Here is a 71,048-nt window from a genome sequence, read left to right as displayed (position 1 = left end):
GTCATCATCCATGGGTGACAAAAAATGGTTTGGCTCTCAAACATGAGTAAGTTGTTTTGTGTGGAGCTACATAGCAATATATATATAAAGGATAAATTCAGAAGAATAATATGAATAAATCTATGTGGAATCATAGACATGAAGAAAGATGTGGAAAGTTAGTGAAATGTTGATACAAATATTTTAGAATAGACCATAGTAGTCCGTATATGTCAACCACCCATTGGTCAGCTAGTAACTTTCTTGGTTATGAGATGGACCAGAAGTGTCTAATCTTTGGCTTCTGTGGGCCACATTGGAAGAAGAATAGTCTTGGGCCACACATAAAATACACTAACACTAATGACAGCTGATGAGCTAAACAAAAAAATTGCAAAAATATCTCAGAATGTTTTAAGAAAGTTTACATATTTGTGTTGGGCCGCATTCAAAGCTTCCTGGACCACATGCGGCCCATGGGCCGCAAGTTAGACAAGGTTCAGATGGACTATCAGGGAATTGCAGTGCTTGTTTTCATTAAACAATCATCCTTATTTTACTTAAGAATATCTTCAAAGCACAATAGTAGTGCTGTTGGCATATTGCTTATAATTTTTTATTAGTAGTTATTGTTGTCAATCTCTTATTGTGCCTAATTTAGAAATTAAACTTTATCATAGTTATGAATGTGTAGAGAAACATAGTCTCTCTATGGGTTCTGTACTGTCTCCTGTTTCAGGCACGCACTGGGTTCTTGAAACATATCCCCTGTGGACGAAGTGGGACTACTGTATTGAGTGTTCAGAATAATGACTCTTACTAATATTATGAAAAATTTAATTACCCTTTTTCATAAAATTATTTTCTTACAGTACATGGAAAATGCTTTTGTCTCATGGGTCGTTTGCATAAAATGTAACAGAAGTATGGATTTGTCTCCATTACGGGATAAAAGACTCAGATCATGCTGAATGTAACTGTGCAATGCTATCTGTACATGGACTTAAATCAGACCAGTGTGGATCTTCAAAAATATATCATTGTAAGCATAAGGTTTAGAATTAAAGCATTTGAGTTTGCAGTTCATCAGATAAATTTTATATTTGTTAAAATAGAAATGATATTATGATTGCATAAGTCTTAAAATGAATTGCATAATTTGCTCTAATGAGAAAATTCTAAATAAATTATTGAAATATAATACACACAATTTAAAAAGTACAGATATCCTGGCATTTAAGTCGGGCTCATTTTGCTTAACATGATGTTTGTGGCATTCAGCCTTCCTAAAAGTTGCATGCTATGTGGGTCAGTTTATATGAAGTATCAAGAACAAGCAAAACCATGGAGACAGAAAATAAAATAGCATTGCCAATGCCTAAGGGAGGTTGAAATAGGAGGTGTCCACTACTTGCTACAATGTTTCTTTGTGTCAGTGATGAAAACTTCCTAATTTCAGTAGTGGTGATGGTTGTAACTCTGTGAATATACTAAAAATCACTGATTTTTAATTATTTTAAGTGGATGAAATTTATGCTATGTACACGATACCTCAATAAAGCTGTCCAAAAAAAAATACTGTCCCAGGATTGCTTGAGTCTGCATTTAATCTCTAAAGTAATTTTTAAAGTTTAGCTTCTTGACATTTCCAATCAATATCATATAGTGTCATTCAATGTACTGGGTTCAATGTACTGGGTTCTCTTTAATTTCTCTCTATCATATTATGTATTTTGGGGGATTGAATCATACAGAAATGCAGATATTTTACATTCATGCCTTTGTAAATGGCATCCTGATTTTAATATTTCCTTTAATAATTTTTGTTACTGTAAATAGAAATACAATTGATGTCTGCATTTTGATTTTATATCTAGTTATTTCACTTATTTTACATATTTAAGTCTATCATTTCAACTATAGATCTTTTCTGTGTGTTCTATATAAAGAGCAATTTTATCTGCAAATGGTCACACTTTTATTTTTTCTATCCACGTGCCACAACTTATTTTTTCTTCATTTATTTTCTCTGGTTAGTGCTTTATATCCATAGTTGAATAGAAGGTACAATCAAATTTTGCATGTATCATATGTATCGTTTTCTGGTTTTGGCAAAAAATAATTCAACATATTATTCATATTTACAAAGTTTGGTGTTTTTTTCATCATATCTTTCTTGTATTGAGGCAGTTTTATAATATTACTTTTTTCTAATAGATTTTATCAATTGTAACTTTTTTTATTATTTGAAATGATATATGTTTTCTTTATATAACATTTTATAAAATAGATTACTTTTATTTTTGTCAAATGTTAAACTAGGCTTTGTTTCTGAAACAAATCCATGCTGATCATTGTATATTGCCCCTTATAAAAATATCAGTGCATATATTATATCTAGGGTAAGATTTTTTTCTTCATCCATGTTCACAAGTATATTTGACCATGTTTTTATTTATGTCTATGTACTTGAAAAAGTTTTGGTCTCAAGGCTATCTTGGGAAGATTTTCTCTTTTTTTCTATAACCTGGAAGCATTTGTTAAGAGTACTGCTTTAGCCATAAAAAAGGATGAGTTCATGTCCTTTGCAGGGACATGGATGAAGCTGGAAACCATCATTCTCAGCAAACTATCACAAGGACAGAAAACCAAACACCACATGTTCTCACTCATAGGTGGGAACTGAACAATGAGAACACTTGGACACAGGGTGGAGAATATCACACACCAGGGCCTGTTGGGGGGTGGGGGGTTGGGGGAGGGATAGCATTAGGAGAAATACCTAATGTAAATGACGAGTTGATGGGTGCAGCACACCAACATGGCACATGTATGCCTATGTAACAAAACTGCACGTTGTGCACATGTACCCTAGAACTTAAAATACAATAATAATAAAAAAGAGTACCACTTTATTTTTAAATGTTATCATTCACTAGTGATGCCATCTGAGTTTGCAGGCTATTTTTGTAGAAAAGTTTATGTCTAAACTGAATTTCTTCAGTACATGTAGGGTTTAGTCAGATTTCTATTTGAGGTACTACATTTTGATAATGAGCATTTCCTAGGAATTTTCTATTTCATATGGACATTAAAATGCATTGATAATATAGTTTTATTGCCTGTTTAATAACTCTAAAGACCATAATGGTATTGCCATGTTTAAACTGGAAATAAAATATCTGTGCCTTTTCAAAATCTTCCTTTAGTAGTCTTTTGTGACCATTCATCTTGATAATTTCTTTGGCCCATATGTTATTTTGACATATATTACTGAAGTAAAAACCATATAAGGTTCTCAGATTTTTGTTTGTTGACTTCTGTTGTAGGTAAAATATAGTTACAACATTTTCTATGAAACCGGAAATGTTCTTCATCCCTCTGTAAATGTGGCTCATGTGGTGAGGTACTGGTTTTAAATATTATTTATTTTTATTAAATTAATGTTAAATTTGAATAACTACACTTCAACTATCTCCTAGCCAAGCTTGGCTAGTGGTACTACATTGAAATTGAGTATATGCGTGAGTGTGTGTGTGAATGTATTCATATGAGTGATGGTTACTTGTCTAGTTTAAATCTTTCTATAGGCTCACTGGCCTGTCTTCTATTAAGCATCAAGAGAAGAGTCTTTAAAATCCCATTTATGATTGTTTACTTGTTCACTTTATTCAATTATATGTTGAACTTGTATCATTAGGTATATGCAATGATAAAAAGTATATTACTAATGGTTTGGAAAATTAATTTATCATTATGAAGTATATTTCTCCAATTTCAGTAAATTTCATCTCGGCTTCCTGCAGCCTCGACCTCACCTCCAAGGCTCAAGCGATCCTCCCACCTCAGCCACCAGAGTAGCTGGCTACAGGCCAATACCACCTTGCTGGCTAATTTTTGTATTTTTTTGTAGAGACGGGGTTTCATCATGTTGACCAGGCTGGTCTTGAACTCCTGAGCTCAAGAAATCAATGCATCTTGGTCTCCCAAGTTGCTGGTATTACTGACATGAGCCACCGCGCCTGAGTCCTCATGTACCATTTAGCTTGTGTTTTAAACATCTACTTTTTCTGCCCTCCCTATTTTTAACTAGATGACATTTTAAAAATTACTTTTCCCTCTCTGTATAGTTTGATTTAAGCATTAGTCATTTACAACAAATATTCCTATTAAAATGCAGACAGTTATGATTGGAAAATAATGAACAAGATAATGAGTGGTTTTTATATATTTCAATCTCTGGCATGGTAATATAGTACAATATTGTTTAATAATTTATTCTTCCCAGAGACATATATTTCAATGAGAGTTATCTGATTAATTTATTTTAAAAAAAACTGAATGAGAGAATTTTAAGAACTATCAAGAAGGTAAGTTGGGAATTTAACTTTGAGAATTGATGTCAATTACAATGAAGTGGAAAATGTATTTTCTCAGAATAATTAGTGACAAATACATTAAATCCCTATTGGTAAGATTATTATTTTAAAAATTTGCCATCATATTAGCAGTGATATTATAGCGGTATATGATAAAGAAGTACATAATCCCAAGTTTTAGCCAGCCTGTATAAATGTAGAAGTTAAACATCTAAGAGACTCTTTAAAAGGTATAAGATTTTAGTGTTTGTGATTGAGATGGAAACAACTGCATGGGTAGTAGTTTGTTCTCCCGAAATCTTGTTTACTATAAAAATAATTTCTAAAAGTCATTTGAAAATGGACAAACTAAATGACACCCTAGTGGCTCAATCTCTTATATTCTGAGGTGTATGATGAGATAAACTGATTCAAAATGGCCCTAGTGTGAAAATTTCCTGTTCAAATTCGAAGTGATACATTGATGAGGAATCTGGTTTTTACACTCTTGCCTCACTCTGAGCTTTCACAGAGCAGTCTGTGAAGATCAGAGATATCTGTTTTTTTGGTTGTTTTTTTTGTTTTTTGAGATGGAGTCTTGCTCTGTCGCCCCGGCTGGAGTGCAGTGGCTCCCGATCTCAGCTCACTGCAAGCTCCGCCTCCTGGGTTCACACCGTTCTCCTGCCTCAGCCTCCCAAGTAGCTGGGACTACAGGCGCCCGCCACCACGCCCGGCTAAGTTTTTGTATTTTTAGTAGAGACAGGGTTTCACCGGATCACAGATATCTTTTGTGTCTTTAAGAGGTAACCTGACCTCTCCACTGAAGGGCGTGTGACTTTCTGATGACAGAAGGTATGTGTTGCTAGTCTCCTGTTTCTCTACTAGCTCATCTCCTTTAGTAGAAGATTGTAAATATTAAATGTGATGCAACAAGGTAAAGTTAATACAGAATAAAATCAAAGCAGATCTGTCTTTACATGAATAATTCAGGGTGAAAAACAACCCAAAATATAATATATGTTTGAGGATTTCTTAAAGTATTTACATTATTGCCTGTGGAGAATTAGTCAAGCACATGCATACATAATAATAGGTTTGTTAATCAATATAATTTAGAGTGAAACCGATAAATATGGTGACAATGAAGAATTAATTTGAAATTTTATAATCATTATAGATGTAATAATACTTTATATTTAGCCCAGACTTTAAAAATGAATTTTTTAATGGATACATCAAATTGTGAATGTCAAACATAATTTCTCATACACATACTTATATTTAATTGAAGCAGATTTTACTTTTTTAAGAACATAATAATGAAGTAGTTTCCGTAAAATGCAAATCTAAACTTAATTATAAATATAGGATGACCTAAAAAAATTGAGCCAGACAAACATTGCAGAAAAGATGTACTACACTGACATGAGACTCCTACCTAATTAGTTATTTTACACACTCAGTATGAATTAGAAATAATGAAATGGCAATTATGTTAAAAATAATTAAAATATCTAATATGTATTGAGGACTAATGTGTGCCAGGTTGTATGTTAAGTGTTTTATATACATTATACTTCATAAATTATTTTCCCCAATCTAGATTAGTAAATTGGGGTTGTAGACACCAAGTAACTTTGTAAAGGTCGTGCATTATGAGTTTCAAAGCTGTAATTAATTTTAGGTCTCACTGGCTACAGAGCTCATTGACTAGATTATTAAATTATATTTTCTGATTTATTACAAGTACTTACACAACCAAAGTGACCCTCGCTGCCTTTTAAAACAACCACAGGATCTTTCTGAAAGTTCGAACTTAAAGTATTCTTTCATATATGGTCCAAACTTATATTTATCATTTTCCTATTTTAGTCATTAAATCAGTTATCAATAACTTCTGTAAAATAAACAGTTAAATCTTTGTCAATAGTATTTAGTTTATGCATAAGTTAATGTAATGTTTTACAAGGTATAAAATATTTCTTTAAAATTTTAACAATTTTTCTGATTTCCTCAGTCATTCAGAATAAAAAACATTTGCCAAGACCTCATGCCCTTTTAGTAAATGAATGTAAGTCACTAACTTAATGTATTTTAGTATTAAAAGTTGTTCTATATGCTAACAAATTATTCCTCCATCTTTAGCACTCAATCCTTACATTAATGAATTTTAAAATTGTCATACAATTAGGGCATTTTATTTTCAAATTTCACCCCTTTTAGTTTTTTACATAGGTATTCTATTGGTGATAAAATATTCCTGTAGAATCTGATTTTAAATTAATGAAGATATTTATATTCGATTACTTCTTAGTTTTCACAAATGTATTGTTTTCTATTGTTCCCATTAATAATATTATGTCAAATATAGAATACCTTTTAAAAAATGACCTATTGTTTAAAGAGATTTCAGTTTAAAACTTTCGGAAATTAGTACCAGACTTTTATATTGGTCAACAGCAAAATGAACATTATTACTCAGTCTCCAACACATGCAGTTTGCCTATACCAGGGATCCTGTCAAAATATACACCATTTATAGCTTTTTAAGTGCAGTTATCATAGAGCACAGTCCCTCACATCACACAGCTGCGAAGATGAATAAACAAAGAGGAACATACTCAGAAGTGAGTCTGGCCCAGGACCCAAAGAGGCAGCAAAGGAAACTTAAGGGCAATGAAAGCTCCATTTCAGAAACCGAACAGGAAATATTCCAAGTAGAATTAAATCTTAAAAATGCTTCCTCGGATCGTCAAGGGAATGACAAGACATATCACTGCAAAGGTAAAACGTTAAATAGATCTTCAATATTATTGTTTAGGATGTGCAGTTGAATGCAGAAGGGTGGGGAAAGATGAGGGAATATTTTGCACTTGTGAGAATCAGAGGTCAAAGTCAGGATCTAATATTCTAATATGAAATCTGAAGCCTGATTTTATTCAGGCGTTGTTCAATTGTAATCTGTGATCAACAACTCATGGAGCATTATACTTACTGAAAATGAAATGGTATATTCTGAGAGAAAGATTACTAGAGTAGATATAGATTTAGAGGACAGAGTTTATCGTTATGTTTACCTGTGCACGTGGGTTCTCTTGCATGTAAACCTTCTCATCAACTCTCTATCTCCTCTCTCAGTGCCTCTATTTCTCTCCCTGCAGGTTTACTGCCACCTCCTGAGAAGCTCACTGCTGAGGTCCTGGGAATCATTTGCATTGTCCTGATGGCCACTGTGTTAAAAACAATAGTTCTTATTCCTTGTAAGCGTATTCTTGAACGATTATAAGGGAACTTTTCGCTATAAGGATTGGAAGCGCCTTGAAACATTTCGTAATAATGAGGATTAAAACTCTCTTTTTAACGTATATATCTGAACCCCAAGATAATATAGTTCTTCTGAACTTTTCAAATTTATAAATAACAGAATAATTGTAGAAAACATTTGTTTATTTTTGAGTGTGTATTAAATATATATGTATATATGATACACACACACAGAGATGTATTCTGATTTCATGATTCAAAGACATGTTTTAAGAGAAAAAATATTTAGAAAAACAAATTAATTTTTGAAACTGGTTAAATCAAATACTATAAGAGATGGTGAAGTTTTATGCTAATGGCTTTAAAATATTTGTTTTAAAGATCTCATTACTTTGTTTATTTTTATAGAAATGTCATTTTTATTTCAGATTGTTCCAATTTAAAATAATTTTAAATTTTGTATTTCAAAGTAAGCAACTGAAATTATTATAGTTTATCTAGATATTAATTTTGTAGGAATTACTTTAATTTTTCTAGGTATTGGAGTACTGGAGCAGAACAATTTTTCCCTGAATAGAAGAATCCAGAAAGGTACATTATGATTGTCAATGTTCTGATGTTAGTACTGTTTATATTTTGTCTCTATCTTAAGGGATGCAAAATGATAATAAAATGTTTTGGGAAAATAAACTATAACATTGAGCCATAAATGTTTATAAAATAAAGATTATATGAGGGCATTTCCTTTTCTCCAATAATAAGTAGAAATACTCAGTTAAAATCATTATACCCTCTTGTTGCATTTAATTAACTGAAATTTCCTACTACTATAAGATGATGAGATAAATAATTTTATTATACTTGAAAAGCAGTTTTGTTCAGTGATGTTTAAGACGTATAGGGTGGATTTTTGTTTGCTGGCTTGTTCTATATGGGAACACAGTTAAGGGATGAGAGGTGGACCTTTTATTGTGCATGTGTGTATGAGTGACTAGTTATTTTAAAATGTATATTTAACAGCCTATGAGGATGCATAGATATTGTGTACCTATATGTTTATAGCTTTGCAAATATATAAAATAATTTTCATTTGTAAACATATTGTTCTGCATAGTAATTCATATCTTTATTTAGCACGTCATTGTGGCCATTGTCCTGTATATTTGGGACTGAATGTGATATCTGAAGTAGTGTTTAAATATAAGATTTCTTTATAATATTGACTTTTTTAATCAATATCATGCTGTGCCCTTCACCATCTGATAGGCCCTAGCGCATGTTGTTCGCCTCTGTGTGTCCATGTATTCTCATCATTTAGCTCCCACTTATAAGTGAGAACATACAGCATTTGGTTGTCTGTTCCTGCGTTAGTTTGCTAAGGATAATAGCCTACAGTGCCATCCATGTTCCTGCAAAGGATATGATCTCATTCTTTTTTATGATCGCATAGTATTCCATGGTGTATATGTACCACATTTTCTTTATCCAGTCTATCACTGATGGGCATTTAGGTTGATTCCAAGTCTTTGCTATTGTGAATTATACTACACTTTTTATTCTTATTTTAGAGTGTGTTCCACCTACTTATAAAAAATAGTTAACTACAAAACAGGCTCAGGCAGGTCCTTCAGGTGGTATTCCAGAAGAAGGCATTGTTATCATAGGAGATGACAGCTCTGTGAGAGTTATCGCCCCTGAAGACCTTCCAGTGGGACAGGATGTGGAAATGAAAGAGAGTGATATTGATTATCTTGACTCTATGCAGGCCTAATGTGTTTGTTTGTGTCTTAGTTTTTAACAAAAACATTAAAGAGTAAGAAAAAAATGAGAATAAAAAATTTTTATATAGGAAAGTGTTTACAGAATAATGATATAAAAATACATTTGTAGAGTTGTACAATGTGTGTTTTTAGCTGTTTTATTAGAAAAGAGTCAAAAAATTTATAAAGTAAAAAGTTACAGTAAGTTATTTAATTTATTATTGAAGAAAAGATTATTATAAATCTAGTGTTGTCTAAGTATATGGTGTTTAAAAAGTGTCCAGTAGTGCACAGTACTGTCCTAGGCCTTCACATTCCACTCAACACTCACTGACCCACCCTGGGAAACTCCCAGTTCTACAAGCTCCATGTAAGTGCGCTACACAGGTGTACCATTTTTTATCTTTTATATTGTGTTTTTACTGTACCTTTTCTATGTTGAGATATGTTTCGATAAACACAGACTTACCATTGTGCTACATTTGCCTACAGTATTCAATACAGTAGCATGCTGTACAGGTTTGTAGCCGAGGAGCTATAAGTTATACCAGATAGCCCACGTGTGTAGTAGGCTATACCATCCAGGTTTGTAGAAGCACACTCTATGATCACACAAAGACAAAATTGCCTAGTGATCCATTAATCAGAATATATGCCCATCATTAAGTTGCACATGACTGTATAATGCTATTTAATTAAAAACAATAAGTGAGTGTTTGCAGGAATAGTATACATCGGTACCTCAAATTTAAAAAGAGAACATTAGTGAATGTTACATTATTTGGCATCTTTGTGAATGATTTTGTTGTTTTAATTCTATAATGTGACAAAAAATTACTTAGTTTATAAAAATGAAATAAATTTATAAATATAAATAAATGTATTTCTAATAAAAACACACAACATGCATATAAGCATGTATCATATCAGGTTATTTAGAATTATAATATGAAAATACAGTAAATTATACTTAATAGAAATACATATATAGCTAGCAAACAAGCATAGTATTTCAGATTCATGGTTTTGCAAATGACATCCTTATTTTAAAAATTTCTTTAGTAATTGTTGCTATAAATAGAAATACAATTGAAATTTGCAAGTTGATTCTTATATCTAGTTACTTCACTGAATTTTTTTGTATTAAATTTATCATTTTAGTTGTAATTTTTCAGGTTTTCTATATTAACAGGTATTTTATCTGTAAATAATCCCACTTTTATCTTTTCTTTCCAATTGCCATATTTTCTCTATTTCTTTTTTATAACATAAAAAATTATGAGTACATAATAATGTACATATTTATGGCATAAATGTGATATTTTGATACAAGCATACAATGTGTAATGATCAAATCATGTAATTAGAATATGCATCACCTCAAAAAATTTATCATTTCTTTGTGTTGGGAACATCTGAAATCTACTCCCCTAGTTATTTTGAAATATACAATAAATTATTATTAAATATAGCTGCCTTCTTCTGCTACCAAACACTAGATCTTATTCTTTTTAAGTATATTTGTGTAATCGTTAACCAACCTTTCTTCATACCCCTGACACTATCCTTTCCAGCTCTGGTAGCCATCATTCTACTCTCTACCTCCATGAGATCAGTTGTATTAGTTCCCACATATGAGTAAGAACATGTGATATTTACCTTTTTGTGCCTGGCTTATTTCACTTAACATGATGTCCTCCAGTTCCAACCATGTTGTTACAAATTAAAAGGATTTTTTTTATGACTGAATAATATTCCATTATTATTCCACATGTACGTGATCTATCTGTACCACATTTTCTTAATCCATTCATCCACTGATGGATACTTAGGTTGATTCCATATCTTAGCTATTGTGGATAGTACTGCAATAAACACGGCAGAGCAGATCTATCTTTGATAACCTGATTTCCTTTCTTTTGAATACATACCCAGCAGTAGGATTGCTGGATCATATGGTAGTTCTATTTTTCACATTTTGAGGAATCTCCATACTGTTTTCCATAATGACTGTACTAATTTACTTTCCCTCCAACAGTGTATGAGTGTTCCCTTATCTCCACACCCTCATCAGCATCCATTATTGCCTTTTTGATTATAGCCATTCTAACTGGGGTAAGATGATATTTCATTGCAGTTTTTATTTGCATTTCTCTGATGATTAGTGATGTTGTGCACTTTTTCATATACCTATTAGCTATTTGTATTTCTTCCTTTGAAAAATGTGTATTCAGATATTTTGCCCATTTTTAAATCTAATTATTTAGTTTCTTGTTACTAAGTTGTTTGAGTTCATTATATATTCTGGTTATTAATCTCTTGTCAGTAGAATAGCTTAAAAATATTTTCTCTCATTATGTAGGCTGTATTTTCACTCTGTTGATTGTTTCCTTTGCTGTGCCAAAGCATTTTAGCTTGATATAATCCTATTTGTCCATTTTTGCTTTTGTTGCCTGTGCTTTTGAGGTCTTACTCAAGAATTTTCTGCCCAGACCAATGTCTAAAACATTTCTCCAATGTTTTTTTCTAGCAGTTTTATAGTTTCAGATCTTACATCTAACTCTTTAATCCACTTTAGTTTGGTTTTGTATATGGTGAGAGATAGGTGTTTAATTTCATTCTTCTGCATATGAATATGCAGTTTTCCCAGCATTATTTTTTGAAGAGACTATCTTTTTTTCCAGTGTATGTTCCTGGCACCTTTGTCAAAAGTGAGTAGTCTGTAAACACACGGATTTATTTCTGGATTCATTGGTCCATATGTCTGTTTTAATACCAGCACCATGCTGTTTTGGTTGCTATAGCTTTGTAGTATATTCAGATAATGTGATGCCTCCAGCTTTGATATTTTGCTCAGAATTCCTTTGGCTATGCTGGGTGTTTTGTGATTCCATATGAATTTGAGGATTGCTTTTGCTATTTCTGTGAAGAATGTCACTGGTATTTCAATACAGATTGCATTGAATCTGGACTAGCTAAGGTTTTGTTTTGAATGTTGAATAGAAGGCAGAGAAAGGTTATATGTATATCATATGTATCATTTCCTATTTTGGGTAAAAAGATTGCAACATTTCATCCATATTTACAAAATTTGTTTGTTTTTATTATACCTTTCTCATATTGAAGCAGTTTTATCATATTCCTGTTTTCTAATAGATTTTGTTATCAATTGTAACATTTTTATTATTTTGGCATCAGTTGGAATGATACATGTTTTCTCTGCATGATGTTTATAAAGTATACTGTTTCACTTCTCTCAAATGTTAAACCATACTGAAATAAAACCATACTGGTCATTCTGTATTGCCTGTTTAAATTTATTAATGCATAGAAGATTACACTGTGTTTTAATTTATAGCTATGTACATGAGAGGCTTTGCTCTTAAGGATATATTGGGAAGCATTCCTCTTTTTCTATAACCTAGAAGACTTTGTGTAAGGGTACTCTTTTATTTTAAAATGTAATTATTCACTAGCGATGCCATCTGAGTCTGTAGAATATTTTTGTAGGAGAGTTTATGTAGGAAAGTCAATTTCTTTAGCACATATAGAGGTTACTCAGATTTCTGTTTGTTGTATTGCAATTTGGTAATTTGCATTTTCAAGAATTTTCTATCTCATATGGATATAAAAGTATTCATAATATGGTTTCATTATCTGTTTAATATCTGTAAAAACTATAATGGTTTTCCCTTAATCTAGAAAAATATTTGTGCCTTCTCAAATTCTTTAATATCAATTTATCAATTTATTATCAATGTAATAAAATTTTATCAATTTTATTAAGTCCTTTCAATGAAGATACCTTCAGATTCATTGACCCTCTCTACTGTAATTTTGCTCTTTGTCATGATTTTTTACTATTTATTGTTTTCTTCCTACCACTTTACTTCTATTTAATTTCAGTTAATTTCATGTTTGTTTATATTCAGACAATTCAGTATCTGCAATTTTGTTGCAATATATGCATTTGAGGCAATGAGTTTTTTCCCAAGAAAATATTTTGCTCTGTTTTACTTATAATTGATGTAAAAATTGTGAACATTTACGGTGATAATATATTTGGCCCTTAGGTTATTTAGACTTTTATTACTGAATATAAAACCATCTAAAGTTCCTAAAGTTTTGATTACTGACTTCTGTGTTAGTAAACTGTAGTTAGAACATTTTCTGTGAAGCTAGAAATGTTCTTCATCTCTGTGTAAATGTAGCTAGTGTGACTCATAAACTTATGTTTAATGTTATTTACTTCTAATTAATTAATATTACGCTTGAATTGGTACATTTTAACTGTCCACTGACCAACTTTGGCTAGTGCTACTGTATTTACAGAAAACTTCTAAATTTGATATTAAAATGCATAGGCTTATGAAAATATAGTGTAGCTTAAAAATATTAGTATTTCGAATTAGTATAGAGTTTATATGTGTGTGTATACACAGGTGTGCTGGCTAATTGTCTAGTTTAAATCTCTCTATAGGGTCAGTGATGTATCTGTGTGATGAGATATGAAAGAGAAGTGATTAAATCCCTAATTTTATTATTTACTCATATATTTCTTTCAATTCTATATTAAATGTGTATTATTAGGTACATACAAATTATTTTAAAGTTACTAATGGTATAGATGATAAATATGTCACTATGAATATGCTTCATTTCTAATAACAATTTGTTTTATATTATTACAGTATATTAAAGTAGTTTTCTACCAGTTTGTGTTGCATGATATGTTTTTTCCATTTTTCATTTTCATATGTTTTATGTTTATGTTAAACGAGTATCTCATAAAGATAGCAAACCCCTATTTTTAAATACAAGCACTTTGTGACAAATCAAAATCATTCCGTATGTATCTGTTACATTTTAAAATACATTATTATTTATATATTTTAATTGTATGTATAAGTGTATACATGTTTATTAAATATCATATTATAAGGCCGGGCGCGGTGGCTCACGCTTGTAATCCCAGCACTTTGGGAGGCCGAGGTGGGCGGATCACGAGGTCAGGAGATCGAGACCACGGTGAAACCCCGTCTCTACTAAAAAAAAATTAACCGGGGCGTGGTGGCGGGCGCCTGTGGTCCCAGCTACTCGCGGAGAGGCTGAGGCAGGAGAATGGCGTGAACCGGGAGGCGGAGCTTGCGTGAGCGGTGTGCCACTGCACTCCAGCCTGGGCGACAAAGCAGGACTCCGTCTCAAAAAAAAAAAAATATATATATATATATATATATAAAATATTATATTATTTTGTTTCAATTAAACACTACCAATTTTTGAACTCTCTTTTTCTTAACTTTTATATTAAGCTCTGGAGTACCCATGCAGGTTTGGTTTATAGTTAAACCTGTGTCACAGGGGTTTGTTGAACAGGCTATTTTGTCACCCAGGTATGAATGCTAGTACCTATTAATTATTTTTCCCGATCCCTTTCTTCCCCTACCCTCTACCCTCAGGTAGGCCACAGTGTCTGTTATTTACCTCTATGTGCCCATGTGTTCTCATCATTTAGCTCCACTTATAAGTGAGAACATGCAGTATTTGGCTTTCTGTTTCTGTGTTAATTAGCTTAGAATAATGGCCTTCTGCTGCATCCATGTTGCTGCAAAGGACATAATCTTGTTTTTTTTTTTTAATGACTGCCTAGTATTTCACGGTGTATATGTACTACATTGTCTTTGTCCAGCCTATCCTTGATGGGCGTTTAGGTTGATTCCATGTCTTTGCTATTATGAAGTGTGCTGTGATGAACACGCAAGTGCATGTGTCTTTTGGGGGATATACCCAGTAGTAAGATTGGTGGATCAAATGGTAGTTCTAAGTTCGTTGAGAAATCTCTGGACTGCCTTCCTCAGTGGGTGGACTAATTTACATTCATACCAACAGTGTGTAAGCGTTCCCTTTTCTCCAAAGCCTTGCCAACATCAGTTGTCTTTGACATTTTAGTAATAGTCCTTCTGACTGGTGTTAGATGGAATCTCGTTTTGGCTTTGATTTGCATTTCTCTGATAATTATGTTTCATATTTTTTTCATATGTTTGTTGGCCACTTGTATGTCTTCTTTTGAGAATTGTCTGTTATGTCTTTTGCCTATTTTAATGGCATTATTTATGATTTGATTATTTAATTGTTTAAGTTCCTCATAGATTCTGGATATTGGACCTTTGTCAGGTGCATAGTTTGCAAATATTTTTCCCACTCTGTAGGTTGTCTGTTTACAAGAGTTTAAAGTTTCTTTTGCTGTGCAGAAGTTGAGCTTATTTTGTATATGGTATGAGGTATAGATCAAAATATTTTGTGTGTGCATATTGATAGCCAAGTGTTTAAACATTCGTTAAAAAGATTATGCTTTCTCCATTGAATGCCTTTATATCTTTCTTGAACTATTCTACATTCCATATATTTGTGGATACATTTTTGCACTTTGTAGTCTATTTGATTAATCTAGGTATCTATTTATATACTAGTTCCACATCTTGTGAAAATTGAGAGAAAGCTACAGAGATTTCTCATGGTCCTCACTCACGCATTACCTCTCCCATTATCAATATCCCCCACCAGCATGGTACATTTGTTACAATTGAAACATCATTATTACTGAAAGACCATAGTTTACGTTACGTTTCACTCAGTGTTGTACACTTTATGGGTCTGGCCAAATATATAATGATAATGACATGTCTTTATCATCATAGATCATACAGAATAATTGCATTGCCCTGAAAATCTTCTGTACTCTGCCCATTCATCCTTTCCTCCTTCAAACACATGGCAAGCACTGATCTTTGTACTGTCTCCATAGTTGTTACTTTTCCAGGATGTCATATAGTTGAACTCATACAGTATGTTACATCTGAGCCATTACATCTTAACCATATCATGTATCTCAACCATTTTTAAATGAACAGGTCAGTAGTGTTAACTATATTCACATTTTACAACAGATTTCTAGAATTTGTTCATTTTGCAGAACTGAAACTCCACACACATTGGACAACTCCCCTTTTTGCCCCTAGCAATCAGCATTCTACTTTCTGTTTCTATGAGTTTGACTACTTTAGATATCTCATATAAATAAAGCATGCAGCATTTTTTTTTTTTGTGACTGGCTGATTTAACTTAGCATAATGTCCTTAAGATTTATCCATGTTGCAGCATGTAACAAGACTTCCTTTTTTAAAATAAAATATATTATCCTTTTTAAAAATGTTTAAACAACTTTATTGAGGTATGACTGACATACAAAAAGCTGTACATATTTAATGCATACAACTTGATAAGATTAGAGATAAGTATATAACCATGAAACAACCACAATAATCTGTGTCATAAACACTGTAATCTCCAAAAGTTTCCTTCCACCCTCTTTATTTATTGTTATTTTTGTGATACAAATACTTAACATAAGATCTACCCTCTTAGCCAAATCTTTAGTATACAACATTGTTAACTACAGGTTCTGTGTGGTAAAACAGATCTCTAGACCTTGTTCATCTCGTATAACTGAAAGTTTGTACCCTTTGACTAATACTCCCCCGTTTTTCCCTCTCCCAGCCCCTGACAACCACCCTTCTACTCACTGCTTCTATGAATTTACTATTATTTTACTCAGCATAATGTCCTTCAGGTTCATCCACATTGTTGCAATAGGTTTTTCTTCTTTCTAATGGCAGAATTGTATTCCATTTTATATACATGCCACATTTTCCTTATCCACCAATTCATCAATGTGCATGTATGTTGCTTCTATGTTTTAACTGTTGCAATGAACATGCGAGTGCAGATATCTGTTCAAGATCCTGATTTCAACTCCTTTGGCTCTACAGAAGTAAGATTGTTCGTTCATATGTCAACTCAATTTTAAATTTTTTGAGGAACCTCCATAATGTTTTCCATAGTGACTGTACCATTTTACATTCTCATTAACAGTGCACAAGGGCTCAAATTTCTTCACAACCTAACCAGCAGTTGTTATTTTCTGCTTTTTTCATAGTGGCCATGCTAATGGGTATGAAGTGATATTTAACAGTGGTTTTGATGTATGTTTTTCTAATGATAGTAATGTTAAGCATCTTTTCATATGCTTATTTGACATTTGTATATCTTCTTTGGAGAAATATCTATTTGAATCCTCTGTCCATTTTTAAATAGGGTTATTTGGGTTTTTGTCATTTGATTACGTAAGTTCTTAATATATTCTAGATATTAATCCCTTACTAGATACATGATTTTGTTGTTTTTATCATTTGCTGTGCAGACATTTTTAAGTTTGATGTAATCCCATTTGCCTGTTTTTTGCTTTTGTTGCCTGTGATTTGAGTGTTATATCAAGAAAGGATTGCTAAATCCAATTTCATGAAGCTTTCCTCACTTGTTTTCTTCTACAAGTTTTATAGCTTTGGATCTTATCATTAAGTCTTCAATACATTATGAGTTAATATTTGTAGATGGTGTAATGCATATGTCTAACCAGTTTTCTCAACACTATTTCTGGAAGATACTGCCCTTTTCCCATTGAATGGTCTTGGCACTCTTATTGAAAATCACTAGTCCATATGTACCGACGTTTATTTCTGCATGTATTAAGTTGTTGTTTCTATGAGGAGCAAGTGCTGGGGTATGCTATTCCTCTATCTTGTTGATGTTGCCTCCTTCCAATCTAGAATAGTATTCAGGGCAAATGTGAGTTCTGTGGAAGGAAATGTGGACTAAATGCTCCTGGTGGTAGGGGATACCTTGACCATTCCCTGATTTTCACACTGACTCAAGTCATCTCATAATAAATCCTACCTGTTCCACAAGATTATCTCAGCATCTTTGTCTTAAAATCCTCTTCAGTCACTTGATTATGATGTTTTGAGATGAGGATTTCTACATGCTGATTCTATTAGTCATTCGTTTAGCATCTTGGATGTATACATTTTTTAAAAAGCAAATTTGAAAAGTTTTTAAGTCAGTTTTGTCTTAATATTATTTTTCTACATCTTTCTGTATTCTCTTTTTCTCTGGGATGAATAATTTCTATTAATATATCCCAAAGTTGATGAATTCTTCCTTTTGAATCTCAATTTTCTTTCTAGCCAATTTAGTGAAGTTTTCATTTCAAGTAATGTACTAATCAACTCAGAATTTGATTTCTTGGTTTTCATTTCTCTGCCAAAATTTCCTACTTGTTTTCTCATTGCCATCATATTTTCATTTAATTAATTGAACATACTTTTCTGTATAATTTAAGTACATTTATAATAGTTACTTTAAAATATATTTTCTGATAAATCTACCATCTTGTCCCAGAAAAAGTCAGATTTTATTGACTGACTGTCTTTCCTTCCAAGTATGGAAGACATTTTCCAGTTTCTACATGTTTTCTAATTTCTTATAATAGATATTTTTATAATATGGTATCATAAAAATAAATTTGGGGGGTTTATAAAAATTTTGGGGGGTAACACATAAAATTTTACTGCAGAATCTTTTTCCTTTAAAATGCATTTGCTGATGTTTTTGTTTCAAATTCTAATTTTTTATTTTTATTTTTTAGCCCCATTTCCTAGGGATTGCCTTTGTGAATTGCATAGCTTGGTTGCCAGCCAATATATTATTTTAAAGGTTTATTCAAAAACCTTAAGTTAGTAGAGGCTCCACTCTGTGCCAGTGGGGTGTGTGTGTGTGGGCGGGGGGGGGTGGAGGAAGTGTTCATAAATTTGCAATCAGTTCTCAAGTCTCCTTGGGCTTTTACTTTTTACTGGAATCACCCTGGTCTCCTCTAAACATATGCATATTTTTTTCAATAATCAAGAATAAAATCCTGTCATTTATACAACATAGATGAACCTGCTGAGCATCGTGTTAAGTGAAATAAGGCAGACACCGAAAGACAAATATCACATAATCTCACTCATATGTAGAATTAAAGCAAAAAAGAGATGATATTATAGAAGCAGACCGATCACCAGAAAAACACCAGAACAGTGGTCAACAGAGACTGGAGGAGAGCAAAAGAAGGGGAGAGGGTGAGAGCTTGGTCAATGGGTACAAAGTTATAGTTAGGTAAGAGGAATAAGTTCTGTTCTATTGCACAGTAGTGTGATGATGGTTAACAGTAAGATATTGCATATTACAAAATAGCTGGAACAGAGGCTTTTGAATGTTCTCACCACAAAAAAATGATAAATACATGAGGTAGATGGATACACTAAATACCCTGATTTGATTATTTAATATAACATATATACGTATTGAACATCAAATTGTACCCCATAAATATGTACAATTACAATGTGTCAATTTAAAAAAAATTTAAAGAATATGTAGAGGGCTAATGTCATGAGGTCTATTGCACTCTCATGTTTAGGATTTTGTTATATTTATGGCTGGCACTGTTCTTGCCCCAGAGGAGACTACACCTCAGACTGAAAAAAAAAAAAAAATAAGGTTTTCTCATTCATTTCCTGCAAAATTCAGCACTTTGAGTGGAAAAGCAGTGGTCTGTTACACTATGCCCCAACCTCTGACCACTAATCAAGTCTGTCCTTGTGGCAAAAAAACACTGCTGATTTTCCCCAAGCTGTAAAAACTGCAACTGTTACTCACTGTGCTGGGGTGTGGTGGGTGGGCAGGAGGCACGGGAGCAGCACTAGGTAAACTTACTACAAATTTGCTGCATTCTTCCTTGAATCTCTAGCAGTTTTTCCAAGAATAAATAGTTCACAAATGATTATTAGCCTTTGATCAATTTCCAGAGCCATGGAATTGTTTTGTTAATTTGTCCTCTTCATTCAGTCACAGCAATACATTTTTATGTGTTCAGTGCATAACACTCATTATCTTAGCGAATTGAAAGACTGAAAAGTAATAAGAATTAGCTTTGCTATTACAAAATTTAAATTAGTATAATAGTATTGATTTTGCATCTCATAAAATTTGTTTTCCTATACAAATTCTCAAACTCTGCTAGTAATTTTTTATGGATTGCAGTCTCCCACAAAACCAATAATCATTTGCAGGTGTGGCCAAATGGCCCAGCTTTCTGTTGCAAACACTAATCTTCTTGAGAACTTCTATATTTTATACCTAGAAGGAATAATATTAGAAAGAAAAGAGCAATATGTGAACAATTCTATAAATATTTGTTTCCATAGACAAATTATATAGAAAATATTCAGACTTAGATATATAACTATTAAATAAGTCGTCTATTCATAAAAAAATTGTTATATATTACCAGTATTAGCAATACATTTCCAATATCTTCAGAGAAGAATAAGAACTGTGCACATTTGAATTTTTACAAAGACAAACTTCTTTTGAATTTTGCTCGGAAATAAAAACATGCTTGTAAACACCAGCTTATAAACAAGCTTATAAACACTTAAGTGTTAGAGCTTACACAAACTTAATATAACGTTACTCCCACCATCTGTAAAGAACATACTTCTAGTTGCTTCAAAAGCCGTGCAATTAGGTTCTTAGAACTGTTTTTAAATCTTTACATTATTTTAAAAATACATATCCAGGTACATACTCTTTCTTTCTTTGAGACAGAGGATCGCTCTGTCACACGTGCAGTGGCACAGTCTCGGCTCACTGCGATCTCAGCCTTCCAGGCTCAAGCAACACTTTGGCCTCCACCTCCGAAGTAGCTGGGACTACAGGCACTTGCCACCATGCCTGGCTAATTTTTCATAGAGATGGGGTTTCGCCATGCTGGCTAGGCTGGTCTCAAACTCCTTACCACAAGCAATCTGTCCACCTCAGCCTCCCAAACTGCTGGGATTGCAGGCGTGAGGAATTGTAGGTGTGAGGGACTACAGGCGTGAGCCACCGTGACCTGCTATATTATTTATTTCTTAAACACCTGCAATTCATTAAAACACACCATGTATAAATTATAAATCATAATATTATCAAGAACTGTTATTTCTAAGTGCTGAATAAAATGAATATTTCCACTTATATATTCAGATGAATTAATTTCTTCTAGTCTTTGAAGGTGTTTAAAATGACAATTCAACAATTGTGGGTGGCCCTAGGACAGGGAAGTTCTAAAACTAGCAAGTTGAAATTGATGAGGATGGATCTCACGCTGTGACTGGCCAGGAGGAAAAGTTTTCATTCCAGAGTGCCAGAGCTAGATACTGGAAGGCATGGAACAGGGATCCGGACAGCTAACAAAAACTTGCTGGAGGGCAAATACCACAGGATGTCATGCAAACATGCAGCTGGTAGCCACAGCCATAGGAGCAAAAGGAGAGAAAGTATCATAAAACCAGGAAGAAAAACCCTTTCTCCTCCAGACTACACAGTGCCTTTGAGGGACAAAATTTATCATATAAGCTGGCAAGGGAGAAATTTTATGGGATCTGTTTTCATTATGGTAGAGCAGGGTGGTGAAGGATAGATTTGAAACTAAGAGGCAATAAATTGTTAATAAACACAATGTTACTATGCAGCAACCACAATGTTGCCATATAACAGCCATTTAGATATACCCCACTTCCTCAGAGAATGAAACCAACATTACATTCTAAATCGGTTCTAGTGTAGCATTGTCAGTAATTAGTTCTGCTTTCTGGTAGAGATTGGTATTTCCACTGAGAAATAGTTTTCTTTGTTAATATCACAGTTCCACGTAAAAACATCATTTGCTTCTATGGCATGTGGCCCTTAACCATTTGTGTCTGTTCTAGCTCCATGAATATCAAATTCATTATCTTCTGAGTAGGTCACATTGTCTGCTCAAAGCATGGAAATCCTGCCTTGTTAACCTCTCTCTTCCTTAAAACCCCTCAAAGGCTTCTTACTGACTACATGGTACTATCAAACAACATAGCTTAGATTATAAATCTTTCTTCTCACTCACAGCCTTTCTTGTGGTTCCAGGTTGTTCCAGGCTCTGTTTTCATCTCCAGCTCTTCATAATGCCACTGAATAAACCAAGAATACTGGACTGCATATAGCTTTTTTTATTCATTTTAATGTCTCTCTTCTATGTTTTAGAGATTTCTGTCTTTGGTATTTTGTATGTTTTAACAACATTACCTTGATTTCTAACATATTTTTTTAAATCTCCAGAAATCACCCAATCTGGGACACCTTCTCTAACACCATTTTCTCGTTATTTAATACTGGAGACCTATTAGAAAATTATCATCTATAATACTATCATTTAAAACACCCAGAGTTTGTGTCTACCATTGTGAATTACATACTAATTTAAAACCATATGCTTCTGTGTATGCCTTAAATAGAGTGTGGACAACTAGATGATAGGAACTGTGCTTTATATTTTATTGAACTTTGTTTATTCATGGCCAAACAATATGCTTGCCCCATAATAGATAAAAGCTCAATAAATAAATATAGAATTATATTATGAAAATATCAGTAATTTCCTATTTATTTACTTATTTTTGTTAAGCTTTGGTACTATTACTTCTATGTCAAATTATGAAGACAACATTATTACAGTGCGGAAAAACACCAGGGCCTCTTGGCTAAGACCTCAAGAGGAGCACTGTAAGATTTTAGTAGTGATTTTTATATTCGCCAAAATATAATGCAAGCGTTGTAGACTTTTAACCACTTGCATTTTTTATTCCTTTGCACACAAATGGAGCTACTGGGGATAAAGGAAGGAGAAATAAGTCAATTAAAATTTGAGCACCTGCTAATAGGTACATAGGAGGGAAAAAATGTGACTTGAGACACCTTGCTTCACTCAGATCTACAATTAATGAGCCATTTTCCTTTGGAAAAAAAATGCTGTCTTATCCCTAGATCTGTGTCTTTAGGCACTTGTGGTAAGTAACGCCACAAATTTAAGACATCTTCAAAATTCAAGACTTCTTTGATATTTGAAGCACTGAAGTAAACACAAAATCCATTTGAATCCAAGATGCAGAAGTCGTTAAAGGCATCGTTCCATTTATGAATGTGGAGATTATCACTATAGCAGGAAATGGAAGGTTTAATGACAAGCAAATAAGCAATCAGAGAAAAGTAACCAGGATGCTAATAAAAAATATGATGTCATCTGACCTGCAAATCATGCGTGTGACTTACTTGAGAGCAATTTTTTAAAGTTACTGTTTATTTATGGCTATTTATGCACAATTATAAAGATAATACCAGCGTGGAAAAAACCACTTTTCTGTTCCATTATACTATGTAGATTGCAATGAAACAAACAAAAAAACCGTGTGTCCTAGCATGGATTAAGTTAATATAACACAAAGATTTGCTAAAGATATTGCAGTTGAATTGCTAAATTTTAGAATTATACAAAATTTCAACTCAGATGGGGCCAAAAAAATCATTTAATCATTCCTGGCTCAGGAAGCTGTGCCAGAGAAAGTTAATTAATTGCCAAGATGATGACCTGTTTTTCCCCAAAGTATAAATTCAAGATTTATGGAATCTCTGCCTTGATTTCATACAATTACAATACACCAGTTGACATTATACGTCAGTACGTAGCCCAGTACATAATACCTAGCTGAATGCAAAATAGGTTCTGAAAATATATATATATATTTCTTAAAATATGTTTGCAGTCTTTTTTACTTTTACATTAGTCATCATTTCACTTCTGCTTCAATATGCCCATGCGTGTCCAGATGAGATTGGGTGCATCATGGTGGTGTGGCCATAGATGCCCCAGCATATCCAAAGACTCAGCTCTATTTCTTTCAATCTCTTTTATTTTCTTTATCGTCCATGTGAATTTTTAAAATTTGTCCTTTTTGACATGTCTTTTGTCAATTCAAACACATTTACCAAAAGGTCAAGATTACAAAATTTTTGCTTGGCAATAACTGCACATCTTACGCTTTCATATTTGGGCAAGTGTCCAGTAAACGCTTCTGACCACATCCAGCTTTAGTGTCACAGCTTGAAGCAAGCAATCTGCCAAGCGCTCTGTGTCTCACCACAAACTTGCACTGCGTGTTAAGTCTTTCCTGTGTACCAGAAGAGAAGGGTTTTCTGAGGCCACAGTGCAAGTTAGCTTACTGACCAAAAAGGCCAGTTGATTGTCTGCTCTTCTCAACTAATGAAAGTAATTAAATAGTTTATTGTGGTGATGGATGTTCTCAAATGACTTGAGCCCAGGCTGTTTGCAAAATATTGTAACTTTGCTTCTAACAATAGTTTTTTAAAGTTATATAAATATGTCTATATGAAGTTTGTTCAGGTACTTTTATAGTCAATTATTCTTTCTGCATAAGTTCATTTGCATTGGTTTTATTTCACTTATTAGAAAGTATTTTATCTGAAAGCTATGCTATGTCCTTGTGCAATTCCACAGAGCATAAACCAGTACTAATGCCCGGCAAATCCCCAACAAGTTTACTATCATGACTAGCAAAGTGAGTGTATGTTCAACATTGAGAAAGAAATTGGAGTTTTAACATACTATTTCTTTATCTAAGTAATTGTTTTCACTCAACATACAGGACCCATTTTAGACTTTTCTTCTTTAAGAATCCTTTCCACACTCCGTCACTTGGTTTAGGGACCTTTATATATGACAATATAACTCTCCCTGTGCTTAGCTTTATCATGGTATTTATTTCAAAAAACTTCTTTTAGGTATGTCTGGGGACTTCCCAGTTGGCTGTAATTCGCCGTTTGAACTAAATGAAATAGGTAGGATATTCAAATGTTCTTTTTTATCCTATTCCTATCCCCTTTTCTCAATTCTGTATTTAAGAGATAATCTCTATTCAGTCGAAAACTACATATATAAAAATAACTCTTCAGGAAATTGTGATTCAGGTTTTCCCCATAAAAAGCCTGCATTTACAGATTTATTCATTTCCTTTCAAAACCCAAAAATATTTGTTAAAATGTGGTTGTTAGAAAATATCAGCCTATATTTCCTCTATATAGATCTATTTTTACTATATAAAATAGTTAATAGAAAATGTTGATTAACTGAAAAGAATCTTGGTATGTCAGAAAATAATGTATTTTCTTCAACTTGTTTAATTTTGAATTTGTTTTATACTTACTCATTTTATATCACCTAAACTAAAAAGTAATTTCCAGCTGGGTGTGGTGGTTCATGTCTGTAATCTCAGCACTTTGGGAGGCCGAGGCAGGAGGATCACCTGAGGTCAGGAGTTCGAGACCAGCCTGACTAACATGGTGAAACCTCATCTCTACTAGAAATACAAAAATTAGCCAAGTGTGGTGGCACATGGCTGTAATCCCAGTTACTCTGGAGGCCGAGACAGGAGAATTGCTTGAACCCAGGAGGCGGAGGTTCCAGTGAGCCGAGATCGCCCCATTGCACTCCAGCCTGGACAACAAGAGTGAAACTCCGTTTCTTAAAAAAAAAAAAAAAAAAAAAAAAATTAATTTCCATGTGGGCAAAAACTTTCTTTTGGATTGTTTACTTTGATTCTCGAGACCTAGAAAAGTGTGTAGCAAATAGTATTCACTAAAGAAAAAAATGTTGAATAAATTTATCGTCCAACTTTAACACATCACCACATGAAAGTTCTTTTCCTTCCTTATATTTCAGAGTTTTGAGATTAATAACTTTGGTTTTTGTTAAAATTTTATAATGTGTTCATCTTATATTACTTTATATGATGTCTGATGTTGGTATTTTAAATTAATAAACATAAATAAAATATGTATTTAAATGATCTTGCTCATTGGTGTCAGTTCATATAGTTATTTTTATGTATACTGGGGTATATATTTAAGTTCCTGATTCTTCTGCATATGATGTATATATGACAGAGATGCAATTTCATGTTTTTTATATTAAAATTTAAAAATTCCCAGGACTAATTTTTTTTAACTTAAAGGCCAGTGTGATAGCAACCCAGAACTAATTGTTGAATAGAAGCTAATTTCCCACTTTATCTGCAATGTTACCTGTTTTTTTTTTTTTGCTCAAGGGTCAAAAAATTTTATTTTTCGAAGATGTCAATACAACCTACAGTTAAAAGCTACAGTAACATAAACAATGTGATACTGACACAAAGATAAACAGATGAAAGAACAGAATAGAGAGCTCAGGAATGAACCCTTCTGTATATGATCAAATGATCTTCCAAAAGGTTGCCATGAGTACAATAGAGAAAAATCATCTCTTCAAAAATGATGTTGAAAACTGAATATCAACATCGATAAAATAAAGTTGGATTATTTTCTTGAATGATACAAAAATATATTTTAAATAAAATACTTAGACATAAAAAAACTAACAAATCTTTTAGAAAAAAATACAGGAAAAAGACATGACATTGTCTTGGCACCATTTTCTTAGATACGACATTAAATGCATGAGCAACAAATACAAGAATAGAAACCATTAACTCTAGTAGATGTCAAAATTTCTGTACATCAAAAGAAAATTCGAGAATGACAACATACTTAGAAAATGGGTGAATATATTTGTAAATTACATGTGAAAAAAGTTAACATTAAAATATTTTTTAATCTATGCACATGACTTTTTCTTGTCTGGATTTTTTCCCTTCTCAATTTGTCTATCTATGCCCCACATGCCACTTTGCCTTTATTAATATGGTTTTAACATAGGTCTTACTATCTAGTTTTTTCTTCGTCTTCAATAGTGATTTTCTTCATCTTCAATAGTGATTTACCCAGTCTTGACTTTTGTAATTTAATGTAGAATTCTGCTTTGTAAGCCTCACAACAAAAGCTGAGGTATTAACTGGAATTGAATTGAATCTCTAAAATATTTAGGATTAAATGGCATCATTTAAATTCATCATTTTCAAATCCTAAAATGTTATTAAAAATAATGGCAAAACTACAATTACTTTTGCACCAACCTAACATTTATCCAACAATGGGCAGTCTTAACTCTTTTACCAAATTAACAATATTTTTGTAGTGATAAGGCGGAAGTACTGTGGTTTATGTTTTTCCACAGGAAGATGAGATATAATATTTGTCACATCTTTCTCAAAGACAGAAATTCACTGAGTATCTCCACTTTCAATTCTAGATCAGGAACTGAGGACATATCTAAATTTTCTAGTTTTATAGAAGGCTTTTATCCACAAGAATCAAGATCTTCCCTCTCTGAGCAGGTGTGTGTATGTGTGTGTGTTTATTATTCAAGATATGAGAAACTATATTTCAACCTCAAAAAAATAAAAATATTTACACTATAATGTAATTCTAATTGTTTCTTAGATGCTTGAATAGAACTCCTGAGGATACAGAATGCTTATCATTTCTGATGTATATTCTATCACTGTATCTGATAATAGGTAATTAGGATATACTTACTGAAGAATCAGAAGTTGTAATATTACTGTAAGAAGAAGCTTTGTCTCTAAGCAAAACTGGAAAAATGAATCTTTCAGGATGAGAAGAATTGAGCTTCAATTTGAATTCTCAAATTTTTGAGTTTTCTGACGTTGTAGGGGGCACTTACTTACCTTTGATACACATCTTTACATGCAAGGTGAAACAAGTTATAGCTGTGCTTTCCAACTATCAAAATATGAAATAGCTTTTATTTTTAAAATCTAAGCACTATGCATATTTATTAAATAGTTTTTCTGGAAGCTCTGCTATGCATTGCTAAGATGTTACTATATAAACATGTGAGATTAGTTTTGTTAATGATGATGGTGATGGTAATTTGTTGATGATGATGATATGGGCACGTTGGATTAAAATGCACTAGAAAAGAACATTCAACAAAAGTGCATATAACTTACCTGAGTTTAGCTTGCAGAAAGAAAACTAAATTATTGCCAGATAAAATAAACAACTAGAAACACTTGATCTTAGCTAAAAGACCAAGAAGCAATAAACGACTATAAACAGAAAACTATGTGTGTTGTTATCTAATATCAATAATGTAAAACATTTGTATTAAATATCTCAATGTAGGTGAATTAATATATTCATTATATTGTTATGACATTTTAAAGTAATTGGTGATTATTTTACAACCAAGAGAAATGTATAAAATTAATTTTGCCTGGCTTTCTGTGAATTGTCATTTCTATTCTTTTCTTAAAGGCATGCACAGGGGAAAAGTTTCTGCATTTTACTTTTCTATTCAAAATATTTTATCTCATCACAGGAAAGAGAACAAAAAACAAATGCCCAGTTTTATTTTATTCAGGATTGTTCAATCCTTTGTGCATTGAAGACTTTAGATTCCTCTCTGCAGCAGACGTGCACTTACAATTATTTGATGGGGTGGATTCGTGGTCGGAGGTCTCGACACAGCTGGGGTATGTTTTTACCACATAAGTGTGTAGTTTTGTTTTTATACAATTTTAAGATACCAAGAATTTCATACAAGCGTATAAGGCATAGGCAAGCAATTTAGTCTGATTCTTTTCATGTTCTATTTATGTTGATTTCATGTTATGTTCATATTGTATTTTAAATCAAGTCTTCCAAAATTTAAAAACTTTTTTTCCCTTTATTTTATTAACTATATTATGGTAAAGTCACTCACAACTTGGGACAGCTTGAAATAACCAAATAGATGTGGAGTTAGACTTGAATTTTACTCAAACTTTTACCGCTCTCTAGATTTGAAGTGGGGTCAATCTGCAACCTCTGTGTAGTTTAGTTTAGTTTCTTTTTCTATCAAATACAGGCATGAAACATTCTATATTTATCTTAGTAGATTTGTGTAATATTCAAATCAAGTGACATGTATTTTAAAGCGCTTTTTATCCTAAAGGTGTTTATAAATGTATAACTTATTCACAGTTGGTAACATTATATTAAATAAGCTTTATGATTGTGGCCATCTCTAGCATTCAATTTCTTCATCCATAAAGTGATACCTACTCTCTTTACTCCATATGTAAAATAACTGAGTTAGATATTACATGTGCAAACAATGTTTAATTTTACCTATAAAAGATAATTCACATTTAATTTATAAAAGGCTTTTGTACAACAAACCCCCGTGACATGAATTTACATATGTAACAAACCTTCGCATGCACCCCTGAGCCAAAAATAAAAGTTTAAAAAATGGCTTTTAATATTAATCATCAGTAAATAATTAATATTTCAAGAGAGCAAAATGATTCTTTAGGTATTTTGTTCAGAGGCAAGATAATCTGTCTTTGTTCTAAAGTGTTAGAGCCCACTATTTTAGCCTATGTATGTCCTTTATTATAAAGAAAATTAGACGGCTGGGCACAGTGGCTCATGCCTATAATCCGAGAAATTTGGGAGGCCGAGGTGGGTGAATAACCTGAGGTCAGGAGTTCGAGACCAGCCTGGCCAACATGGTGAAACCCCGTCTGTACTAAAAATACAAAAATTATCCAGGTATGGTGTCACAAGCCTGTAATCCCAGCTACTCAGGAGGCTGAGGCAGGAGAATCGCTTGAACCCAGGAGGCAGCGGTTGCAGTGAGCCAAGATCACGCCATTGCACTCCATCTCAAAAAAAAAAAAAGAAAAAAGAAAATTAGAGACACTAGTATTTACTAAAAGCTTGCTAAATGATTGAAGTTATTGATGCTAAGTTCATTGTACTTCTATTTCATTTTTAAAATACCCATACTGAGTTGTGATAATATCCTTTTCTTTTTTATTTCTTTCTTCTTTTGCAAGTTAGGAAACTAGGATACAAAAGCTAGGTTGTTTGTGAAGTTATCAAGTTTGTATATGTGGATCTGTGATTTAAATACATGTCTTTCTCCCTACATCTGTCTTTTCACTATAGCAAGTCCCTTTCTGGGGACTTGCTATAGTTAGGTTTCATTATACATTACAAGTTAACTAATTTTAATAGTATATAGGATCTTGCTAAGGGTACTGTGCATGGCATAAATATAATTTTATTTATATAGTAAAGTGTAGACATAATAATGTAGTAATATAAAACAAAAGTAAGTTCATGTTGTACTTTAAAAAGGATAGTCAGGGGAAGTACCTAGATGGAAATGGCAAGTTGAATTTTTAAAATTTATGCCCCAAATGGCAGAAAGGCCATGACTCATATAAGCCTGAATTCTTTTTCTCTAGAGATGAGTGAATTTCATAATTATAACTTGGATCTAGCAAAGAGTGATTTTTCAACACGATGGCAAAAGCAAAGTTGTCCAGTAATCAAAAGCAAATGTAGAGGAAATGGTAAGTCCTATGTTCCATTTGTCTACTCTCAGTATATTGAAAGGAATCTTGGAAACTATGTGATTAAATCAATGGCAATCATTCAGTTTACTTTATCTTCATGAGGAAAGCAGGAATAACATGAACTCTAATATAATATTAAAATATGTAATAAAATTATGGTATTGAAAGCTATTGAGTTTAGAATATTGTCATGCCCTAATAAAATGATGAGTTTATTATCATGATAATATAATCGAGGCAGGAGTTTCTAAGAGATCACTGAAAAGAAAACTAAATAGAAATGAAAAAGAGAAGAGAAAAGATATTTTAAAAACCCTCCAGAGATATGTTCCTAAATATTGTAGAAGTGATAGCTTGATTATTATTTATAGAATTGTTTCTGAGTTCAGTGAAGAAGATATAGTCTCCGATGTCTTTTTTCAAAGCAGAATATTATTGATAATAGACCTTTATATAGTTTGTATGAAAAGGAAAACAACAGATGACCCTCACCTATCAATTTTGATTAAAAACTAAGAAATAAATTATTAACAAATAGCATCACTTTACAAGAATTAATTTAAGGAAAGCAAAGTGCTATATGTAAAAATCCCTTTTTGGACTAAAATATTCAATTGTTACCAAAATTTAAAATACACATGTCCCTTCACTCAGCAATTATCATTGTGGGAATTTATCCAGAGAGGGACTCAAAAATATGCACAGATGGGTATGAAATGTGTCATTATTTCTAATAGCAAGACCTAAGAAACAATTTAAATATCCACTGGAAAAAAAAATTGAAAGTCCATCGAAAATTAGATTCTGTCCAGAGTTGTTAGTGAAATACAATGCAGATATTTATAAATTTGATATCCTTATATGCCATGAGGACCAATCACCAGGATATTGTCTTAGGTAAAAAAAAAAAAAAAATTCATAGGATATTTTGTGTATTATAGTTTCTTTAAAATGTATTTTTAATATGTAGTTAAGGGGAACGGTAATTTTTGTTTATTTTTTAGTTGGCATGTAATAATTATACATACTTATGGGATACAGTGATATTTCCATTCAACTATACAATGTCTAATGACCAAATCAAGGTAGTTAGCACATCCATCACCTCAAACATTTATCACTTCTTTGTGTTGGGAACATTCAAAACCTTCTCTTCTAGCTATCTAAAAATATCCAATAAATTTAACTGTACTCTCCCTACAGTGCTATAGAACACTAGAAAAATCCCACATGTAGCTGTAATTTTGTATCCATTAATCAACCTCTCCCAATCTTCTCCCCCCTATTCTTTCTAGCCTTAAATAACCACAATTCTACTCTCTACTTCTATGAGCTAAAAGTTTGTATCTCCTACAAATGAGTGAGAACATGTGGTATTTATCTTTCCATGCCTGATTTACTCTACTTAACATTATGTACTTCTGACTCATCCATGTTGGTGCAAATAATAGGATTTCATTCTTTTCATTCTTTTTTTATGACTGTGTCTCTGTGTATGTGTGTGTGTGTGTGTGTGTGTGCTTAGCCATTCATCTGTTAATGGACACAGGTTAATTCCATATCTTGGCTATTGTGAATAATGCTGCAATAAACATGGGGGTGCAGACATTACTTCAATATTCTGATTTCCTTTCCATTGGAGAAAGACTGAGATTGCTGAATCATATAGTAGTTATATTTTTAGTTTTTTAAGGGACCTCCATACTGTTTCCATAATGGCTATACTAATTTACATTCCCACCAAAATTATATAAACATTAGCCTTTCCCTGCATCCTCACTGTCATTTGTTATTTTTTGTCTTTTTAAATAATAGCTATTCTAACTAGGGTGAGATGATATTCATTGTGGTTTTGATTTTCATCTTCCTGATGATGAATGATGTTGAAATTTCAAAAAATATATCCGTGGCTATTTGTATATCTTCTCAGAAATATCTATTCAGATCCTTTGCTCATTTTCAAATCAGCTTTTGTTGTTGTTGTTGCTGTTGAGTTGTGTGAATTCCTTGTATATTCTGGATATTGATCTCTTGTCAGAGGAATAGTTTGCGAGTATTTTCTCTCATTCTACAAGTTGTCTCTTCACTCTGTCAATTGTTTCCTATGCAGTAGAGAAGTGTTTTAGTTTGATACAGTCTCATTTGTTTCTTTTTGCTTTTGTTGCTTGTATTTTTGAAGTCTTACCCATAAAATCTTTGCCTAATGTCCTGTGGTGTTTCTCTTATCTCTTCTAGTAGTGTTATAGATTCAGTTCTTATATTTAAGTCATTAATCCATTTTGAGTTGATTTTTGTATATGGTGTGAGATGAAGGTCTAATTTCATTCCTCTATGTGGATATCCGGTTTTTTCAGCTCCATTGATTGAAGAGGCTGTCCTTTCCCAGTGTATGTTATTGGTGCCTTTCTGGAAAAATCAGTTGGCTGTAAATAAATGGATTTATTCCTAGGTTGTCTATTCTGTTTTATTGGTCTAAGTGTCTATTTTTATACCAATGCCATACTGTTTTGGTTATTATAGTTTTGTAGTATATATTGAAGTCAGGTAATGTGATGCCACCAGTTTTCTTCACTTTTGTTCAAGACTGTTTTGGCTATTCAGTCTTTTGTGGTACCATACAAATTTTAGGATATTTTTCTATTTCTGTAGAGAATGTTACTGGTATCGTGATAGGAATTGCATTGAATCTGCAGATTGCTTTGAGTCATATGATTAATTTAACAATATTCTTTCAGTCTACGAACATGAGATGTCTTTCCATTTTTTTGCATCCTCTGGTTTCATTCATCGGTATTTTATAGTTTTCATTGTAGCAGTCTTTCACTTGTGTGATTAAATTTATTCCAGGGTATTTTATTATTTGTAGGTATTATAAATGGAATTGACTTCTTGATTTCTTTTTCATCCAGTTTGTTATTGGTGTATAGAAACACTACTGATTTTTGTATGTAGATTTTTGTATCCTGAAACTTTACTGAATTTATTTGTTCAAAGGCATGTTGTTTAGTTTTCATGTATCTGTGCAGTTTCCAAAGTTCCTCTTGTTATCAATTTCTAGTTTTATTCCACTGTTGTCAGAAAATTTACATGATATAATATTGAATTTTGAAAATGTGTTGAGACTTGTCACCTAGCATATGGTCTATCCTGATGAATGTTCCATGTGCTGATAAGAAGAAGGTGTATTTTGCAGCAGTTGGGTGAAATGTTCTGTACATTTAGTTAGTTTCATTAGGTCTATATTATAGTTTTACTCTGATGTTTCTTTTCTGATTTTCTCCCTGAACAATCTGTCCATTGCATAAAATGTGTTGTTGAACTCCCCTACCCTTATTGTATTTGTCTATTTCTCCCTCCAAATCTATCAATATTTACTTAATATATCTGAGTGCTGTAGTATTGGGTGCATATGTATACTTATAAATACTATATTATATTGCTGAAGTGACCCATTTATCATTATATAATGGTCTTCTTTGACTCTTTTTTACTTTTTTTGACTTGAAGTCTATTTTATCTAAGTATAGCTATGCCTGCTCTTTACTTGTTTTCATTTTCATGGAATATCTGTTTTCATCCCTATACTGTCAGTCTATGTGTGTTTTTACAAGCAAAGTGAGTTTCTTGTAGGCAATATATTGTTTGGTTTTGTTGTTTTTAATCCATTCAGTCACTCTATGTCTTTTACTTGGAGAATTTAGCCCTCTTGCATTTAACGTTATTATTGGTAGGTAAGGACTTACTATTGCCATTTTGTTCCTTGTTTTCTGGTGGTTTTGTAAGTCTTCCTTTCTTCCTGTCTTCCTTTGTGATCAAGTTGCTTTCTCTGGCAGTGTATTTTAATTCCTTGATTTTCATTTTAGTGTATCTATTATAGGTTTTTGTTTTGTGGTTACCATGAGACTTACAAGGACATCTTATAGCTATAGCAATTATTTTATACTGATGACAACTTAACTTTGATCACAAAGCAAAGAAAAACAAAACAAAAAAGAAAAAACTAAAGAACTCTACACTTTAACTCCACCTCCTCTCACATGTTGACTTGTTTGTATGGATTTACCTCATTTTATATTGACTATCTCTTAACAAATTGTAATTATTATTATTTTGATGGAGTTGTCTTTTGGTCTTATAAGATCTGAGTGGTTGAGGCACCACAATTACAGTATTAGAATATTCTGAATTTGTCTGTGTACTTACTTTTATCAGTGAATTTTATACATTCAAATGTTTTCTTATTGCACATTTGTGTTCTTTTTCTTCTGACTGAAAAAATTCTCTTTAGCATATCATGTAAGACAGGTCTGGTGGTAATAAATTCACTCAACTTCTGTTTGCCTGAGAAATACTTTTTCTCTCCATCATGTTGATAGTTTTGCTGGGTACAGTATCTCAGTTGGCATTTTGTTTTCCTCGGTCTTTGAATATGTCACCCCACTTCCTCTTGGCCCATAAAGTTTCTGCTAAGAAGTCTGCTAACAGATGTGTTGAAGCTTCTTTATATTTATTTTGCTTTTTAAATTTTGCTTCCTTTAAAATTCTCACTTTGTCTCAAGCTTTGAACATTTAAATTTTATATGTCTTGTGGTAATCTTATTTGGGTTGAATCTGCTTGCTAATCTTTGACCTTCCTGTATTTGATTATTCATATCTTTCTCTGGGTTTGGAAAGTTTTCTGTTTGTCCACAGCCTCCCAGACCAGTGCTGTGCCAGGGCTTGCCCAAGGGCCATGGTTGCTATGGCCTGCAACCACTGAAATTTTCCTGGGACCAAGGCCACTTTAGTCAGCTGGTGATAAAGTGGGCCGAGACTAAGGTTCCTCCTGCCTAAGCAGTGGATTCACCTCTGGCCCACGGTGGGTCAAAATGCTCCCCGTATGAGCACTGGTTTGGAATCAATGGCCATAGGGTCTCTGTCTTTTGCTGTGTTCCAATGTGGTGAGGCCAGGTCTAAGTTCCAACACAAAGTCCCACACTCTTATTTCCATTTCCCAAGCAGGCAGTTTCTCTCTAAGCACTGCACTGTCTGGGTTTGGAAGAGAGGTGTTGAGGCAAGGCAAGACCATCTTTTCTTACCTCTTTAATGTGTTTTTTCTTGTTATCATGCTAAAATCAGGGTACTGTGATAGCTCACCTAATTTCTTGAATTCTTTTAAAGGTACTTTCTTGCATGGATAGTTATTTAATTTGATGTTTCTGTGAGAAGATGATCATTAAAGGGTTCTTCACAGCCAGCTTGCTCTTCGGTCATTTTCTTAATTGTTTTCCGGTACACCTGTTGTTTTGCCTACCCATTGACTTTTTTCCCCTCCATCATTATTTATCTTTGTGGTTTGCTGGTTCTCTGTAGTAATAATGTTTGATTCCTTTCTCTTTCTTATTTGTGTATCTGCTCTACCAGTTTTATACTTTTGTGTATTTTTATGATGATAGATATTGTCCTTTTGCTTCCAGGTATAGGACTCCCTTAAGCATCTCTTGTGGGGCTAGTCTAGTGGTGATGAATTCCCTCAGTTTTTGCTTGTCTGGAAGAGTATTTCTCCTTTATTTCTAAAGGATAGTTTTGCATAATACAGTATTCTTGTTTGGGAGAAGGTTTTTTTTTTTTTTTGGCATTTTGAATATATCATCCCATGCTCTTCTGGCCTGCTGCTGGAGAAAGTGGGATTGCTGGGAGTGGTGGCACTGGGCCCCAAGCGAGTGGCTCTGGGAATCTGGGGGGCACATGCTTGACTCTCTCTATGCTGAGGACAGACTCTCTACTTGGCTGCATCACATGTTCCCTGGGCATAGGGCTCTGTATGGGCTTGATGCAAGGGTCACGACTACACCATTGGTTGGGATCACCTGGTGTTGCTATGCTGCAGTCCTCTAGGTGGATTTGGTGGAATGTCAGCAGGGCCCCAGGGATGTGAAGATGCATAAGCTATTGGGCCACAAACATGCGAAGATAAAGGAACTATTAGGCCCCAGGGCAGAGTGTACTTTGGTGGTTGCTACACTCTCAAAATGGTGCAGTGCTGCTGCAGCCTGTGTTCCAGGGAAGAGGAGGGACCCTGGTGTGAATTCCCACTCTGGAATAATGCAGTTATGTGGATGTCAGTCAATTCCCTATACTGGACTCAGGGATTGTGAGGAACGTGGAGCTCTCCTATACCTAGGATAGCAGGTATTTATAATGGGAATGTGGACTGCTGGGGAGCTCCTGTTTACCTTTTGTCCTCAATGGAGGGTCCCTCTTGGCTCCAAGCTGATCCGTGTCACCTGCTTCTCTTCCCTTTCTGTGCTATCGCCCTGAGCATCTGTGCCTCAGAGAGACTTGGTCACTTTCTTGCTGAATTCCAGCCTTCTCCCTTCAACACTCTATTCAATGTGTGGTTGTCTACTTGTTGTTTTGGTCCTTTGTGGAAGTGAGTGCTGGGTGCCTGTAGTTAGCCATCTTGATGATACTTCCTCCTTCTTTATGTTTATTATTGTATCTGCATAAAAATAATAAATCATAAGCATAATTTACTCTTGGGATGACTGGGGAACTTGTAGAGAAGTATAGAAGGAAATAATACATTGTTGTACTCCAGTTTTTGATCATTTGCGAAGTATTTATGTTCTGGGAAAAATAAGGCAGAAAAAGGATCAATACTACCTTCTCATTAAAAAAACTCTAATATTTATATTAAATACAAAGATACCCAAACCCTTTATGTTTCTTTTTCTGATCTGTCTCTTTTTTCTTTAACAGCATCTCCATTTTTTTTCTGCTACTTCATTGCTGTAGCTATGGGAATCCGTTTCATTATTATGGTAACAATATGGAGTGCTGTATTCCTAAATTGTAAGTGATAACAGAGAAGTAGATTGCAACATGGTCAATTTAACAATTATAATGTATTACTTTTGTTAGTATTCAGAAACACAAAAACATAAACTAGAAATATTAAATGTATCTGTCACATTTTTGCTATTAGTCCAGAAATTTGTAAACTATATTTTCTTATACTATAAGTTACTAACAATACAAACTTTTTAATACTTATGGTTATTTTAATAGCGTTATTCAACCAAGAAGTTCAAATTCCCTTGACCGGTAAGTGAATTTTTTAAACATTTTAGAGCATATATTATATGTATCTACCTACATTATTGTGTAGGCATGTATTCAATGATGTAAAAAAAGGAAAAAGTAATTAATTCCAGTCTGTAATACACTATGGCTTCTGTTTTCCTTTTAACAATGAGGGAATACTTGTAAAAAGTAGAGGCTACTTAGGTTTGACATCATCTTTCTCTCTCTCTTTTTTTTTTTTTTTTTTTGAGATGGAGTCTCACTCTGTCACCCAGGCTGGAGTGCAGTGGGGTGATCTCAGCACAGTGCAACCTTCACCTCCCAGTTTCAAGCGATTCTCATGCCTCAGCCTCCCAAGTACCTGGGACTGCAACCTCTACCTCCTGGGTTCAAGCAATTCTTGTGCCTCAGCTTCCCAAGTAGCTGGGACTACAGGTGTGAGCCACCACACCCAGCTAATTTTTGTATTTTTAGTAGAGGCAGGGTTTCACCATGTTGGCCAGGCTGGTATCAAACTTCTAACCTCAAGTGAGTCACCTGCCTTGGCCTCTCAAAGTGCTAGGATTACAGGCATGAGACACCAGGCCTAGCCTGGCATCTGTCTATGAATATGTAGAGATATGCCTTTGGTTATGACTGTAATAGTTTAATAATCTGAAATTTTAGAGTTAGAGTGAAAAAGGCATTTAATTTGTCTAGACAAAATCTGCTATAATGGTTCAGATGTGTAGAATTAACAATATATTCTTCTTTTCTAGGAAGTTACTGTGGCCCATGTCCTAAAAACTGGATATGTTATAAAAATAACTGCTACCAATTTTTTGATGAAAGTAAAAACTGGTATGAGAGCCAGGCTTCTTGTATGTCTCAAAATGCCAGCCTTCTGAAAGTATACAGCAAAGAGGACCAGGTTGAGTATTTATTTTAATTTCCCATCCTATATTTAATCCTAACATCTGAGACAACTCACTGGAATATGAACCTAGAACATATAAGGGACACTATGACTTGGTTATTCTAATACCAACCCTAAATCTTTCTTCAGTGAAAATGACAAAGCACAGAAATTGTAGGCATCATGTATGTGTGCTCAGATGGGAATTATGCCAGTTAGGGGACAGAATGCATTTTTTTACAAGTGTGAGAACAGATGAAATGGTTATGGTCTTGCATTTATTAAAATTATGAACACTGATTTTACTTATAGTTTATTCGTGGTTTCAAACAGGATTTACTTAAACTGGTGAAGTCATATCACTGGATGGGACTAGTACACATTCCAACAAATGGATCTTGGCAGTGGGAAGATGGCTCCATTCTCTCACCCAACCTGTAAGTCTCTGACCCAATGGGTCTCTTGTTTTTAATTTTTTTCCTAAGCTTTCCCTGTAATAATTCTAATCACTCATCTCACATAATCCCAGGACATTTGCACATTCTAATAGATTTAGTAAAAAGTGCTTAGGCCCTAAATTTGGGAGAAAGTTGTATTAGTTGTAGAGCAGCCAACACAAATACTAGTAATATAAATTGTTTACTATACGGTAAGTACTATGGAAGGCAGGTCTAATATTATGTTCATTTTACAGATAAAAAGACTGAAGCAGAGAGGTTAAGTATCACAGACATTTATTTCTGAATTTATTACCAGACATGTTGAAATATAATTAACATATAATAAATTGCACATATATAAATTATACAGTTTGATAAGTCTCGAGAAATATATAAACCCATGAAACCATTATGAACATCAAGATAACTAACATAGAAATTACCTGGAAAACCTTCTCTAAGCATGCACATTTGTGATTTCTCCTCTGTGTCCCTACATACTTACCTCTTTCTCTTTCCAATCAGTTTTCTGTCACTTTAGATTAGTTTGCAATTCATAGAATTTAATATAAATGAAGTCCTACAATATATATCATTTGCAATGTCTTATTTTCACTTAGAAAAGTTATCTTGAGATTCAGCCATCTCATTGCATGAGTAAAGAGTTAATTTCCTTTTATCTCTTCATTTATTGATGTATATTTAGGTAATTCCCAGTTATTGATCATTACAAATAATGCTACTTGCTAATAATATTTGTGTACAAGTATTTGCATCGTATTAACAAAGTCTTTCTTTTCCTTAATATAAACACCTAGAAACAAAATGGCTGAATCATACAAGTATATACTTAACTTTTTTAAAAGTGCCACAGTTATCCAAAGTGGTGGTGATATTTTACAAATTTTACTTTCTACCTAGCAGTATGTAAGAGAAAATCTGACAGAGAAGTTGCTTCACATCCTAGTCAACACTTGTTTTGATCAGCCTCTTAAATTTTATACTGGCTGGGCGCAGTGGCTTATGCCTATAATCCCAGCACTTTGGGAGGCCGAGGTGGGCAGATCACCTGAGGTCATGAGTTCAAGACCAACCTGGCCAATGTAATGAAATCCTGTCTCTACTAAAAATACAAAAATTAGCTGGATGGGATGGCAGGCACCTGAAATCTCAGCTACTCAGGAGGCTGAGGCAGGGGAATCGCTTGAACCCAGGAGGCGGAGGTTGCAGTGAGCTGGGATTGCACCATTGCACTCCAGCCTGACTGACAGAGCAAGACCCTGTCTCATAAACAAACAAATAAATAAATAAATAAATAAATAAAGTAAATTTCAGACACACTAAATGATGTGTTTTGGTATATGAATGTAGTTTTAACTTGCATTTTACTAATGCAATGATGTTAAGTAGCATTTTTTTGTGTGCTTATTTGCCATTTAGGTAAAAATTTTCTTCTCACTGATTTCTGCTTTGATCTTTATTATTTACTGTCTTCTTACAGTAGGTTAAATTTGCTTTTTTAGTTTCTTATATTGAAAGCTGATATGTTGATTTGAAACCTTTTTTTCTAATAAAAGTTATACTATTAATATGTGAGATGATTTGGCAACATCCCCACATATTTTGAGATACTATTTTTTGTTTCCATTCAGTTAAAAATTGTTTCTAAATTGTCTTTTGCATTCTTTGATTCATTGATTATTTACATGTGTCATTTAGTTTTCAACATTTGTGAATTTTTCTGACATATTTTTATTATTGATTTCTAATTTAATTTCATTCTCATTCGAGAATTATTTTGTATAATTTAAAACTTAAATTTATTGACATTAGTTTTATGGACTAGACTATAGTGTATTTTTTTAAATGTTTTAGGTGTATTTGATCAGAAATGTTTATTCTGCTGTTTTCTATGTGTTCTATGTGATAACTTTTGAAATACAAAGTTTTGTAATATGGCTGGTAGAAACAGGCAAGATACTAGACCCTGTGTTAGCACTAAGTATTGTTTACTCTAAATCTTTTTAGACAGTTCTTTCTCCATCCTGGAGTAGTTTTTTACACACAAGCATTAGTAAGTACTCTGCTGAATATTCAAAGATGACCTTCTGCATATCTTTACATTTCTTTATTTGTTGAAATCTCTTATCTCAATTTCTGTGTCCTGTGAACTACAGCTTGGTCTTTCTGGATTCTCAAGTGTCCCATGTAGGCAGTTTTTATAGCCTGCTCTTTTACCCACTTGATTGCACAGAACAACTCAGCACACCCAGACTAAGTGACAACATCTTAATGTTCACACTGATCTTATGAATATGGTTGTAATTCTCCAGATTAATGCTAGAGTATTCAAGAAAGGTCATTTCTACCATTTGAAAGATCTGACCTGTCACTACACTGTTCAGTAATTTCTTCATTCAGCTACAACGATCAGGAATGAAACCTAAGCATTTTGTCACTACTGCTTTTCCTTTTTTCAGTCTCATAATATCACAAATATTGCAGAAGTCCTCTAGATTGTAAATATGATAATTCTTTATTTCAAGGGGACTTTAGATATTTGAATCTCCAATTCTTCAATGTAATAAAAAGTCACAACAATATCAATGTTAAAATTAAGTTAATTAGTTGCTTCCTGTCTGTCAGACACAGATTTAAGCACTTAAATGTATCCTTTCATTAAATATACTTAACAATCCTGTATACAGGTGTTATTTTAACCTAATTATAATGGTATAGAACAGAATCTTAGCATGTTAAATAACTCACTTAAGTTACAAAATGAATAATTGTTGCAATGAGGACTTAAATATATATATTTCTGGCTCTGGAGCCAGACTTACTATTAAATGACTAAAAAAGTGCTCTTTTCGCTGCTTTTTAAATTTACTTTGCTACTTTAATGATTAATTGGCAATGATCAATGCACAACCTTTTACTCTCATGTGTTATTTTCAATTTTCCCCTTGTGTTTATTGTAGCAAGAACTCCCTACCTTCCTTCCTTATTATCTATTTGTAATTTGGAAGCCCCAGTATACCTAAGAATTGATCCAGGATGGCCTCATTTACGTATGGCTTGAGAGTTTATTTTTAACAGAAAAAACATTGATTCTCTAAAAAATAAATAAGAGTTTATATCATAGTTTCTCAGTATTTTCCTATCTACAAGGACAAAATTTTCTTTCAGAAGCAAAACAGCTGGCATACTAACTTTCTGTTTATGCATGTAGTAAATATTGGTTGACTACTGCACAATTTCCAGGAATTATGCAGAGATAACTACAGAGATGAGTAGAATAAAACTCATTTAAGAGCTTCAAACTCTAGTCAGAGATGTAGTTACAAACAAATAATCCAGTGTGGTTAGGTACTCTGGCAGAAGTGTAATGAACGTAGTATGAAAAAACAGAGAAAGAAATCGAAGGAACACATGGACAAAGTGATATCAAAAAGAATAAGGCCGGATGCAGTGGCTCACGCCTGTGATCCCAGCACTTTGGGAGGACCTGAGGTCAGGAGTTCAAGTCCAGCTTGACCAACATGGTGAAACCTCATCTTTACTAAAAATACAAAAATTAGCCAGATGTGGTGGCAAGTGCCTGTAACCCCAGCTACTCACGAGGCTGAGGGGCAGGAGAATTGCTTGAACCCAGGAGGTGGAGGTTGCAGTGAGCTGAGATTGCGCCACTGCACTCCAGCCTGGGCGACAAGAGCAAAACACCGTCAAAAAAAAAAAAAGAGAGAAGAAAGAAAGAAAAAAAGAATGAGACTCTAATGCAGACTGAACCTAGTAAGAGCAGTTATTAAAAAATCTAGGCTGGGGCCAGGTGTAGTGGCTCACACCTGTAATCCCAGCACTTTAGGAGGCCAAGGTGGGTGTATTGCTTTAGGTCAGGAGTTCGTAACCAGCCTGGCAACATAGTGAAACACCATCTGCACTAAAAATACAAAAATTAGCCGGATGTGGTGGCACATGCCTGTAATCCCAGCTACTCAGGAAACTGACACAGGAGAATCACTTGAACTTGGGAGACAGAGTTTGCAGTGGGCCGAGATTGAACCAGTGCACTCCAGCCTCGGCAACAGAGCAAGACTCTGTCTAAAAACAAACAAACAAACACCAAAACAAAAACTCTTTAAGAATAGTTTTCTCCCTACGGTGGCCAATTGTTCAATTACAGAACAGAGGTCATTACATTGTCTTTTTAAATAGGGATAGCATCAGACCATAATCTTTTTTTTTTGTCAATTTTACATTGAAGTGACATCCTCACTCTTTCTTGAGCTATTTCCCATCTCTTATGAAAGAAAACAAAGTATTATTATTAATCGTATAACTCCAAAAGATTAAAGATGACAGAGTAAAACACATACAGATATAGAAATCTCTACATGGAATGCCTAAACACATGCACACACACACACACACTTATACACACTTGTGAATGTGTGTATATATGTATTAGAAGATTTGAAATTTTATTTTCATGTCCTTACCGAGTAAAATTGCATATATCTGAAGAAAATGTTTTATTTTTCCACAAAACACAGTATCAAATGCTAAATTGAATTCTGAATTTATTTCTCACTTAAATATTTGTTTTAAAATAAACATTTAAAAGTTTTCATTTAACTTGGGTATACATACGAAGAGATTTTAGACTTCAGAATTGACTAGTTTCTAATGTATGATAAAAAGAGTGGCACATTATTTATAATTTTTACTTTTATTATCTGAGTTGGCTGTATTTTGTTTATGAATTAGGACCAGGAATGGTCCTAAAGTCTCCTAAAATGGTATTAAGTTCCTATATTTGAAGTTCAATAGGTATGATTTATTTTTATTTTCCTGCATTAATAAAATCATGTATGTAATTTGTAATTGCCTCTCCTCTAGACTAACAATAATTGAAATGCAGAAGGGAGACTGTGCACTCTATGCCTCGAGCTTTAAAGGCTATATAGAAAACTGTTCAACTCCAAATACATACATCTGCATGCAAAGGACTGTGTAAAGATGATCAACCATCTCAATAAAAGCCAGAAACAGAGAAGAGATTACACCAGCGGTAACGCTGCCGACTGAGACTAGAGGAAACAAACAAAAACAGGACAAAGTGACCAAAGACTGTCAGCTTTCTTAGACTCCACAGGACCAAACCACAGAACAATTTCACTGCAAACATGCATGATTCTCCAAGACAAAGGAAGAGAGATCCTGAAGGCAATTCAGATATCCCCAAGGCTGCCTCTCCCACCATAAGCCCAGAGTGGATGGGCTGGGGGAGGGGTGCTGTTTTAATTTCTAAAGGTAGGACAACACCCAGGGGATCAGTGAAGGAAGAGAAAGCCAGCAGCTCCCTGGGAATGCAACCCCCACCTCCACAGGAAACTGCCTCATGGGCAGGGCCGCGGCAGAGAGACACAGCATGGGCAGTGCCTTCCCTGCCTGTGGGGGTCATGCTGCCACTTTTAATGGGTCCTCCACCCAACAGGGTCAGGGAGGTGTTGCTGTCCCAGTGGGCCATGATTATCTTAAGGCATTATTCTCCAGCCTTAAGATCTTAGGATGTTTCCTTTGCTATGATTTGTGCTTGCTTGAGTCCCATGACTGTTTCTCTTTCTCTCTTTCTTCCTTTAGCAATAGTAACATCCATCCTGTGTTTGTCCCACTGTTGTATTCTGGAAGCACATAACTTGCTTGGTTTCACAGGTTCACAGTTAAGAAGGAATTTTGCCTCTGAATAAATAGAATCTTGAGTCTCATGCATATCTTGTTTGATGATATTTAGATAAGACCTTGGACTTTAGACTTTACAATTGAGTCTGTAAAAAGCTAAGACTTGGGGTTATTAGAATGGAATTGTTTGAAATGCTGTTCCCCAGTGTCATAAAGAAATAGGACTTGAACATAAATTTAATTTATTTAGTAAGGCCATTTTTTACTTCCTGCAGAACGGATACACTCCCCAGCAGTTCTGCCATGAGAGTACACCGAACAAAGGAGACAGGGTCATTTATAACCTGACACGTCCACACTACTGCTGTGTCCAGTTTCCATTGGCTGGAACGGGACCTCACATTCTGTATTTGTCCCGACTGGCTAGCAACTTAGAACTTTTTAAAAGAGGCAAAGGTAGAGGAGAACAAAGGAAGGAGGAAGTAACTTGTGGAATGCTGAGAAAGATAAAAACACCTTTAAATAAGGAAGAGGAACAGGCTATGACCTAACGCTTGCTTGGACCAGTATAAGCATACCAGGGCAAATATTTAGGAGCATAGGTCTTTGAATAAATTTTGCTTCTAAGAGAAGTTCCTATTCATTTCTAATTAGATGGGGAGGAAAGTCTTTGAAGAGGAACCTCTACTTTACTTTTTACAATATTCCCCCTTTTTTTTATTTCATAATTCCTCTTCAGTCTTGTTTAATATGTTTTGACTTAATTCTTTGTTTGTCCTTCTAAGAGAAGTAATTTTTTTTTTAATAGAATGGAGGAGAGTTAGGAGTTAACTCTGTAAGAGTGTCAGAGACAAGTTTTTGTATGAAACTTTGAAGGCAGGGCATAATATAACAGTCTACAAGAATAAGTACACCAATAATAAGGGCAAACGAGGTGAGAATTGAAGTTAAATTTTTTTTTTAATTTATGGTTACCTACCAGAACAACATGGATTTAAATTTTGCAGCTACTTGATTTTTGTGCTTTAAACTTATTTGGCACTTTTCACGGACCTTAATAATATTTATGTAAACCTGAGGATTAAAGGACTCAAGGAGTTTCCTTTGGCCTGAGGTGTTTTGTTTTTACCTTTTTAGATTGATGAAATGCCAGCGTGAAAGGGATAGCCAGTTGGATTAGAGCACAAGTACTGCTCCAATTATTTGGCCGAGTGTCCAGTAAAGGTCTCCCACAGTACCACTATACATTTGCTCGGGGATGGCTAAGCATGGACTGATGGGCAAGCTCTTGGAAAGGCTTGGGCTTCTTGTATGCTTTTATGCTTTCAAGGAACACCAAAGTTTCCTCCTGCCATGAGAGGCATAAAGTAAACTTGGCATTTAGAGGTGGAAGCTGGATTGCCCTCGGAGGCTGACCCGCAGGGTGTTGAATTTCAGGAAATAGCAGAGAGAGCTCAGTATGACGGATTATCCCAAGCAGTGGGATTTTGAAAAAGAGCCACCATACACTCCATATCTGGACGACAAGGAGACCATCCAAGTGGAAAGGAGATAATCTAGGCCTCTGGCCTACCGTGTGTACAAGCGTGATAATCGCTTTTATTTAAAATGTGAATGGATTATTCAATCCATTTCAGCCAGGAATTTGCATCTTGATATTTTGTCTTGATGGCTAAGGTCTGTCTTAGATCTCTTATTTTTACAATAGACACCCTAGTTTTATTAGATGTAGGAGCAACTGGTGTGGGATCTAGAACTGAGGCTACTGAAGAAGGCGGAGATGGGGGAAAAATGCATATTTTAAAAATACTTAGGGGGTCTTTTCCATTTATGTCAATCCCAATACCATAGAAGTGACGAAGGGCATGTCTACAGTTAGTTAAGGTGGAGGTGGTGATAAAGAAAAGGACAGGGTTACATTGATAAGGCTGACAGTTGTGGAAGTCCAACTTTGCTCCTGGGTAGTTTAAGGGGTGTAGTCCCGTTTACTACAAGGTTGCCAGGCTGTAGGAGCAGAAAATCAGCATCTTGGCTGCAGGTCTTTACAACAATGAGTGCTGGGGTAACTGTGTCAATTAGAGGGCTGGGACATGAGTATTTGTGTGAAAAGGCTAGCTGTTGTTGATATTTTACATTTCCACAAGGTATGACAGAGCAAGCGTTAAAGGCAATGGTCTGAGGTGAGTCAGACTTAGTTACATTAATAACAACGGAGCTAGTAACAAAATAAGGAAAGGAAAGGAAGCAGTATAGAAGGTATATGAAAATTAAGCTTTCTTTAACTTAGTAGGGCTTAATCCTAGTACAGTAACCCATGATTCTGAGAGGAAGATGTTTTCTTGACTCGAGTACGGTGGGACCATTTTTTTCTTGGCTGTGTGGACGGCAGTCTCAGTGGTTAATAGCACAAAATAGGGTTCTTCCCAGGCTGGCTTGAGTTTTTTTTCTATCTTTTTTTTTTTTTTTTTGAGACGGAGTCTCGCTCTCTCACCCAGGCTGGAGTGCAGTGGCGCGATCTCGGCTCACTGCAAGCTCCGCCTCCCGGGTTCACGCCATTCTCCTGCCTCAGCCTCTCCGAGTAGCTGGGATTACAGGCGCCCGCCACCACGCCCGGCTAATTTTTTTTTGTATTTTTAGTAGAGATGGGGTTTCACCGTGGACTCGATCTCCTGACCTCGTGATCCACCCGCCTCGGCCTCCCAAAGTGCTGGGATTACAAGCGTAAGCCACCGCGCCCGGCCTCTTTCTATCTTTTGATAAGGACGTGGTTTTCAGGCTGGTGCTGGTGTACTGGAAATTCTAGGGGTGGTACCTGTGCTAAAAGACTTTTAGTTCCGAGGGAAGGGAAAGTGGAAGATAAATTAAGTATATAATTGTTGCTGCATATCCTGGGGCTTGAGGCCTCATGGTGATGCCCCTTGCTCTATTCCTGCTCAGCGCTGCCCAGGAGATGCTGCGGCCCTGCCCCCTCTTAATGTTTGGCCTTCTTATGGCATTCACCACCCTGCACCCTGTGGCCTTGGGGATGAGGGTCCTTGTGACTTACCTGGCCCCCTTTAGGCCTTAAGAAAGCCAAACACCATTTTATATTTGACAATGTTTTTGTATGATTTTATACCAGATGCGTTAAATTTTACCTTTATATTAATGTGCTATTGATGTTTAACTTAATTTTAATAAAATCTTGTAGACATTATTTATCCAATTTTAATGTCTGACTATAAGGTAAGACTTTTATAGATTCTTTAACTGTTCATAATTTTTGTTAAAGAGCAGGTTGGTGCTTTAAGAAAAATCTATTGTGATTTTATTGTAATGTCCAGTTCACAGAAAAACTGGATGATACCCCTTTAACTTTAGCCAATATGTTAACACCACACAGAATTTCCTTTACAATTAACATTTTAAAACTTGCTTAAATCTTTAAAACAGAAAAAAAAATTTTTAGCCTTTAATGTAGGTAAAAATCCATATTCTTATGCCTCCTTATAATCCTGTTATTTAAAGTTTTTTCTTTACATACCTTGTACATAAACTGTTTTTTTTAATAATTTTACATTCAGGAGGCCTGTTTTTCAATTATACAATATTTCTTGCATAAATTCCCTTTTATAGCTTTTCTTATTGAGAGGTGACAGCGTGCTGGCAGTCCTCACTCGCTCTCAGTGCCTCCTCTGCCTGGGCTCCCACTTTGGCGGCACTTGGGGAGCCGTTCAGCCCACCACTGCACTGTGGGGCCCCTTTTTGGGCTGGCCAAGGCGGGAGCCGGTTCCCTCAGCTTGCGGGGAGGTGTGGAGGGAGAGGCGCCAGCGGGAGCCGCGGCTGCGTGCATGCGGCGCTTGCCGGCCGGCTGGAGTTCCGGGTGGGCGTGGGCTCGGCAGGCCCTGCACTCGGACCACCCGGCCGGCCCTGCCGGCCCCGGGCAATAAAGGACTTAGCACCTGGGCCCGTGGCTGCGGAGGGTGTACTGGGTCCCCCAGCAGTGCCAGCCCACTGGCGCTGTGCTGGATTTCTCGCCGGACCTTGGCTGCCTTCCTGCGGGGCAGGGCTCGGGACAAGCAGCCCACCATGCTTGAGCCTCCCACCCCTCCATGGGCTCCTGTGCCGCCCCAGCCTCCCCGACGAGCGCCGCCCTCTGCTCCAGGGCGCCCAGTCCCATCAACCACCCAAGGGCTGAGGAGTGCAAGCGCTCCGCAAGTGACTGGCAGGTAGCTCCGCCTGCAGCCCCGGTGCAGGATCCACTGGGTGAAGCCAGCTGGGCTCCTGAGTCTGGTGGAGATGTGGGGAACCTTTATATCTAGCTCACGGATTGTAAACACGCCAATCAGCACCCTGTGTCTAGCTCGAGTGCACCAATCGACACTGTATCTAGCTGCTCTGGTGGAGATGTGGGGAACCTTTATATCTAGCTCACGGATTGTAAACATGCCAATCAGCACTCTGTATCTAGCTCAAGGTGTGTGAACACACCAATCAGCGCCCTGTCAAAACAGACCACTCGGCTCTACCAATCAGCAGGACGTGGGTGGGGCTAGATAAGAGAATAAAAGCAGGCTGCCCGAGCCAGCAACGGCAACCCACTTCGGTTCCTTTCCGCACTGTGGAAGCTTTGTTCTTTCGTTCTTTGCAATAAATCTTGCCACTGCTCACTCTTTGGGTCCACACTGCTTTTATGAGCAGTAACACTCACCGCGAAGGTCTGCAGCTTCTCTCCTGAAGCCAGCGAGATCGCGAGCCCACCGGAAAGAATGAACAACTCCAGACGCACCACCTTAAGCGCTGTAACACTCACCACAAGGGTCCGCGGCTTCTTTCTTGAAGTCAGTGAGACTAAGAACCCACCAATTCCGGACACATTATGACCTTCACAGACAATCTTTAGCATGTCTTAACTTTCTGCTTTCCTTCTACACTATTTTTCTAGTTTCATTCTCTATCTTCCTTTGATTTCTGTCTCTTCCAGTTTCTCTCTTACTCTTTACGTCTATTTCTCTCTCTCTCATTTGCTCTCTATTTTCCGCTCTCTCTCTCTCTCATCCTGTTTCCCTTTCTTTTCGTGAGTTCTCCCGCTCCTGCTGCGAGCTGTGTCATGGCACGGGCCCTGCCTCCACTATGTGCGGCTGTCTGTTTCTCCTGTGTTTTTTATTTTTACTGATTTCCCTTTTTGTAGTTTTTCCTTTCTTTTTACACTTAGTTTCTCTGGCTGGGTGGGTGGGATTTGCCTGGCTGTGGTCTGGGCCCCAGGCAGTCACTGGTCCAGAGGATTGGCGGATGCCTGCCGCAAATTGCAAGAATAATGCCCTTTCACCTTCTCTGCTCTCCTCCCGGCACCGGTTCCCCACCCTCTTTTTCACATAGAGCTGGGCTGGGGAGAGGGACTTATTCTTTGGCGTGGCTGCCTGGTTGGTTGGCTCTGTGCTTGCAGTATTTGCTTTCTTTCTGACTTCCTCTCCTAGTTTTTTTCTTTTCTGCTGTTCTTTCTTTTGTCTCTGCCTGTAGCAGGATTGATAAGGAATCAGGGACACCAAGGGGTTGAGGAGGATTTTTATTATTTAGGTGAACTGGCCTAGTTGAATTAACATCCAAATGACTGAGCCCTGAACAAAGAGTCAAGTTACTTTTTAAGCATTTGGTGTGTGGGGGAAGATTTGTGCAGGTGGAAGCATATTACAGAAGCAAGAAACAGACAGTTATTCAACTGAGACATGCATTACATCATTTTTTTCTTTCCAAGGAAAAACATGTTTTATGACTTGAGTTTATCAGTCTGGCGACCTTGCAGCTGCACAGCTAGAGAAACAGGGTCTTCATAATGCCTGGGAAAGGGAGAGATAAGGCTCACTAGCCACAGAAAAACAGGCAGTTAATTTTTAAAGGACTCCGGCTCTTTCTCTTCCTCGGGGGAATTGGGTTTTCTTATATACAACTGAGTTATTGCTTACACATTCTTTAATTTATTTTAATTCCTGTTCCATGCCAGCCACCTATGCTGCTGTTTTCTCTCTCCTTCCCCTTCCCCTAGGGAAGGGACCGGCGGCAGTGGAGCTAGTCTTTCTTCCCCCAAGAAGAAAGGAAAGGGGGGGTTCTGAATATTTTTCTTACTACTGGAAGTTTGTGTGAGGTTCAATGCCCCCCCCCAATGGGGATTCCTCACCTCTTTCTGAGATTCAACCCCCCTCATGGGGGTTTCTCACCTCTTTCTGAGGTTCAACACCCCCTCTATGGGGATTTCTCACCTATTTTTAACCTCCAAGACATCCCGACTAAGGAATATTCTACTGACCCTGCAGTTTCTCTCTCGTTGGTACGGCCTAAGGAATTGCAGAGCGGGTCATTTGTTTTTTTTTAGTCCTGATCACCAAGGAAATACTTTATCAGCTCCCACGGCTTCTTCTTTCTTGGCCTGTGCACAGAGTTGTCGCCACAGTATGTGAGGATCCTTTAAGCTAGGTTGCTGGCCAGTTTCTTTTTTTTTTTTCTCTCTGTGTTGCTGAGAGTCTGGGTTTATTCGTCTCAATTTCTCATCCCTGAGGGCCCCTTCAATGAGATAGGGGAGTGCACTCCCTCAGGAGAGAGGACTGGAGACCACCCTTGGAGGAGAATGTATCCCCATACAGACTGCCACCAAATTGTTTGAAATGCTTGTTCCCCAGTGCCATAAAAAATAGCACTTCAACATAAATTTAATTTAGTAAGGCCATTTTTTTTTTACTTCCTGCAGAAAGGGTATACTCACCAGCAGTTTTGCCACGGGTGTACACCAAACAAAGGGGACGGCGTCATTTATAACCTGCCACGTCCACCCTACTGCTGTGTCCACTTTCCATTGACTGGAACAGGACCTCACATTCTGTATTTGTCCCGACTGGCTAGCAATTTAGAACTTTTTAAAAGAGGCAAAGGTAGAGGAGAACAAAGGGAGGAGGAAGTAACTTGTGGAATGCTGAGAAAGGTAAAAACACTTTTAAATAAGGAAGAGGAACAGGCTATGACCTAATGCTTGCTTGGACCAGTATAAGCATGCCAGGGCAAATATTTAGTAGCACAGGTCTTTGAATAAATTTTGCTTCTAAGAGAAGTTACTATTTATTCCTAATTAGATAGGGAGGAAAGTCTTTGAAGAGCAACCTCTACTTTACTTTTTACAGAATAAATGCAGGCGAAAAGAACATAAACTTTGCCATGGGCAGAATATTATGGACAGAATATTTCTGTTCCCCTAAAATTCATATTTGAAATCCTAACTCCCAATGATATGGTATTAGGAGGGGGCCTTTGGGAGGTAATTTAGGTGTGAAAGTTGATTATAAGAATTGAGTAATTCTTTTCATACCTAAATAAAAAAGAGTGGAGAATCCAGTGGAAAAAGCACTCTGGGTACAAAGCATTGCTCCAAGAATGTAATTATCTGCAAGCCTGGCTGCTGAAACTGCCTGTTGTAACCAGAAACCAGTTTTATCTGTAGCTTCTGAAGTAGCTTACTGCAACTCTAGAACTAATGTTTGCTCACACTGTTGTCACTCAAAAATCGGAGCTTGCCAGCTCACCAAATCCTTACAAATATCAATGAACTTTCTCAAAAAGCAATATGTAAAACCTCTGACCTTCTCTTTGCTCTTTGGATATACCGAAGACCACGTGTATGCCCTGAACTGCGATTCTTTCTTCCCAAATAAAACATTACATTTACAGATTTGTGTCTACATTTTTATTTATACTTTGACATACTATTGTAGGAGTTACTAAGAAATTATTTTAGACAGATAGAGAAAAAAAGGGGTCCTTGGGAAATTTTTGTTTCTTTTGAAGCAGCTCCAGAAACGTTTCTTGTCTAGCAGGAAAGCACTGGCTCTTAGAGCCGCCTGGCAAGCTTTGATGTGCGAATGCTAGCCATTAGAAACTGGGTCCACCCAAAGGTGGCAATTCCTGCCCTCTTCTTCCTGCTCTTGCCCCCACATGTGTCTGGTAACATAGCTGCCCCCACATATCCCCATGAGTATAGAACATCATGAGGCCCTGCATTTGCATATTAAAAGGCTATAGGGTAAGAGGGCCAGGTTTTTCACAGGCTACATGAGTGACATGCCTGATCAAACCAATCCCCTTAGCCCTATGCAAATCAAACACCACCTCAACTGCTTTGTTGTTGCAAATCAAACAACACAGCGTCCTCATATAAGTGGCCACTTTTCCACGGCACATGGGGTTTTCTCTTTGTTTAAATCTGCCCTACCTCTGTCTCTGCAAGGGAGCTGTTTTCTTCTTCCTTCCTTCTTTCTTGCTTATTAAAATCTCCTCTCCTTAAAACCACTCCATGTATGTCCATGTCGTTTTATCTAATTTGGTGCAAGATTAAGGACGCTAGTATTCTTCCAGTCATCATAGCCATATCAATACTTGGTGTCAGAAGGAAAGACCAAAGGTGATTCACCTTAAGGAGACTCACCAGACCTTGGAACTACAGCATGAGGTACTCACACTGGGCTCTTTAGGGCCCCTGACCCTGACTTCCAGGGGTCACTTCTTCTCCCGCTTGGAGAGTCTCTCTTAGAACTCCCAATTTTGATTTGATTTCTGTTTTATTTGGGATTTGGTGGGGAAAGATCTTTTCCTCCTTGTTTGGATCTCTTGTGGAAGAGGACTCTTTTCCTCTGTTGACCTTGTCTATGAAGTTTGGACCTAGAGGTTTGAATGAAGAAATTTTTTTCCTCATTTGGAGAAGGCTATTGTTTTTCTTGGTAAGCATATACTTTATTTTTCTCCTGTGCTTGCATTTATTTTGCTTTTACGTATTCAGTGCTTGAGTTTCACTGGAGTTTGTGTATTTGGCAGTTGACCAAATCACCTAAATAAATTTAGTTACAAATGAACTCTTAAAGTTCAATGGCATGAGAATTAAGCTCTGATTTTTTTATCTTGCCCAAATTCGTATCCAAGGAGTCTGGGGAGTCATGCCCTACAAACCATAAACTGGCATCAGATGGGTTTCATTTAACCCTGTATATCATGACTTACTTTCCAATCTGACTCTGGCATAACATTATGTGACAAGGAAGAAAGTCAAATGTTTTATCCCAAAACATGTTTACTCGCCATATTTTGAAATGGCCCTGCAAAGCTGTCCTTTGTGGGGAGAAATTTGCATATGTAAAGAATCTCTATTAAAATGGCTAGATCTTTTTCTCCAGGCCCTCCCAATCCTAAAGAGATTAACTAAGAGTTTAGCACCTTTTACATATCTGAATAGGAAATCATTCTACTGTCTCTAAGAGCAGCCACTATAAGACTTCAAAAGAACCTTGGTCTCCACAACTTTTTATCTTAACCTGAATATTTATTTTCTATCGACCCCAGGTCTTTAGACAAACTCAACTAATTGTCAACCAGAAAATGTTTTAATTTACCTATAGCCTGAAACTACCACCCCCCAAACCCCCACCTTCCTAATCCCTGGCTTTGAATTGTCCTACCTTTCTGGACCAAACCAATGTACTTCTAATATGTCAGTAAATTGAGTTATATATCTATAATTGTATATATATATATGTGTGTGTGTGTGTATATATATATATATATATGCACACATATATATGAAATCAGAGTCTAGACATTTATTATCACCTCCATTGCTATCTTTGAAGGATATTTTTCCTGGGCACAGAATTTTATTTTGGGAGTTAATTTTGTTTTCAAAAAATGAAATACCATTAAATTCTGTCTTCTATTGTTTCTGTTAAGAAATTAGGTTCCTGGCCAGGCACGGTGGCTCACGCCTGTAATCTCAGCACTTTGGGAAGCCAAGGTGGGTGGATCACGAGGTCAGGAGTTCAAGGCCAGCCTGACCAACATGGTGAAACCCTGTCTCTACTAAAAATACAAAAAAATTAGCCAGGAGTGGTGGTGCACACCTGTAATCCCAGGTGCTCAGGAGGCTGAGGCAGGAGAATTGCTTGAATCCAGGAGGCGGAAGTTGCAGTGAGCCAAGATGGTGCCACTGTACTCCAGCCCGGGTGACAGAGTAAGACTCTGTCTCAAAAAAGAAAAGAATAAACACTTTACTATTTCACACAGTTTCCGAGAGTGAGGAATCCTCGAACAGCATAGCAGGATGGACCTAGCTCGGGGTCTCTCATGAGGTTGCCGTCAAGATGTTGGCTGGGGGCTGTAATCATCCGAAGGCTTGACTAAGACTGGAGCCTATACATGCAAAGAAGGCTCATAACATGGCTATTGGAAATAGACTTCAGTTCCTTGCTGGCTGTGCGTACGAGTCTTCAGTTCCTTGCCATGTGGTCCTTTCAACAGGGCTGCTCATGACGTTGTAACTGGTTTCCCCAGATCAAGTGGTCTGGGAGAGAGGAAAAAGGAAGAAGTCATACTATCTTTCATGACCTATTCTCAGAAATGAAATATCATCATTTCCACTTTATTTCATTGGTCACACAGAGCAACCTTGATACAGTGTGGAAGGAAATTCCACAAAGGCATGTATAGCACAAGGTGGGAATCATTGGTGGACATCTTGCAACTTGTCTATAACACATAATTTGTAGATTGTCACTCTTTAAAATGAACACAGATTGGTAGTAAGAGACATAACTGTTTTCATATAGCAAAATTTGTAAGTACATTTACAACTGGTAAGAAGTGACCTGGAAAAGAATAAAGCAGAGAGTAGAATTAATGGCCTTATATTCTCATCTTACCTACTTGGGCACATGTTGGTAAACTATGGCCTGTGGACCAAATCTGTCTCAACATATGTTTTGTCAATAAAATTCTTTTGTAACACAGTCAAACCATTTATTTTTGTGTTATTTGTGTCTTCTTTAGCACCACCATGGCAAGGTTGAGAAGTTTCAATGGAGACTGGTCCACAAAGTTGAAAATACATGCTGTATAGTTTTTTGAAAAAAGTTTTTCAACCCCTGCGTTAGGGTATAAAGAGAAAAGTTTCAGAAAGTCCAAAATTATAGAACTAACATTTCCAGGTGTAGATAACTGAAATGAATTATAAGGTTCTAATGAGCATACTTATGAAACGCGTTTTTTTTTTTTTTTTTTCAGAGTCTCGCTCTGTCGCCCAGGCTGGGGTGCAGTGGCGCGATCTTGGCTAACTGCCAGCTCTGCCTCCAGGGTTCACGCCATTCTCCTGCCTCAGCCTGCCGAGTAGCTGAGACTACAGATGCCCGCCACCACGCCTGGCCAATTTTTTTGTACTTTTAGTACAGACGGGGTTTCACCGTGTTAGCCAGGATAGTCTCGATCTCCTAACCTCGTGATCCACCCGCCTCAGCCTCCCAAAATGCTGGGATTACAGGCTTGAGCCACCGCGCCTGGCCGTGAAAAGCTTTTAATAAGTGAAAGGAATATGATACAGTATGAGAAAGAGAATTCAAATAAGTACTGTGGGACCAAGAGATATTTGCACAAAGACATCATTCATCTCTGGATGAAACCTAATATTTGTGTGATGAAACTTGGTTTCAGAAGAGCTGAAACTGAAATTTCTTGCAGTCTTTTATCTGTGTCTGGTCACATAGCAGGGACAAGATCTGTAATTATCTCATATGGAAGCTATCAATAAACACATTGACCCTGGATTCCACTGAGGGATTTTGAACTTTAAAGAACTCACTATAAACCATTAGTTAGCTAGTTAGTTAGCCTACTGCCCATATCATGGCCAAGAGTCAAAAACAGACACCTAGCCATCTCAGGAAATAAGCAAAGAGCTGTCCCAGTTCAGCTGTAAAATAACTCACTTTCTTATGCATGCAATATGAGAATACAGATGTCACTAACTGATATGGCTTGGCTGTGTCCCCACCCAAATCTCATCTTGAATTGTAGTGCCCATAATCCTCACGTATCGTGGGAGGGAACTGGTAGGAGGTAATTTAATCATGGGAGTGGTTACCTCTTTGCTGTTCTCATGATAGTGAGTGAGTCCTCACTAGATCTGATGATTTAATAAGAGGCTTTTTTTCCTTTGGTTCAGCACTTCTCCTTTCTGCTGCCATGTGAAGAAGGATGTGCTTGCTTTCCCTTCTGTCATTACTGTGAGTTTCCTGAGGCTTCTCCAGCCCTGCAGAACTGTGAGTCAATTAAATGTCTTTACTTTATAAATTTCCCAGTCTTGGGTATATCTTTATTAGCAGCATAAGAACGGACTAATACACTAACGTTGTGGGTGAGCTACAGCTATCTGGGCCGGTGGCATTGAGGTAAAAGAATTTGCCAAGACGGCTGTAGGTAAAGAAAGGCAGATTTATTAAAGAAAAGTAGGAAAATATGTTTCCAGGGAGGCAACAGGCAGCATCAGTAGAAGAAAAGCTGACTGCAAAGAAACAAAGGCTTGCTGAGGATTTTATGGAATAATGTTTATGCTGGATGCTGCAGAGGGCTTTGTCCAGTACTGATAATGCTGAGGTGGCAGTGAGCTAACTTGCAGGTGTCTGGTAATAGTTTAGCACATGGCCCATATCCTGGACCATGAAGAAAGGCAGACTCATAGCTTATCTGCTTTCTCTTTCTGCTTTTCCCTGCTCCCACCAGCCTAACTCCTTTTCCCTAATTAGGACTTCACAACTAGTGGAGGAACCAATAACCAATGTATTGAGAAAAACAGAAAATAATTACTTGTCCTCACATGCACACGTATGTTTGTTGCAGCACTATTTACCATAGCAAAGACTTGGAACCAACCCAAATGCCCATCAGTGATAGACTGGATAAAGAAAATATGGCACATATACACCATGGAATACTATGCAGCCATAAAAAAGAATGAGTTCATGTCCTTTGCAGGGACATGGATGAAGCTGGAAACCATCATTCTTAGCAAACTAACACAGGAACAGAAAACCAAACACCACATGTTCTCACTAATAAGTGGCAGTTGAATAATGAGAATACATGGACACAGGGAGGGGAACATCACACACCAAGGCCTGTCGGGGTTGGGAGCAAGGGGAGGAAGAGCATTAGGACAAATACCTAATGCATGTGGGACTTAAAACCTAGATGATGGGTCGATAGGTGCAGCAAACCATCATGGCACATGTATACCTATGTAACAAACCTGCACATTCTGCACGTGTATCCCAGAACTTAAAGTAAAATAAAATAAAATTAAAATTAAATTAAATTAAATTAAAAAATAATTACTTGTCCTAGCATATGCGAATTAAGGAACCAAACGGCAGTGTTTAAATTATATAAACTGGCCAGGCACAGTGGCTTGTGCCTGTAATTCCAGCACTTTAGGAGGCCAAGGCGGGCAGAACCCTTGACCCCAGGAGTTCAAGATCAGCCTGGGCAACAACGCGAAACCCCATTTCTACAAATGATACAAAAAATTAGCTGAGCATGATGGCTCGCACCTGAGTCCCAACTACTCAGAAGGCTGAGGTGGGAGGATCACTTAAGCCTGGGAAGTTGAAGCTGCAGTGAACCATGATTGCATCATTGCACTACAGCCTGAGCAATGGGAATGAAACCGTGTCTCAAAAAATAATAATACAAATAAAAAATAAAACAAGTGGCATAAACTATGAAGTAGCAGTTGTAACATATTTTTAGGATTATGTGGGTACAGTAGGCATAACTCTAAAGTGGTTTCTAATTGGTACACCAGTGGCCTAGTGTACACCTGCATAATCCCTTCCCCTTTAGTTTGAGTGGGATTTGGGATTATGATGGGATGTTACTCCATGGTTAGAGTACATTAAATAACAAAGTTGAGGCAGTTTTTCAGATGCAATTAAGGTTCTAAATCCTTCCTTTTTTTTTTTGTTTTTTATTTTTAGGAGGGGAGTCTTGCTCTGTCGCCCAGGCTGGAGTGCAGTGGTGCAATCTCGACTCACTGCAACCTCTGCCTCCTAGGTTCAAGCGATCCTCTCGCCTCAGCCTCCCGAATAGCTGGGATTACAGGCGTGCATTACCACACCTAGCTAATTTTTGTATTTTTAGTAGAGACAGAGTTTCACCATGTTGGCCAGGCTGGTCTCAAACTCCTGACCTCAAGTGATCCACCCGCCTTGGCCTCCCAAAGTGCTGGGATTACAGGCATATACCACCGCACCCAGTCCAAATCCTTTCATCCTAAATCAATCAAAATGAACTTTTTCATCACAAAAATGATGAAAATAGATCAGCTTTGATTCATAACAGAGAAAACCACTCTAAGTGCTAAAATCAAAACAGAAGATAATGCCTAATGAAAGGAGGTCAGGGATATAGGATAGTTGGTGCAAAAAAATATTGATAATCATTACATGCTTGCCTATATTATTTTAAATTTTTAATTAAAAGATATATTATTTTGTAATCACATGGACGACAAAACCAAAACATTACAAATCTCCAGAAAGTGCAATGCATAAGCTTAGTTCAAATTAAACATTTGAAAGGTATTATATTTCATCCTATATCTTTTGTCAGTTAACTGAAGTGCATTTTTCCTAAATCAATCTTCATACAAGAATGTGAAGAGGGCCAGGGATGGTGGTTCACACCTATAATCCCAGCACTTTGGGAATCCAAGGTGGGAGAATCCCTTGAGGCCAGGAGTTCAAGACCAGCCTGGGCAACATAGCGAGACCTTGTCTTGACAAAAAATTAAAAATTAAAACTTAGCTGGACATAGTGGCATGGTGCCTGTAGTCCTAGCTACTTGGGAGGCTGAGTCAGGAGGATCACTTGAGCTTGCAATGAGCTATGATCTTGCCACTATACTCCAGCCTGGGCAGTGTGAGTTAAATTTTATTTTGTAAATTTTATTTGATGTGAATTAAATTTTATTTAAATTTCTGCTGAGAATTAGCAAGAATGTAAATAAAATTACATAAATGTGCAATAAAACTACATTGAATTTAACATTAAATACATACATTAAATGAAAATACAAAATTCTTTATATTAATTTTATAATTGTCAAATGTAGATGTACAAATTTCATCAATTTTAAAACACATTATTTCACATACAGGACAATTGTATATGACACTGTTTGAAAACATTTTATAGACTCCAGAAGTAGACAATTAGTAATAATATAACAGGCAACTTTATCATTGTTAGTAATGTTAGGTCTTTACTCTCCACCTTCTCTGCCCCAAGAAGCATTTAAATGAGCTGTTGCTTACAGATATAACGATTTTTATCTTCACAAGGTTCATCTAAAGCATTTCCGTTTGGATTATACGCTATGCAGTTCTTTGGATTAAAAGTTTCAAGCAATGGAAATCTGTAATGAAGAAGAAAATGTTAACATACACAAAAAGGAAGTAAGAATGTTCAGGGAATTTTTCAATTAAATGATATAAACTTTAAAAGCCTTTGAGTGAGATACTAACATATTGAGTCCTTTTTTTTTTCAGTAACCACAATTTTCATGATTCTCTAGTGTAATGCTACAAAATACCCAGTTATTTTCTCACTAATCAATAGCATTGAGGCCAGGGATTTTTTCCTTGCTGTTTTTCTGTTGTCATTAATGGTTTAAATATGTGATATGCTTTTCTTCTGTTTTATTTAAGATGTATTATCTGATCTAGTGTAGGAAAACAAACCAAAGCATCAACTTTGTCCCGGTGTGATTCTGCAAATCTCATGTTTATAAATGAAAATGAGATTCAGAAAGTACACACATACAGAAAGTGAGTCCACAGTACATAAAACAGAAGAGCATGCTGAGAATATTGGGGTCTACCAGAATAAATAAAATAATAAAAATACTATTTTTTTGGACTGCCTCTGTGTATATGAGTATCTGTACATGCACATATACTTCCAAGTGCTGGTACTAAGGCAAAAATAAAGCATATGTTAAAAGTTCTTTTATGGCCACAAATACACTAACTTTCATGTCACTTGAGCATTAACTTGGATGCTCAAGCCATCATCCCTGGCCCTCTTCACATTCTTGTATGAAGATTGATTTAGGAAAAATGCACTTCAGTTAACTGACAAAAGATATAGGATGAAATATAATACCTTTCAAATGTTTAATTTGAACTAAGAGAGCTTATGCATTGCACTTTCTGGAGATTTGTAATGTTTTGGTTTTGTTGTCCATGTGATTACAAAATAATATATTTTTAATTTAAAACTTTAAGTAATATAGGCAAGCATGTAATGATTATCAGTATTTTTTTGCACCAACTATCCTATATCCCTGACCTCCTTTCATTAGGCATTATCTTCTGTTTTGATTTTAACACTTAGAGTGGTTTAGATCTGCCTAGATCTAAAATTGTTATTTTGTTGTACTTTTTCCTTTTACTGAATTCTCATGCCCTAGACAAGGTTATTTCAGCTACAGTGTTCCTGGATGTTACCTTTACTAGTCACATCTAAGGACAAATTCATAAAGAGCAAAAAAGGCCATGATTGCCAGAAACTTACAGATACTGGGAGAGTGCAGAGCCATTCTCCCACAACCAGGCGGTGTGCTCCTCACTGTAAGAGAGTCCAATCCAGTAAAATTGTTGACTGGAGCTCATAAAATCCTGCTTCAAGTAAAAGACAATCACATTAATCTAATTTTAATCTACTCTGGGAATAACATATTTTGAGGGAAAGTCAGTGTTTAGAATAAGATTCAGCCTGTCCATCACACAAACGGAAATTATTTTTAACTCCTATTTAAAAGGTATAGTCACATGACTCAAAGTTCTCATTTATCAGGCCCATTCATATATGGAGAAAAAAATACCACAAAATCTCACTTCTTGAATAATTAGAAACCTTATAAAAGGAGATACAGTTTTCATGGAACACTTTCTTCATGGGAGATCAAAGATTAAATTTGATTCCAAAATCACTGTATTGTAAAGGATGAATCCCATGGATATAATCTACTCAACCTATAATCAGCAAAGGTGCCACGTGCAGCAGGAGAATTTTTTCACTTTTTCTTAAGAATTGGGCAATTAGGGGCCGGGCACAGTGGCTCATGCCTGTAATCCCAGCACTTTGGGAGGCAGAGGCGGGCAGATCATGAGGTCAGGAGATCGAGACCATCCTGGCTAACACGGTGAAACCCAGTCTCTACTAAAAATACAAAAAATTAGCCGGGCGTAGTGGCAGGCACCTGTAGTCCCAGCTACTCGGGAGGCTGAGGCAGGAGAATGGTGTGAACCTGGGAGACGGAGCTTGCAGTGAGCCAAGATCACGCCACTGCACTCCAGCCTGGGCAACAGAGAAAGACTCCATCTCAAAAAAAAAAAAAAAAGAAAAGAAAAAGAATTGGGTAATTAGGGCCAGGCGTGGTGGCTCATGCCTGTAATCCTAGCACTTTGGGAGTCCAAGGCAGCTAGATCACCTGAGGTCAGGAGTTCAAGACCAGCCTGGCCAATATGGCGAAACCCTGTCTCTACTAAAAATACAAAAAGTGCCAGGCCTGGTGGCAGGTGCCTGTAATCCCAGCTACTCAGGAGGCTGAGGCAGGAGAATCACTTGAACCCAGGAGGTGGAGGCTGCAGTGAGCTGAGATCGCACCAGTGCACTCCAGCCTGGGCAACAGAGTAAAACTCTGTCTCAAAAAAAAAAAAAAAAAAAGAATTGGGTATTTTTTCTTACCATATTTTCCGTATTAGCTTATATCCCAGAAAGATGACAAAAACTATAAAATTATAAAAGAAATTATAAATTCAATTAAAAGAGTTAAGAATCACAGTCACTTAGCTGGTTCTTCAAATAAAATGGGTAAATATAATGACCTATTTATTATCTTCTTTGAATTCTTCCTGAAAATTTTCTTTCACCTTATTTGGCACCTTTCTTGATTTGTATCCCCATGATATAAATCATTGAGGAATTTAATAAAGATTTTACAATGGCTACTTTAAGGTACACAGAACAGATAACTCGATTCCAATATAACCATCCACTTACTATGTGATTAATGACTTAAATCAAAGTATTTAACTTGTTTAGATAGTATATTTTTCTAGATCAAAGAAAATGTAGAAAATCAGACTTAGCACATGCCAGTTCATCTGTGTTTTGAAGCTGAAGCAGACTGGATTTCTGAGAAGCACAGAGATGCCTACTTTCGTTCCAAGTTTTCTGTTCACTAGAAATGAAGTAGCAGTTGCATCGGTACCCAACCCATTTTTCTTGGCAAGAACAGCAGTCAGAGTCTGACAGAAAAGATAAAGCATGAATAATGACACTGGAGACTAGACATATTTTTCAATGCTAGTTAATTATTCAAAAATTATTTGCTGTGTATTCTTTTAACATTCTTTCAGAATCTACTGTATACACCACACTTCAGGGGCTACTAATGTGAACTAATTAGACATGAACATGATGCTTTTTCCTCATGGAGATTATATTCTAGAGATAGAATCACAATTATATAATTTTCAATAATTTTTAAACGATATTTAGTGATGATTTAGATAAATACAAAAAAAATTAAGTATGTTACAATAGCATGTAGCAGAGTGTAAGATGAGGAGCAGTCACAAGAACCCTTTTTTGAGGAAGTGACCCAAAACTAAGTACTGTAGCATAAATAGGAGTTAACTAGATGAAGAAGATTTAAAGGAAGAAAACATTTTAGCATATTTTCTGAGTCAGAAAAGAATATGGTACATTTGGAGAATTTTGATATATGTTTGGATATCTTATTTTTGAAAAGGGAATATAAATAAATCAATTATCTTGAGGCTTAATTATACAGTTTATCAATAATAGTGTCTTCAACATTTGTTATCCACAGTAATAAAAAGCATGACACATCATGGGCACTCAAATCTTTGCCATATAAGTGGTGCTGAAGATGTTGCACTATTATTTTTATATTTTTTAATTGTTTTTGAGACAGTCTTGCTGTGTTGCCCAGGCTAGAGTGCAGTGGCACCATCTCAGCTCACTGCAACCTCCGCCTCCCAGGTTCAAGTGATTACTCAGCCTCTTGAGTAACTGATACTACAGGTGCGTGCCGCCATGCCTGGCTAGTTTTTGTATTTTTAGTACAGACAGGGTTGGCCCGTCTTGAACTTCTGACCTCAAGTAATATGCCTACCTCAGCCTCCCCAAGTGCTGGGATCACAGACGTGAGCCACTGTGCCTGGCCAAGATGTTGCACTGTAAATGAAGCACTATATAATCAAGATGATGGTGAGACAACTTGGGGTGCACTCTGAAAAAAATATATTTAGAAAATTGGGCCCGGGTGCGGTGGCTCTGCCAGGTACCGTGGCTCATGCCTATAATCCCAACACTTTGGAAGCCGAGGCAGGTGGATGACCTGAGGTCAGGAGTTCGAGACCACCAGCCTGGCCAACATGGAGAAACCCGAACTCTACTAATAACATAAAAATTAGCTGGGCATGGTGGCGAGCGCCTGTAGTCCCAGCTACTTGGGAGGCTGAGGCAGGAAGGCGGGAGAATCACTTGAACCCGGGAGGTGGATGTGGCAGTGAGCCAAGATCGTGCCACTGCACTCCAGCCTGGACAACAAGAGCAAAACTCCATCTCCAAAAACAAAAATTGGACTTTGAGCTGGCTTTCACTGGATAAGTAAGGTTTAGAAATCTGTGCACTATATTCTGGAAAAGGAAAAGTAGTGAGATGCAAAAGTATAGGTTATAAGCAAATTCAGGCAGGTAATGAGGATTAACTGTAACACTTCCTGTGGTTCATTTTTTGTTACTTAATTATGAGCACTCATATAGGAAACATATCTTTTGTTTCAGGCTGCTATTTTCCTGATTAGTTAAATGTACAAATGATACACATTCAATGTAATTTAATCATTTTTACATTAGATTGAGTAATGTAAAATGAGACTATCCTACATTGGTAGGCAAATTTCTAAGTATAATATTCCATCATGCCTCTCTGTGTGAAAAACAAGAAACTGCCTATTTAACCCTTTACCAATGCTAAGTTTTCCAAAAAATGTGACCTACCTTTCTGGAGTTCTATTTTGGGTCCTGGAGTAAATGCTGGCTCAATACTCAGTTTAGTAAAAGCTATAAGAAATGATTAGAAATTTGCTTAATTAGGTATGGGTTTATGAAATAATAAAATATTACCCATTAGCAAGATGAAGCCTTTATTATTAAATGATATAATCACAGTTTTGATTTTTATGGAGACTTGCTTAGAAAAACTTACAATTTTTCAACAAAATTCCCAACGTAGCCATCAACGAAAGGCATATTATCCCTAAGGTCCCAGAAATTAACCTCCACAGAGTGGTCTTAAGCACTGTAGAGAAAGACAGACAGAGTAATGACTTGAAGAGCAAACACAGGAGCTGAGTTCTTAAAAGCAGAAACTAGTGAGGGAGAATCCACAACATTCTTTCATTTGATAACGGAGTCATCTTGCCAATAAAACACTGAAGATTTTCCAATCAGGACTTCACCCAATACCAACATTTTTATGTGATGTATCTTATTCTTCAGGAAGATTATGCAAACATTTTCTTCTCTACCAGCTCTGTTGCAGTAAAGTGAATTTACCGTTTATGTTTTAAATTGGCAGAGATGTTTAAAGATCTGGAGGAAGAAGATATTAACAGGCACCACGTTGTGTTTGATGGACTTACAAAACAGGCATTTATTTTTATTCTCTCAACAAAATCACAAGATAGATAGTATGATTCTCATTACATAGATGAGAAAACATAAGGTCCAATAATAATGTTCTTTTCTCAAGGTATCAAAGCAAGTAAGTATCCAAGTCAGAAATCCCATGAAAGTGTGTCTAGCTCAAGAATCTTTCATTCAACATAGTCTACCATTGTCACAATGATGCTAGTTGAGACTATGTCCTGTCCTCATTTCAATGCAGGTTTTGCTCTGATAAATGTCTAGCTGCTCATGGGTTCGTAGAGACATTATAGGGAAAAAAAGACATAGGAACATTCTGGATTTGGTGTGATAACTGATAACAAACAGATGGATAACACCTTGGAGGCCTGGCTTCATTTCACAGTACACTGAACATACATAAACAATCCTTTTCCCCTAGAACAGTCCATTTGTTCATACTCAAAATTACTTGCTTTTGGCCTTTCACCTAAAACATTTCAACATTAGGAGATTCTGTGCTAACATGAACACACTCTCAAAGAGTGATGTTGTCGTTAACAACAGTACAATGTGTCACACTGTTCATTTGTGTAATTTTTGGATGTCACAACATAAATAGTCAATTAACTTTTCAGCATTGTGTCATTAATATTTGGCATTTTCTATCGCTATACTAGAATACTGTTGCTCACAGTTTAACCAGGCTAAACTTCAGTTCTCATTCAGAATTTAAAGGTAGCCCTGTCAGAAGCCACTCTTTAAACCTGTGAGAAAACTTCATGAAATCATGTCTAAGTTACACAACGAAGAATCAGGAAAATAAAATGAATGTGGAAAGTGCTAATGCATGAAAATCCTGAAAACTTCCACTGCTAATCATGTCCTTTTCTCTTAAAGTGTTACCCCAAAATTAGCCAATCCAAGAAATAGATTTTCTGGTTATTTTTAATTTAGTGACTGAAATCACACATACCTGCCATGAGAAATTATGTTCCAAGAGCGAAGTAGAGAAGGCACGATGTGTACGTTTTCAGAAAGCACAGCGTTGAATTGTTGGAGCTGGGCTGGAGATTAAAGAATCTGGAAGTTGAGTATGAAGAAATTTAGCAAAAAAAGAGAATGAAAAATTGTGTATTTAAATGATGTTTTTGAATCATCTATTGGTGAGACATGTATCGTGTGAATAAGAAGCAGTAGAATCACAAGCCTCTAAAGTGTTCCAGGAACCACAATACAGGAAATTCTCACAGTACTTTTGCATTATTAACACTTTGGCAAGGACTAAAAAAGGTGAGAGGAGGTCAGAGGGAGTTTTGTTGCTGTTTTGTTTTTTATTGTTTGAAAATCAAATTCATTTTAAAGAGTTATCTGGAAAATGAAGGAAATGATGGGCAAACCAAAGGTAAATTTACTTAGTATAACAAAATTACTCATGGAATTTTCCTCTTTTAATAATAATAAACATTTATTATTTACCTTGTACTTAACACAATTTAAAGCACTTGGCATATGTTAGCTCATTTATTTCTGTAAATGGCTTCATAGTAAAGATATATAAATATTATCAATCTATCAGTGAGAAAACTGAGGCATACAGAGCTAAGTAATTTGCCAAAGGTCATATAAATTGGGATTTCCATGTCTCACTCTGTTCTTCTGATCTCTACCTAATTATCCTGGCCATGACAGGCAAAGTTCAAAAAAGTAGAACTGGATGGGTTTCCCACTTGAATGCCTCATTCACGTTAGCCTTAAAAGCTTTTTTCAACACCTCAATTTTCATTTTCTTGAAGTTCTTTAAGCATAACTTCAGCTTCTTTATTTTCTGTATTTTTACTAATACATTATTATATTGTTTAGTGTGTTATCTAATTCAGATACTATACTGATACTTCGATATACACTTTTTCGTCTACAGAAGAGTAACCTTGTTAATGGGAATATCAAACGTGGAACAGGTCAAATTTCCAATGTGGAAGAGATTGGCTATAATAAGAATCTTGGAAGGAGAGATTTCGATCCATGATTTAGTATCTGGAAATACAATCTACCCTGCACCCCCATACAAAAGCAGACACTCAAATAAATGTTTTGTGTATTATATTTTGTATATTGGTTATGTTCAAGCATTATAATATTACTATAGATAAACCTTTTTGTAAAAGATAGGCTTTCAACCAACAACAGAAAAAAATTTTTAAAAAAAGACTACTTTGATTTCTCAGTTTTTATGAAGTCAAAACTTTCCATCTTTTCAGTTCGCATTGTGTGCATAGAGCCACTTTCATTGCACCACCAAATTTGTTGAGCTATAAATCCTCACTGAAGAATACAAGTAAAATCTACTTCATCCAGATTGTATGCAAATCTTAGTTGAAGTGATTTATTTAAAAATCCTTGGCTTACTTGAAATCTATTCATTTTTAGTTTTAGTGTTAGAAAAAGCTGATCTAGAAGAAACCTATCTGATATTGATTATTTTTCCCCCATGTAAAATTGCCTCAAAATATAGGAGATTAGGGGTTTACTTTTAGTTTTTCTCTTGAGAGAGTACAAATTTATGACAGAATGTGCAATAGGGATTGTTACTACACTTTCATTACTAACAGAACCACCTTTATTTGGAAGTTAGAGGTTCTGCGTTTTTAGAACCCTGTTTGGTGAGAATACATCCATCAATCATTGTCCTTTTTTTCATCTTAGTTCACTGACTTAGAAATAAAAATCCATCAAATACAAGTTTACTTCAAGAACTCCAGGCTTACATATTTAAGATACCTAAACACACACACACACACACACACACACACACACACACACACACACAGTAAATATATATGTATATACCTCCTTACTTTAACTCTTTCTGAGCTGCCAACTCTGATTGTCCTTTTTGTTTTGTTTTGTTTTGTTGTTTTTTGAGACGGAGTCTCGCTCTGTCGCGCAGGCTGGAGTGCAGTGGCTCATTCGGCTCACTGCAAGCTCCGCCTCCCGGGTTCACGCCATTCTCCTGCCTCAGCCTCCCGAGTAGCTGGGACTACAGGCGCCCGCCACAAAGCCCGGCTAATTTTTTGTATTGTTTTTTTAGTAGAGACAGGGTATCACCGTGTTAGCCAGGATGGTCTCGATCTCCTGACCTCGTGATCCGCCTGCCTCGGCCTCCCAAAGTGCTGGGATTACAGGCGTGAGCCACCGTGCCCAGCCTCTGTTCTTTCTATTTATTTTTGTACGTAGACAGGTGAATGATTTCCATGTACTGTATCTCTCCCACTCATCTCCACTTGTTCCTGAGGTTATCATTGCCTCGCCTATGTCCCTTGGAATATTTGGGGAACTATGGCCAACTAGTTATCTGTATAGCTGTATCTATGGGTTCTTTTTTTCTCCAATAACTGCTGAAAGCCTTGCTGTTCTCAGACATGCTAATCCGGAAGTGCTGAATAATCATCACCAGAATGGGCGTGGACAAACGAATCTTGTGATTTGCTGTATAGTCCAGCAGTCTCAGCCCTAAAGTCAGGTAATTCTGAACATTGCGTTTTGCCCCATTTCCCAAAATTACTCAATAGTGTTACGTTCTAGTCACCTCCTCTGGAAGCTAGATTAAGAAAATAACCTTTATTGCGTTCCACTTTCCCTTTCCTATTACACTTCCTTTCCTATCTTTATGGCATACACAATTCCAAATAAAGTTTCCACCCAAAGTATTCTCTGAGTGTGCTGCCGAGAGAACTAGACTAAATTCCGCTGAAATATCCAGCTTCACTTATATAAATTTGCTTTTGAAAAGTTAGGTATCCTGCCAAAAGAACATCTGTCTTTGCAGGACCTCCCATCCCCTGGTATCCACTGCAGGAAGACGCCCTCTTCCTCCCCTGCAGTTTACTAGTGCCCTTGTTAAGAGCAAGTGATGACTTCAATAGCTAAGTCAACTTTTAAGCCTTAGTCAAAAGCCGGGGAAAAGAAACTAATGTTCACTTGACATAGAAACAGTGAAGTCTTTTTCCCTACCTAAAAATGTATAACTAAAATGTTGCAGAACAAAATAATAGTATACATTCTAGTATCCCCAAGGGAAAAATTTATTTTGATCTCACTGCTTTTAGAAAATGCATTCTTTGAGTGGAAAGAAAATTGCTCGCATCAGGCTGCAAATTATTCTTTTAACAGGCAGAGAGGGCTCCCTGAGAAAAAACAACAGACGTTACTGACCTGGTAAAATCTCATTGTAAACATGCTAATCCCAAACCTACTAGCTATAGTGGTTTCTTATATATAGTGGGTTTTGCTTGCAAAATCCTTATCAGTGGAATGATTTTAGCAAGATGTATTAGATTGTCTAAAACTGTTAGTGGTAAAATCAAATAAAAAAATAAAACTAAGGCCGGGCATAGTGGCTCACGCCTGTAATCTCAGCTCTTTGGGAGGCCAAGGCAGGTGGATCACCTGAGGTCAGGAGTTCGAGGCCAGCCTGGCTAACATGGAGAAACCCTGTCTCTACTAAAAATACAAAATTAGTCAGGCATGGTGGCACACGCCTGTAACCCCTGCTACTTGGGAGGCTGAGGCATGAGAGTCTCTTGAACTCGATGAGCTGAGATCACACCATTGCACTCCAGCCTGGGTGAAAAGAGCAAAACACACTACAAAAAAAAAAAGCATAAAACTAGAATCTGTGGGTTTATGGAGGCTGGCTTCCTGGAAAAATGTCACATAAACTATGTGTAACCATAACCATGTAACCATTTGAGTATAAAATGGAGATATGTCATGACCAAAACATCTCCTTTTGTGTAAACGGTGCAGCCACAAACACCATTAAGAAACCTCATATGTTTATCTGTTTGTCTGGGGCAGAGTGTGTCCTAAGGGGAAAGTAAGAATGAGTGGGTGCTTTTGCAGGCCTGGGTTTTCCACTGTTTTGTCTGTACCTCACAATTATTGTATAACTGAAATTATGAGTAAAGCATGATGCTGGGTGAAATCTCTGAGGATGCTTGTGATACTGATTTGACAATCCAATCCTTTATGTTACCTTCTCGAAGAACTGGTTAAGTTTTGTCCACATAGATAATGAGAAATATACATAAATTACATGTATAGAAGCAAACACTCCTTGCCTTTCATCTTATAGACCAAGTTATCATTGCCCCTCTCTTATATCTAGGAACCTTTGTTGTACTTGAACAGATATTTGCATCTATAGGCCTTGGGACTTCTTTTCCCCCTAGATCTGCTCAAAGCTTTGCCACTCTCATACCAATGGATCTCAGGACTTGATATATAAATATCCCAAATTATTTTGCTTATCTTATATGCAGGGGCTATTTGGGGATGCATGCCAGAAAAAGAAATGTGTTGTTGGGGCTCAGGACACATCACCCCAAAATATGATAGCAGAAGACTAGAATATGTCCCCCAAAAATGTTTTTCTTTGTTGGCATATTTCAAGCTGGTTATTTTGAGAAACTGCAGACACAAGAGTAGCTCATGTGAAAAGCTGCCCTTTTGTAAAGGAAAATTACATCTGTAAAGGAAATCTATATTAGTAAAATTATCTATATCAGGAAAAGAGCTGCTCCTAAACAATTTTTCCCCTGAAGGACTCTTATTTACATAGCAAGAAAATCGTTATTCAACATGTATTTCTTCACCTTCACCCTCCCACAACATGTCCCTCTTCCAGAAGCCCCCTCCAGTAAACCCCAGTCCCTACTTCTTTATGCAGTTCAGGATGCCATTCAAGTGTCAATCATCCAGCCCTTCAATGAGTTTCATATTTTTGTGGAACCCAAGACTAAGAAAACTCTCTTAATATGAAGGAAAAGAGGATAAGCATAAAGGTGAAATGGTGAATGAGAGTAGGCAGATAAAAGAGGTCAGAGAAGCAGGACGGAGTGCTTCTGACACAAAGGTTCTCACGCT

The 71,048-nt window shown here is 36.0% G+C and overlaps 4 protein-coding genes across 4 annotated transcripts in view; 3 read left to right on the top strand and 1 right to left on the bottom strand.

Annotated features, from left to right (window-relative positions):
- Positions 1-1,038, top strand: part of KLRC1 (killer cell lectin like receptor C1) — a 6,468-nt gene extending 5,430 nt beyond the window's left edge. Inside the window, 2 exon segments of the mRNA XM_032159611.1 lie at positions 1-46; positions 927-1,038. The exon segment at positions 1-46 is cut by the window's left edge and continues 68 nt beyond it. Coding sequence (XP_032015502.1) covers positions 1-46; positions 927-1,038 — 158 coding nt within the window.
- Positions 1,039-6,934: 5,896 nt separating this feature from the next.
- KLRC4 (killer cell lectin like receptor C4) lies at positions 6,935-8,818 on the top strand. The gene is made up of 4 exons (XM_032158982.1): positions 6,935-7,121; positions 7,499-7,597; positions 8,139-8,192; positions 8,736-8,818. The coding sequence occupies exons 1-4, from the start codon at positions 6,935-6,937 to the stop codon at positions 8,816-8,818; spliced, it is 423 nt and encodes a 140-aa protein (XP_032014873.1).
- Positions 8,819-27,394: 18,576 nt separating this feature from the next.
- On the top strand, positions 27,395-44,269 carry KLRK1 (killer cell lectin like receptor K1). The gene is made up of 8 exons (XM_032159609.2): positions 27,395-27,441; positions 28,452-28,605; positions 30,370-30,477; positions 37,222-37,314; positions 37,531-37,566; positions 38,304-38,455; positions 38,774-38,877; positions 43,780-44,269. The coding sequence occupies exons 2-8, from the start codon at positions 28,566-28,568 to the stop codon at positions 43,895-43,897; spliced, it is 651 nt and encodes a 216-aa protein (XP_032015500.1). The 5' UTR covers positions 27,395-27,441; positions 28,452-28,565; the 3' UTR covers positions 43,898-44,269.
- Positions 44,270-54,661: 10,392 nt separating this feature from the next.
- Positions 54,662-66,266, bottom strand: KLRD1 (killer cell lectin like receptor D1). Its single transcript, XM_032159024.2, has 7 exons — positions 66,097-66,266; positions 64,702-64,794; positions 64,494-64,556; positions 62,560-62,711; positions 60,973-61,076; positions 59,712-59,812; positions 54,662-54,910 (listed from the first exon to the last, which is right to left on the bottom strand). The coding sequence occupies exons 1-7, from the start codon at positions 66,101-66,103 to the stop codon at positions 54,861-54,863; spliced, it is 570 nt and encodes a 189-aa protein (XP_032014915.2). The 5' UTR covers positions 66,104-66,266; the 3' UTR covers positions 54,662-54,860.
- Between the last annotated feature and the right edge of the window lie 4,782 nt (positions 66,267-71,048).

This window comes from Hylobates moloch, unplaced genomic scaffold (assembly GCF_009828535.3).
Source record: "Hylobates moloch isolate HMO894 unplaced genomic scaffold, HMol_V3 SCAFFOLD_8, whole genome shotgun sequence".
Taxonomy (NCBI): domain Eukaryota; kingdom Metazoa; phylum Chordata; class Mammalia; order Primates; family Hylobatidae; genus Hylobates; species Hylobates moloch.
This window is presented reverse-complemented; position numbering and strand designations above follow the sequence as displayed.

Excerpts from the sequence above, each read along its gene's own strand:
- KLRC4 (XM_032158982.1), top strand. The coding sequence starts at position 6,935 with ATGAATAAACAAAGAGGAACATACTCAGAAGTGAGTCTGGCCCAGGAC. Across the intron at positions 7,598-8,138 it reads AACAATAGTTCTTATTCCTT|GTATTGGAGTACTGGAGCAG; the intron begins GTAAGCGTATTC and ends TAATTTTTCTAG. Across the intron at positions 8,193-8,735 it reads GAATAGAAGAATCCAGAAAG|CACGTCATTGTGGCCATTGT; the intron begins GTACATTATGAT and ends ATCTTTATTTAG.
- KLRK1 (XM_032159609.2), top strand. The coding sequence starts at position 28,566 with ATGGGGTGGATTCGTGGTCGGAGGTCTCGACACAGCTGGG. Across the intron at positions 30,478-37,221 it reads AAGCAAATGTAGAGGAAATG|CATCTCCATTTTTTTTCTGC; the intron begins GTAAGTCCTATG and ends TTTCTTTAACAG. Across the intron at positions 37,315-37,530 it reads GAGTGCTGTATTCCTAAATT|CGTTATTCAACCAAGAAGTT; the intron begins GTAAGTGATAAC and ends TTATTTTAATAG.
- KLRD1 (XM_032159024.2), bottom strand. Across the intron at positions 62,712-64,493 it reads CAAAATAGAACTCCAGAAAG|ACTCTGACTGCTGTTCTTGC; the intron begins GTAGGTCACATT and ends CTTTTCTGTCAG. Across the intron at positions 59,813-60,972 it reads TCTGCACTCTCCCAGTATCT|ATTTCCATTGCTTGAAACTT; the intron begins GTAAGTTTCTGG and ends TCTTCATTACAG.